The sequence below is a fragment of the Frieseomelitta varia genome, unplaced genomic scaffold (genome assembly GCF_011392965.1).
Source record: "Frieseomelitta varia isolate USP_RPSP 00005682 unplaced genomic scaffold, Fvar_1.2 scaffold_169, whole genome shotgun sequence".
Taxonomy (NCBI): domain Eukaryota; kingdom Metazoa; phylum Arthropoda; class Insecta; order Hymenoptera; family Apidae; genus Frieseomelitta; species Frieseomelitta varia.
In genome coordinates, this window is record NW_025109405.1 from 1 (window position 1) to 58,756 (window position 58,756).

General features: G+C 41.4%; 1 protein-coding gene across 2 annotated transcripts; it reads right to left on the minus strand.

Moving 5' to 3' along the window:
* On the minus strand, window positions 1-33,323 carry LOC122538642 (protein slit). 2 transcript variants are annotated; one of them, XM_043672892.1, is made up of 29 exons: window positions 33,250-33,323; window positions 31,385-31,528; window positions 22,336-22,407; window positions 22,020-22,091; window positions 21,721-21,934; window positions 21,388-21,551; window positions 20,810-20,881; window positions 20,575-20,646; window positions 20,391-20,462; window positions 19,166-19,309; window positions 18,026-18,183; window positions 15,223-15,373; window positions 14,427-14,573; window positions 12,582-12,653; window positions 12,408-12,479; window positions 11,621-11,784; window positions 10,614-10,815; window positions 10,380-10,451; window positions 10,158-10,229; window positions 8,767-8,838; window positions 8,503-8,666; window positions 6,760-6,979; window positions 4,751-5,060; window positions 4,448-4,661; window positions 3,305-3,766; window positions 2,117-2,317; window positions 982-1,131; window positions 672-811; window positions 1-474 (listed from the first exon to the last, which is right to left on the minus strand). In XM_043672892.1, exons 1-29 carry the CDS (start codon window positions 33,267-33,269, stop codon window positions 388-390), a joined length of 4,176 nt encoding a protein of 1,391 aa, XP_043528827.1. In that variant the 5' UTR covers window positions 33,270-33,323; the 3' UTR covers window positions 1-387. The 2 variants fall into 2 exon arrangements, with proteins under 2 accessions (XP_043528827.1, XP_043528825.1); XM_043672890.1 differs by having other exon boundaries at window positions 18,020-18,183.
* Window positions 33,324-58,756: the final 25,433 nt, after the last annotated feature.

Here is a 58,756-nt window from a genome sequence, read left to right on the forward strand (position 1 = left end):
TTTTTTTTTTTTTTTTTTTTTTCTTTCTTCCCACGTTCGAATATAATATCACACTGAGCCGGCTGTGTACTGTTTTGCGAGTGTGTGTCCATCGTTTTCTTTCTTCGTCTTCGTTCTTCCTCGCGAAGAAGAGAATGAAGGCCTGGCGGTCCGCGGGCCCCAATGCTTTCGTCACGCGTTCAACGAGGATGCGCCGAGGAGGAGAAGGAGGAGGAGAAGGAGGACTTTCATCCGCGAATCGGCGACCCACTCTCGCCGTATCGGCCGCGAACATAGAAAGTTCGAATTGGGACACTGTCTCGGTTCTCGGGGGCTTCCTCTCGGTCTCGATACGTCTCGACGCGTATTTATGGGACACCTGTGGCGCTCGACGTCCCTCGGTCCTGGCTAGTAGCATTTCCGGGTGCACGTGCATTTGCGCACCAGATCGACGTCCTTCGTGTACCGCATACCGTCGGCGCAGATCAGTCGAACCTGCGGATTGACGTCAGTCTTCGTTTAACTTAGAGTCAGAGAAGGGCGAAGATATAGACACGTCATGCACGTATGGTTGTTGGCCGGCAACTTCTCTGCATCGCTCAAAGTCGTTCGACTTTCGCGTGCGTCTGACAACCGAGGCAAAGGTTACCACCGCTGACGATAAGTGAAACGCGTAATGAATTCGTACGTACCTTGCGCCGTTTCGTCTTCCGTGGCAAACAACAAGAGTTGCCACAACTACCCCAACACTTGGCAAGTTTCACTGGTCGTCGACTCCGACATCCGTTCTCGCTGTAATACTCTCTGGTGTGCTCTTTGCGACACGTCGGTGCTGCAACAACAGACGCGTTTACATCCAATTCTATTTTTTCCTCGTCTCTTTTGTTTTATTTCCGAACGAACTCTCTCGATGCTCGTTCCGACGAAATTGGAAATTCTCGAGAGAAAAAAAAAAAAAAAAAAGAAAAAGAATTCTCGGGCAAACTCGCGCGGAGCGCCTACCTTTCTCGCAATACCGTCCTTGCCATCCAGTTTGACACCGGCAGGTATATCCGTTCCCGATCGGCGATGGCACGCACTGCGAACCCTTCCTGCACTCGTGTCCCGCGCAGGGATCGGAGATTATCGCGCCGGGTCCTGTCATAACGATGTCTGCAACACGGAATTGCAATATTAATACGTCGGATTCCGCGTAAAGGAATTCGTGGGGTGAGGAAACCTCGTTGCTCGGAATTTTGTTCCCGCTGCGTGCCCAATGCGATTGTCGCAGCGAAGAAAGGCTTCAGATTGTTTGTTTTAGTCGTCCAAGTTTTATGAGAATACATGAGCAAAGACGAAAGTTTTGAGAGTAAGATTTCGAGTAAAAGAGTAGTCATATGCCTTGTGGACTCATATAAATGTAAAATAAAGTATCAGTCAGTTTTTAAAACCTTAAACTTACGTCTTCTGTTGGACCACTCTTGTCGGGTTTTTTTTTTTTTTTTGAAACTCGACCAGATTTTTATCGTGAGCATCGTGAGTATCATGAGTTGTGGTAGAGTGCAGGTATAGTGACAACTTCGATTCTCTTTTTATCGTCTATTATAATCGCCGTATTTGGATCTACTCAGTTTTTCTTTTAACTACTTAAATATTAATAAACTATTTATTATAATATTTATTATTATTAATATAAATATTAATATAAATATAATATAATAAATATAAATATAAATATAATATAAATTTTAATATAAATATTATATATTTATTATATATTACTATTATAAATATTTAATATTTATTATAAACCACGTGATGGATTAAATTTGTGGTGTTTTTCCTACAGGAATGAACACTTGTAGTTTCTAAAGAATTTTATTCCACGTTACAATGTCTCTAAACTTGATGAAAAAGAGCTACTTTCTCCCTCCTCCCGACGAAGAAAAATCGAATGGAAGGAGAAAGTAGCGTAAATGACCAAATATAAAAAAACAAGTGATTTGGACTTTACAAGGATTATCATTGACTCAGTGTTAGCATCGAGCCAATATTGTCGGGATGTTCCGATCCAACATGGAATGGAAATTTCACGTAACATACTGTCAAGTCAAATATCAAACTGATGAGCAAGGTGTAAAAGGCGGTCGAACTGTACCGGAATGTTCGTGAGCCATGTTCTCTTGTGGTATCGGTTCCTCGTTGCTGCCGCTTCCCATAATTCCTTCCGCTTCCACAACGTCTCGCGCCTCGTCAGCCTCTTCCTCGTTCGAGGTGCATCCGGGAGTTACGCGATGCATCTTGGCGGCGTTGCTGAAGTCTACCAACTTGTGATTGATCCACATCTCGGTGATGCAGCCTGCAAGTTTCGGCAAGGGGAACTCGTTACACCGCTAGTCAATTTTAACATTCTGGTTGCGGGAATTGTCAGAAACTGGAAATCCCGGCGTGTCGAACAACAAGTTGAACAACAATGGGATTGTTGAGGACACAGGCGGCCGTCGGTGTCGATTGTGTACCTTTGTGTGTATTACTTGGTGTCGAAGGGCCGTCCACTGTTGTGAACAACTCTGGTTTGACTTGGTTTATCTTTATTGTGCAACAAGTCTACTCGATTCAGAAAGCCTGGCTTGTTTGAGTGACCAACCTACCGACTGAATTCGAAAGATACACTTGCAACACACCGAAGTGTGAATCATTGATTTTGATGACATTTGGCATAATATTTGATCTGTATTTCCTTTTGTGAAGAATAATGACTAAACTGAACCTGAATAAATGACCAACGTCTGAAAGTTAGTTTCTTGATTCGATTGGAAAATTTTATTAAACTCATCACACGATGTGATGGAGTTAGTTGGTTACTGGATAATTAAGACTCGCTCACTGTGATAACTACTATGTAATAAACACAAATGTTTGGAAATTTTTAATTTGACACGCTGAGTTTGGAATGGCATCCTCTTGGCTGTGAATGACTGTACTCATTATAAAGAAATGCAAGTTTTTTTGTTTTTACCCGTAACGCGAGAAAAATTGTTACTTAAATCAAATTTTCTGTGGAAAATGAAAGATATTTGTAAATCTTAGACATTTTGGAATATCTTGAGACTAGACCTGATACTATATATATATTTTCTTGCTATCAATATTAATCAAGTTAAACGATAAAACCATTGATTTCTCAAATAAAAATTTACTGTCATTTCCTCATAATTTAATTCAATTTTACAACAACTGCACGTACTCCGTGCTTTATAACGAATATAATCGCGTCTCGCACTCGTGTAGATGTACACTTTTAAAAACGGCAGAGTCAAGGGGTTAATGGGAAACATATTTTTACCTTGGAAGCTAGTGATGTTCCTCAGATGAAATTCCGTGAACGCAATGTTGGCAACTTCGGGAGCGACGCCGCCGACGTACATAGACGTGACGAGTTTCAGGTACTCCTTCGGACCCTCGTTAATGATGCTTCTAGCAGGACCGCGGTCGACCCTCATCGTGAAGTTCTTCTTGATCGCGAGCAGCTCAGCCACGTGGGGTTTGCCATCGGCGACCATCTCGTAACTGTACATCGTCGAGGTTGGGTAGTTGCCAACGTCGTACGAGACTCTGACACGGCCGTTGAACAACTCGACGGCGATATGGTCGCCGTTCTGGCCGTCGTAGAGGAGAACCCCGTTTTCCTGCGTGGTCGTGAAGACGATGGTCACGTTCGCTTCGGGCCTCGTGCGTAGCGGCTCCAGCTCGACCAGCGAGCTGTTGTCCACGAAGCTCAAACTCGTCAGGTACTCGCATCGTTTTCCTTTAACCAGGTTCATCAGGATCTTTGGTCAGCTACCTTTCTACAACTGTGCGCTGGCCACGTATTCGCGCGTTTTGTACAATCGGATTTTTCACCGAGCATTTTCGGATTGTTCTTTCTCTGCATTTTTGACGGAATTGAAGAAGAAATGCAGGCAACGTTTGTTAAATTAGCATTGTTCGTTTCTTGATTAAATTTCTAGAGGTTCAGTTTTAAAATAAATGTGCGAAAACCAGTAAGTCTATGTGAAATTTGCGTCTTGGGAAGTTAGCTTGAGAAAACGTAAATTTAGAGATCAAAGATGGCTAATTGGCGGCCCTTGCCCCTACTTTCCTAGCGCTATCTCCCCACTCCTCTGCATCGATATCCCCCCACTGCGTCGCGGCCGCGGTACTCACATTAGCTACATACATGTACATATAAATTATTTTCTTTACCTAGTAAACTACTCAAGCAGTTTGTATGGCTTGCTGTGAAACAGAATGGGAACTAATTTCCATGGTGGGGGAATGTTAAGATCGCGTCACGTCGAAAAACGTAGTCGGTAGATGAAACTACTCTGCCGGCTGAATGCACTGTGAATCAGTGGTTGAAAAATGACTCTTTTGAACTCCCTCTATTTGGAATTCATTGACGGAGTGGACGAAGATATATTTCTCGGTGAAACGAGAATCGACTTACCGGTGTAGCCGGGGTGGCACTGGCAAAGATAGTCCGCGGCGGAAGCGGGAGCAGGTTGGAAGCACGCACCGTGCTGACAGTCATGGTGTGCACACGGACTGGTCTGTGGATAGAGCATGGCTGTCGAGGGTGCTGCCTCGCAGTACCTGCCCGTATATTCCGCCGCGCACTTGCACTCGTAATTGTTTATGCCGTCGATGCAAGTAGCACCGTTCTGAAAAATAGAAGAAGAAAAAAAAAAATGAAATTAGAAAGGTAGATGGATCGATTCGAAGATAGAACCGATTGGACGAGAAGACATACCTGGCACATATGATCAACGCAGTCATCCAAGTTGGTGGAACAATTGAAGCCGGTGAAGCCGATTGGGCATTCGCAGCTATAGTGGGTCCCGTGGTCGACGCATCGACCCCCGTTCTCGCAGGGGTCGTGCCCTTTTGTGCAAAAGGGTATCTTCTCCTCGCAGTACTCGCCCATGAATCCTGGGGTGCAGTCGCATCTGTAGGCTTGGACGAGGTCGACGCAGGTTGCGTTATTCGCGCACTTGTTGTCCTCGCAGTCGTCGACGTTGTTCTCGCATCGAAGTCCCTTGTACCCGGGGGCGCAGTCGCAACTGTCACACACCGACTGATCGTCAATCGAGACATTGACCATGATCTTCGATCGCGGTATATCCGCCAATTGATTTAGTTACACGTAACCGATTCATCGACTATTCATCCTTGTTCTCTTCTCTCGAACGTTTAGAAAAATTTCCTTTTCAGTCGTAATTCTACTTTTCGTTTACTTTTTGTCCTGTGTTCATTTAGTATTTCGTAGGAAGGAAAAAAGAATTGTAATACTGATTACTTGTACCTGATTTTGTCGTGATATTTTTGTATAATGAACAAGGCCAAATCGAGATTGCTCTCGAGGAAAGAAACGCTGTATTATAAGCGCTTCGTCGATAGATCGTTACGTGTACCTGCTACTCTTCGGGGCTCACGTGCAGAGGTCCCGTTTTATTTATTCATACAACAGTGCACGCTTTTTTGCACGTGCAATTTACTGCTACTGAAACTACATTTCATACTCTACTTGTACGTTAAACAGCGTTTTTACAATGCAAATACACTTGCCTCGTGAATTTTCTGTTTCTCCACGTTTTTCTCTCTTTTTTTTTTTTTTTGCTGGAGGGAATATTAAGTCTTTCCTCGCATGTTTACGAATTCTTCAAAAAAAGAAAGGAAAAAAAAGACGTAAAAAGGAAGAGGGAAATATGAAATCCGACAGACGGACTCGCAAATCATCGACTCTTACTACTAGACAGTGAGATACATTACAGCCAAATTATAGGTTTTTCTTTTCTCATCGAACAAATGCCAATTTCAACTTTCGCCACGATCAATGCAATACTCTACACGATAGATACTCAAAGCTGTTGTCTCGCCAAATAAGTAAATACATCGGTACGTTTTCGTGCACGTCTACTCAATTTTTGACCAACACTACTGCCTCCCGCGTCCGCGGAAGGTAGCCATCAGACAGAGCTACAGCAAATGCACACACGATGTTCGAACATCGTGATTCCGTGTCTGCAGTAAAATTCCAATCGCAACGTCCCGCGTCTCTCTTTTGTCGTAATTTATATATATATATATATATATATATATATATATATATATATATATACATATATTATATTATATTATCTATATATTATTATTTATATAATAATATATTTATCTACATGTATCTGTATACATTATTATTTATATAATAATATCTATATGTATCTATATATATTATTATTTATATAATAATATATTTATTTACATATATCTGTATACATTATTATTTATATAATAATATATTTATATTATATCTACATGTATCTCTATATATTATTATTTATATAATAATATATTTATATTATATCTACATGTATCTATATATATTATTATTTATATAATAATATATTTATCTACATGTATCTGTATACATTATCATTTAAATAATAATATATTTATCTACATATATCTGTATACATTATTATTTATATAATAATATATTTGTATATAATTGATATAAATCAACGATTAAAGATCGCTTTAGAAATTCAAGATTCGTTGAAAGAACAGAGAAGAAAGAAAGAAAGAAAGAAAGAAAGAAAGAAAGAAAGAAAGAAAGAAGGGGGAAGACTTTGTGGCGCGATTGGAATTCGTGGACAGACACTGATTCTACGGGCACCACTGAACGAGCACATAGAGATCAGACCCGAACGAGCTTGCCAGAAAGTTCTCTACTGGTAGATTAGTCAAGACGCTTGATACCTGAATCTTCCTTCTTCCAATACTTTACAAGTTCCGGCGTTCCGGCAAGGATTTCCATAGCACGCGTCAATTTTATGTTCACACCGGTCCCCATGATATCCTGGCGCGCACTTGCAACGGAACTTCCGGTCCGGGAGCGCCTCGCAAAATCCTCCGTTCTGGCATGGCGAGGTGTAGCACAGGTCGCACTTGGCCAAGACTTCGGCTGGCTGTTGGCTGGCTGCGCGGAAGAAAGGTCTACGATTAATGAGCAATTTTAGTACCCCATTGTGACAACGGGCCAAAAAACCATGAACTAAACAGACTGCGTCACGGGCCAGTGAGAAATCAAAAACATCTGCACGTGCGGAACATCCATCGATCGTTGAGCGACACCGGCCAGCGATTTACAGAGACATTTCTGCCTGACAATGAGAAATCGAAATTCCTGAACGACGCGTTACAACGGGGATGGCCAACCGTGGGCATTTCATGATTTCTGGTGGTGCATAGAGCACATTGTTTTGATTGATAAATGAAAAGAATAACACAAGATATAATGATATTGAAGTCAGCGCGACTATTTGTTAGAATTTAGTTGGTCAATTTCCCTTAGTTTTTTAAAAATAAAACTGTTCCAATGTAATGTTGACTTGATGAAATTTGCTTTCTTATACGTTTATTACTTATAAACACGTTTTCGTTGTTGAAGTAATTTAAGCTCATTTCAGAAAAAATTGGCACGTGCAAAAGTTTGGCCACTCCTGTTATAATATACGTAATTGTATTTTTAACGCAAGCAAAAAGAAATTTCTGTCAACTTCAATACCGAACATTTATTTATTACAGAGAGAACAAATGACAAAAAGGAAACAGTTTCGGTTAGAAATTTACTTTCACATTTTTCAATCAGAATTTGATTGTGGTTTCATTCTTTGGTTTTTCGGAAGCTTCGTTCCAAAAAACTAAAATACACTCGTCTCTCCATTTATGCGATACTTTTTAAACCAATTCACGTAATTTGAATTTACATTGTAGCCAGAAAATACAGTGTAGATAGAAAATATACTATGCATCGATCGATCAACAAGTCTTAAAATTTCAGCGACACTTAAAAAAAACGTTGCAGCAAATTCATGAAACCTTGGCAAACGATAAGTTTGAAAACAAATTGTCCAAAACAACTGACCATTAACAATGAAAATGAAGCCGAGCTTGCAAATATTTCAAGCGACAAGGGTAATGAAGGGGTTGACTGTTTTGAATTACAGTGTACATCGAATAAAATTTACTTTTGCTTTCTGAAATAAAATCATCATTTATTATTTTTCTTCTTTAATCCACGTGAAGTAAATACGCTTCTCCTTACAATATTTTCTTTTCTATCGTACTGGATTTTCATTCGCGTAAAACGAGCCCGTTTACACGCGGAGGGAAATGAAATCGTTCAAACAAATTTCCTCTGATTTTCTCTGTTCGATTTTGTCGCTCGCGTCGTTCACTCGCTTCGATTCCCCAGCCCTATCTTTACCAGCAAGATAATTCAATAACTTTGAACACGATGAACAGATCGAACCTTTGAGACTTCGACTCACTCGAGAGATATATCTCTCAGATCGGTGTTATCGAGCTGTCGAGCCACACATTGGATAGGTATTCTCGCAAAGTCAGCGAGTGGTAGAATCCGTACTGGAATCAATTGACTGGTCAGCAACAGCTGGCCGCTCTCGCCACGATCGCGATAACTGTCGAGGAAATACATACTTTTGCATTGGAACGCGGTCGCAGGTGTCGTGAGCAGCAGCTTGTCCCTCATCGCCGGGGGCTCCATGCATCTCGCGATGCCTGCCTCCACGTAGTCCTTCTTCACCCATTCGGCCAACCATCGCATGCTGCAGTCGCAGTAGAGCGGGTTAGACCCCAGAGCGCTGTAAACACACACACACACACACACACATACATACCAGTGGTTGGTGAATTATCGACACCAGTGGAAACCAGTGCGTTTTAGCGAGAGAGGGTACTCACAGGTGGGTTATAGATTGAAGATCCTCGAACGCGCCCTCGGGGATCACCGATATGTCGTTACCGTGCAGGGACCTGGCGGGTGTAAATCCAGATTTTAAACGATCGTTACTGGAGAAGTCCCGGATTGGAGAATTTCAAGAAACAAGTCGAAGTTAGTCGATAAAATAAAAAAAATCGACAACGACCTGCTACTCGATGATTTTGCATTGAACGTTGTTGGAATTTCAAACCGTTCAAACGCCGAGGCGAAGGAAGTTTTTTAATTGTGCTGCCGCCGGCGTGAAAATTAATGTCCGCGTTCGTATATATGTATCACGGTGGAACGCGATATTATACTGTAACAATGGAACACTGTGACAATGACGTAGTACAAAGGATATTCGTGTAATCTTGATAGAGGATTAAGATTAGTTGCCTCGTGTTCATTATCAACGCGACACTCACGGTGAAAATTTTAATATAAATTTAACGAGGAGTTAGATTTCTGAAACTGTCCAGCGGACAAAAGCGATCCTATAAATAACGCACTTTTGCCCTCTGGAGCTGAAAATTAAAGAAATTCACACCGACGGAGCTATGTACGTATGCATGTACATGTATGTGTTCCTGTATGTCCCGTGCTACGGCTAGCTCTTTAAACAAACGATGCTGTTATTAATCAGCGAGATCGACGTTATCACGTAACAACGCCGTAGAGTTTCTATCAATATTCGAGCAATTATTTGCAAATATGAAGCGAGATACAGAATACCGCTCCGAATTCGCTCATCTCGAATGAATTTCGTAATATCGGCACCGGGTAAGCGTAAATCGCTCTGTTCATAACTTTGCGTACACGCGGATGATTTAACGAATTAATTATAATAATTACAGCCATAAAGAACAATCGTTCCTCAAATTGCCCGCATCAAGAAATTAATAACGCAATCAGCGGAATAAACGCGCCGGCGATAAATCAGCCGAGCCGATTTTGATCGATAAAATGGCACGCTCTCGCCCGCGTTAATTTACCACCGATATTGTCGCTTTTATTTATTCCATTATCGAAATTTAATGTATATACCCCGTTTCCAATTGTTCCCCTCCCCAATTTCCACGCGTACTCGCGCGAGACTCACAAAGAACCGAAAGCATACTGAAAGCTGCGGTATTCCGTCCAGAAAATGGTACTTTCGCGAGAAAAATGGTTGCTCTTTCGCCACTGTGTTCGCGATTTTCGCCACCCCCCCCCCCCCGCCTCCCCACCTTTTATCGCGTGATTTCGATGTAATTCCTTCCTCGTGATTTATGAAACGCGACTCGAAATGTTCGAACACGTATGAAAGGAAGGTATGAATCAACGCAATTGTGCTCGCCGGAACAGAACAGAAATTATGCAGTTCGAGACTCACATTATCCGCAGCGATTTCAAGCCGGCCAGGGCGTTCCGTTGGACACACTGCAGCTTATTGTAGCTGATAATTCTGAAAATTCATCCGGTCATCCGTTATTTTTTTTCTTTCTTTCCTTGGTTGACAACGCGTTTGATCGAGAATTTGTCTCTCGCTCGCTCGTGGTTTCATTTCGCGATCGAATCGAAATGGAAAATCGAAAGTAAAAGTGCCGACACTTACAGATGGGACAACTTGGTGAGATTCCTGAAGGTGTCGTTCGACAGCATCCCGATCTGATTGTTGCTCAGGTCTCTGAAAAGCAAAACGAGAGTAACGAGAGTTTCAAGTTTTTCTTGTTCTTTTTTTCTTTTTTTCTTTTCTTTTCTTTTCTTTTCTTTTCTTTTCTTTTCTTTTCTTTTCTTTCGTTCTGAATCTCGGTAACGCTACGAGAGGTCACACGCGTATTTTATTTACAGTCTAGTGAGAATCCTCAGGTGGTTCAGTCTCTCGGGCTGGATCGTCTTGATGTCGTTCACGTCCAAATACAACTCGGTGGTTTCCGGCGGAATCCCACGTGGAATCTCCGTAAGCTGAGACCTCGAACATCTCACCACTGACCCGGCGCAATTACATTGAGGTGGACAGTAATCGTCTCCTAGGCAACCCACGCTGTCGTCTGCGGGTTCGTAAAACAGACGGCGGATCGTTAATCTCGCGATCGATTCGAGCAATCGGAGATTAAGAATTAAATTAAAAATATCGTACGATGTACCGACAGTTTATAACCTTCGTTTCTCTTTTCTTCGATTGATTCATCGTGTGATTTATAGGTCTGTTAAATTTCTCTCTTCCCTTTGGCTACGGCAGACTTTACACGTAGACATTATAGTAGAAGTTGAAGAACGAGAACGACGCGCGCATTTCTCAGAATATCGAAATGATCGAAACATTGAATTGCATTTCATTCGACCAATATTATTTACTTATTCGTATTATTTACTTACTCTGTGTTGGTGCACGTATTACTCTTTAAGCTTCATTTCGAAATCTAATAATCTAGTAAAGTATGGTACAAAACATAATCCTACATTACACTTTTGTGTTCGTAATACGACTCCCTTCTTTCCTTATGTTTTCTACACATTACACATTCGCGCCTTTTTGTAATTAATTCATCACTTTTTCATTTTGACGATATTAAATAAAATAATTGTAAAAAAATCATGTTTAAATAACACGTGACTCACGGAAGATGTAATTGCTGGATTAAAATTCATTCGCGTCCGATCCGAGTGAGGTTTGCTGCAATTATCGTGGATGATTTTTACCAGCCGTCTATAGTTCGATTCAAGGAACGCGAAGTGAGCCAACAGTATCTCGATAGCAAATTTTAAAAGCACTTCTAGGCGCCAACTAGTAGCCAAAGGGTTAAAGATTTAAGTTTTTGCGAAAAAAAAGAAAAAAATACAAAAAGATCTTACTGTTGCACTTGAACTCGTGATGTGGTATATCTTTGACGACCGCGTCCTTCAATCGGGGAGGATCGTGACAGTGTCCGACGACGCCAGACATGTCGCGTTTCCTCAGCCATCCGGCGAACCACGCGAGATGACAATTACACGACAAAGGATTGCCTTGCATGTTGCTGAAAATGCCAAGCGATTTATTAGACCGGTGAATGTGAATTATGGAAAGGGAGGCACGTTTATCAGACGAGGCAGGAGGGGGCGAAGTGGACGGCGAAACTTTGTATCGAAAACGCGCGCAGACGTGCAATAATTAATGAATCTCGTATCTCGTATTAATACCGATGAACCGTAATTCATATAATCGCGATATTAATCTGATTGAAACGTTCACGTTTCCGATCGCAGTGTGGCGAGTGGGTCTCGTTTCAGGAAAAGTCGGCACGTTAACGAATCGTACTTACGCCCGTTGTTGTATTTAAGCAATTAACGACAAATTCATTTACACGAACGTACAGGATAGCACATGCTATCGGTCCAACATTTATTACGTCGTGATTAATAATGCACAATTGTCGATTAAAACCTCGTCGAACTGATATTCTTCGAATTGATATTTAACACGTAACACGTGTCGATGTTTTTCCTCCGAGGAGGGGAAACAAAAGTCGACAAACCCTTTCGCGTCGGTCGAAGATCGATCTCACGTGGAAAAAAAAAAAAAAAAAGAAAAGGAGGAAATAAAAGGAGAGTAGAGCGACGAGGCTAGTAAAAGCCTCGGGTCGTTTCGAGGTATACTTACATGGTGCGTATGTGCGTCAATCCGTCGAACGAGCCGTGCATAACGCAGGTTATGGCGTTCCCGTGCAGGTTCCTGTGTGAAAATAATGTTCGACGAGGGTTATACAGTATCGCTCGAGGGGGGGAGGGGGAGTGATACCGTTTTATGCGAGGAGACATAAAAGTTTCTACTCACAGGGTCTTAAGATTCGTCAGGCCGGTGAACATCTTGTTGTGAACTTCCCTCAGCCTGTTCTCCGACAAGAGTCTGCGAAACGAGGGCTCGTTATTGCACGCGGACAAGCACGCGCGGTCTACGAAATATTAAAAAGAAAGAGAGAAAGAGAAAGAGAGAGAGAGAGAGAGAGAGAGAGGGTTCTCTTTACGCGTCGATGGGAATCGATGCTCGTGCGCATCGTCGCACCCTTGAAACTATGGAAAATTCGCGCGGGAATTATTATTGTGTCGCGTAGGAACGACGTACTATCGTATTTTTCGTGAATTGCCTTCAAAAGGAAACGAATTTTAATATTATTCGTACATAGAATAATTGTGCTAGTAATGATAAACTGTTGGTAATTTAAATATGTACATCATACAATGATCCATTTTCGAAATCATTATCTTGACAGACGTGACTAAATCCACATTCTTTCAAAGATGATTATTACATTACGTGGCAATGGTGGAAAGGCAAGAACACTTTTCTTCTTGGAAATTGTAAAAATTTCTTTTCTGTGACTAAATCCATCATCATATTGAAGATTGAAGTCTTCCTTTTGAAGAACTTATTGTACGATTTTTTTTCAATTTTGAATATTAGACAAAAATTTCAGTAATCTTAACATTTTGTCATCTGATGTTCAAAGTTCAATAAAATAGTGAAAAAAGATTTCAATCTTCAAGACTGTAATGGATCTAATCATGAAAATACTTTTTTAATGTCTTTACAAACGTTTGAGTTTTACAATTTTTCAAGGAAAAGTATCCTCACACACTTAGAAGTGTCTAAAAAAACTTTGACTTTGAAATGAGACCAAGTTGTACGATCCCTTTTCACAAAGTTATATCAGTTCAAATCGTTGACAATTTTTCAACGACTGTTTCCAATTGGTTCAATTACGTCCTAATTGAATTTAAATTAATATCTATTCAATCTTTAATCCGCAAAACTTTTGTGATTTATAACTTTCAATTAGTCAATATTTTTCTGCTAGAACAGCGAAGGCTGTCTTCGACAGGAAGCAAAGTATCTGTACATTTCCATAAAGTGATATTGAATTTATATTCAAAGGAAAACGTTCATCGTTCGATTGGTTTTTCCTTAGGGAGCACGCGTCATTCGCTTATTGCACTTGTCTCTGTAGTAAAATACACAGGAGTAATAGCCACCCTCCACCCCTTCGGCTATCTAATTAATCGACCCATTGTCCCGTTAATTGCCTTTGAAAATTAAATCCCATTCTGCTTCGTTAAAGCTCGTTTCAAAGTCCCGATCGAGTTAGGCACAAATAACGCAAGCAATCTCGACAGTCTGAACGCTGCTCCGTTATTCTCATTTAGAAACGCAGAGACAAAAAAAAAAAAAGAAACAAAAAAAAAGAAAGAACAAAACAATTTTCTCACAGATCGAGCCACGGATTTCAAGCACAATTGTCGATTGTGAGTTAATCGTCGGCGATTTATACAAGACTAGCAGGTGTAAACTGGTCTATTCAACTTTAAAAATCGAAATAAAATCACAACTGTTTCGATTAAAATTGAAATGCAAATTTCTTTCTGTTTCGATCGAACACCCGTCTTAATTACATTAAAAATTAACGAATAATTTCTTCCCTCGACAGAGAACTTTCTTCTTCAAAAAAAAAAAAAAAAAAAAAAACGGAGTTTCGAAAACTCTGCTCTTTAATCACGTCGAAACTTATCGAGAACAATTTCTTCCTTAAACTGTTGGGAATCGTTCGAGGGGAGATAGAAATACGTAAGAAAAGGAACAAAGAGAAAAGAAAGAAAAAAAGAACAAGAAAACAGAGAAACTTACAGATCGGTGAGCTTGTGAGCGCCGGAAAACGCAGAGGCCTCGATGCGCGAGATCTTGTTCTTCCTGAAGTCTAAATGCTGCAGCTCCGGCAACTTCTCGAACAGGCCGTCCGCTTTGATCTTATCCAGCTCATTGTTGGCCAACAGTCTGGGCGCATGGACAAAGAAAGCCCGGGGAGACGAGAAAGTTAGAGTCTCTATCGTTAGCGTCCGATACGGGGCGAGCAATTAATCGCGCTACAGGGCGTCGATCCATTAAACGAGTTCGAATAATTTATTTCGAATAATAGCCCGACGATTCATTGTCCCGGTCTCTCGCTCCCGGCCTCTCTGCTCACTACGGAGAATGGCTTTTAATCAGATAATTATCTCGCCGGCCGTGTAAATTAATTTTCTCGCACGGAGACGAGGAAACGAGAAAGGGATCCGAATCGACGTTCCGGTCACGATCGACTGGATGGATCGATCTTTTCTCCTTGTACACCCCTCCCCCTCGACGTTTATTAATTAATTAACGGTTGTTCGTGCTACAACAGCGCGAATTAGAACGAATCTTTAAGTTGATCTTCAACGGTACGTTTTAATTCAATTCGACTCAATTTGCAATTCGGTCAGGAATATGGGGGAATATGTTTGTTCCCGATCGATGGGATTTTGATTGAGCGTTTGATTTGACGAACGCGCGTCTTGTTGTCGTTCAATTAAACGCTATTGTTCGATTAAATTTCAGACACACCGGCGGTTAATTGATTTAATTAAAATAAAATAAGCGCAGTGCTTAATAAGGATGTGCTCACAGGGTGGACGTGTAGATCGGTAGCTCCTTCGGTATCGTCGTTAGCTTCTTGTTCGAACAATCGACGGTCGCCCCGTTGCAAACGCACGGCTCTGGACACTCTCCGGGCAGGATACACTCGCCGGCTCTCTTCGTTAAGAGCTCCTCGTCGCCTAAGTACAAACAGCCGGATACAAAATCTACTTCAAACGATCTCTCTCGTCTGACCTGCCTTTTCCTCCTCAGGTTCACAGAGCGTCGTTCTTGAATGAGTCAGTGATTAAAGTCAAAAGCGAACGGGAACGTAACACGGTACTCTATCTACTGGAATATCATTGATAAACAGCTGGAGGTAATTTAATCGTTAAATGACACGACGAACTTCCATCGAGCCAGTGGCTTTCGGTTTTAACCTTTTGCGCCAGCAACTGGTTGACGGACCATAACGAGCGACCAAACCATATAGAATAATTCGTCTTCCTTTTTGATTTCATCAGTGTATCACTGGATAGAAATGACTAGAAAGTGATAAATTTATTAATTGGGTTATATTTCGATATACTCAAAACTGAGAAAATATTACAATTTTTCTCTTAAACAAAAAATTCTCGACTTGCGTGGGCACGTCATTCCAGCGCAAGAGGTCAACCACGTTGCGCTGGCAACTGATTGCGGACCATGACGAGTGACCGAACCGTATACAATTCGTCGCTTTCTTTTTCTTTTGAACTCGTCGGCATATCACTATAGATAGAAATTACTAGAGAAGTGATAAACTTATCATTTATTTTGCCTGGGTTATATTTCAATATACTTAAAACTGAGAAAATGTTGCAATTTTGGGCCAAATATTTCCATTCAAGCGCAAGAGATTAATCGATTAAAAACACTGCAACAGTTCTTGACTGTGTTGATAATTAATTATTCATTTCCAAGATTCGGCGATTATCGATTATCGATTGATGGAACAGAACAGTGGGATAAGACGAAGCATTGACGATTATTGGAACAGAAATTTCCCAATTTCGTCTTTGGGAGGAAAAAAAGAAAGTGACTACGAAGTCCCGTCACTGGCAACGTCGACGAATGAGAACGTGTCCTAATAAAACGTCACACGCTGTCAGCTTTTACTTACGAAATGACACGGCACTGGCACGTTAATGGCCCTCCGTTTCCGCGAGGTAGAAATTACGGTGCCGTTGCAGAGGCACTCAACTTCAATTTGTACGAAAATGCAACGCCGCGTTAAGGGAACCACGCGGGTATCGCGAGAAATCGCGACTCCCGTCAGTCGTCAAAGTCGCGAGAAAATTCATCTCGAGTCTCGATTGCCGGACCATCGAATTTGTGAACTCGAAATCGATTCGACCGCTCGATGCAGTTTCGGTGAAGTCGGATCGAGGAAGGAACGATGCTCGCGGAGAAAGTGGCCACGCGACACCGCGTGCAGCGCCGCGTTATTGAACGCGGGACGCAAATTACCGATATAATTACGCCGCGTGTATCGCGGCGGACAATTTGTAATGCGGCGTATAATGCGATGATAAATCACCGGCGAGCGCGCGCGCGCGTCTGCGCCTACTCATACATAAACATATTCACCTCGGAGCACCATGACATTCAACACTCAATTAACGTGTTTGTGTTTGTGTGTGTGTGTGTGTGTGTGTGTGTGTGTGTGTGTGTGAGAGAGTGCGGCATCGCGTCGATGCTTAATTTAATGATATCGCCGCTACTACTGTTCATTATCAAAATTTATCGCCGACCAAGTTAACATGGTAACCCGGTGCGAACAGATCTGCCGGTCGTCGATCTTCGACTTCGATTAATCGACGCACTTACGACTGTTGCGAACTTTTATTGCCGATTAAAAATTCCGAAACGAATCGTAGTCTCTCTTCAATTTTGTCAAATTTCAAAATAGCCAAGAAGTTGTTCTCTCCTAGGGTTTGCACTTGTACTTACGCGTCGTGGAACGCGGTTTAAGGACAATGCGTACATGCATACGTGTCAGTTTATTTTTCGGTGTCATTTGCTCCGCGCATAAAACAGCCCGCAGGTGGAGGAGAAACGCGATTACTTGATTCCGCTCGACTTGAGTGCAATTAGGTGAAATACGCGGGCTCGAGGAACAGGGAAAATGGTGTCGCTGTTGTTATTCTTGAACACGCGCGCCTCGAGTAGCAAGTATGTACGTTCTCTCGTTCTTTCTCTCTTTCTCTCTCGAGTATCTCTTCTTCGCCACGCTTCGTCTGTCGTCTTTCGATAAATTATTTAATAATATATATGTGTATATATATATATATATATTTATAAATTTATAATTAATTATAACAATATATATTCCTTTTTTAATAGTAATATGTCTGAAAAAGATATATCTTGATAAAATATTTATGGTATAATTTACTTATATTATTACTTGGATTTTAAAAAGAAAAAATTAATTTGCAATTAATAAGTAATTGTATAATCCAGCAGAGCGGGTTTTTATTCGACTGACGATCGAAATTCGCGAGAAAAGAAATTAGAAGTATTTGTGTCGAACTCTGACGATCGATAATTAATTCGAACAAGTCGTTGAGTATCGAAAGTATTTCAAAAGTGTATTAAAAGTGCAATCAATTGCGCGCAACTTGGCAACTTTAAATCACTGAGTCATTCCTCAACTTACAGTCATCTCACAGCGACAACGATCTCTGTTAGCCAGAAGATGGAAAATATTGCCTCCGACAGTGCCATTGTACCAACTTGCGTTCCGTGCGTTCCGGCGATGCGTTTTAGAAGAGAAGAAATCAGAGAAATCGGGTCGTGCTTACCCTTACATTTGAACTTGTCGTCCCGCATCGAATCGATCTTCCGCTTCTGCGCCCTCTTCGGCGACTCGCACTTGGCTCCCGACGTCTCGATGGGGTGCGCGTGAAGGTACGCGTTCAGCCATCGTAGATTGCAGTCGCAGATAAACGGGTTCCTTGCCAAATGCCTACGGAGAACCGGAAGAAGTTTCTTCGAAATCGCCTTCTGCTTCTCGATCGATCTCCTCTCGTCTCGTTTCCTTTCGTTTTTCCAACCCTTTCCAACGAACTTGGAATACATTTGCCACACGGCTAGTCATTTCGCGACCGACGAATGTCAGATTTCAACGTCAGAATTTAACAAGTTAAGATCGAACGTGCCTTGTGTGTGATTTTGGAAATTATTCGAAACGCGTAAACGCGACAATATTGCTTTACTATCTTTACACTTACATTTTCATTAAAATGTTGTTTCGTGTTTTTTTTTTTTTTTAATTTTCTCAATAGGCTTCTTCCGTTAGACGAATAAACAAGTAAATATCTATCGCGATATTTGATATTTTTCAAACGTTGCAATTATTCCGTATTGGAATCCCTTAATAACCTCTGGCGAGTGTTAGTGATTTTGGAAATTATTCAAAAATAATACGACAATATTAATCTATCAATGACTCGCCTAACAGTCTCAAGATCAATCTGTTAAATTAGAAAACTATTCAAACGCGACAATACTGCTTCTTTTACATTTAAATTTTCATCAAAATGTTTCGTATTATTTTCCTGACGAGCGTTTCCCGTTAAATAATCGTGTTGTTTGACATTCTTCGAACGTTGCGATTATTCCGCGACATTCACCGTTCATTCACAATTATCCCCTAATAGTCTCGAGTGAATGGTATCGTGATAATACGATTAACTCAAACAGAATCTAACAATTTGCCCATATTTTCGCGGTGCAGGCGAAAACCGGCCTGAAAGAGTGTCAATCAGCGAGCAACAACGGGGGCCGAATATTCTGTTGAGCCCCGTGGTGGTTCACACACAACGAAACGAACGTGCCACGGTGACACGGGTTTGCAATTCGATCCTGCGCAACGCGTTGGAAAGGGCTCGAAGCGTTAAAGCCGCGGTAATTTGTATAAATTAACGGTTCAATGGCGGGATACAAACAGCGTTTCAATGCTTCGTAGATTGGCGAAAGTTCCATTGGCCAGGGATCTGATGTTGTTATCGTACAGCGACAACAGAGTCAGGCTGGTCAGATCTCGGAACAGATCGGTTCGTATGCAGGATATCTCGTTCGCGTTCAGCAGCCTGAAAAGTTCGTTTTGCACCGGTCAATTTACACTCGGCCGCAGTGTATTTCATCAATTTTCCCTCTCCCCCTCGCCCCCGGTATAATTAAACAGTGTCGCCCAGTTGTAAATGTATTTCATAATCAATTGAAATTGCGTGACTTTTGCTGTTAGCCTTTAGTTGAAACTGAAATTAGAAATTTCTGAAATATCGGGTCCTGATTTTGATCCAAATTATCGTAAAATATATCTTTCTAACTATTTACTATTATATTTACGACCATGGAATTTAATATTCTTTCGTTTTGTCGCAAAAAGAATATATGGCGCAATTAAAAGAGAATACAGATGACGTTGGAAATTTCGAAACTCCTCAACGCACACAAACAATTGACACGTCATATTTTGAAATATTAACCATACAACTTCTGTATCAAACAATTTTTCATTTAGACGCGTGATGTAAAAGTTATTTCAGATGTGCAAATTACGCGAATCATTACCTGTTCATCTCAAATAAAAGGGAAAGTTCGTTAATGTTCTGAAATTACAAATTTCAGGAATATCGGGAATTTTAGAGGCTATCTTTTCCAATAGAATTCCATTTCGAAGATTCTACTCTATTCTAATGTATCTCAAATGTTCTTCAACAATTACAAATTTCAGGAATATTGGAAATATTAGAAGTTATTTCTCCGGTAAAGTTCCATCTCGAAGATTCTATTCTACAAGTCTCACAATCAGATAGAAGGAAAAATCCTGAAATTTGTATTATTGGGAATTTTAGATTGTTTCTCCCATCTCCAGGATTCTATTCTATATATATATATATGTATAGATTCTATTCTATATATATATAGATTCTATTCTACAAGTCTTACAATCAGGCAGAAGAAAAAATCCTGAAATTTGTGTTATTGGGAATTTTAGACTATTTCTCCAATAAAGTCCCACCTTCAGGATTCTATTCTATATATATATATATAGAAAGCTTGATTGTGAGACTTGTAAAATAGAATTTCCAATATATATATATATCTCAAATAGAAGGGAAAGTTCTTTAACGCTTCTAAGCGTGAAACACCGTGAAACAAACTTACAGTAATTGCAGATTGGTCAAGCCTTGGAACAATCCGCTCGGCAGCTCGGCGATCTTGTTCCCGTACAATACGCTGCAACCGAGAAAACGAAATTGCAGTCGAAAAAGACATTCGAGAATTTCGAATTTTCTTTTTTTCTTTTTTTTCTTTTTACTGTGAATATATTGCGCTTCCGTGTACGTACAGTGACTCCAACGACTTCAATCCGTGGAACGCGTCGGCCGCCACCTTTTTGATTTGATTGTTGCTGAGGTCGCTGCAATGTTGTTGCCGCGCGATGCAATAGAAGGAAAAAACAAAAAAGAGAAAGGAAATGAGAAAGATTAAAACATCGTCGTAGCGGCGAGAGGCGAAAATCGCCTTTAGCGCGCGTACGCCAAAGAAAAACATAAATTGGATTAATCGCGAACGTCACTCACATTCTGCGTAGTTTTCTGTACGGGGAGAAGGCCTTCGGCGGGATTTCCGTGATACGGTTCTGCTCCAAACGTCTGCGAATGATTGACAGCATAAAGAATAAGTTAAAAAACTTCCAAGCTCGATTTTTTTCCCGCGTAGAAATTGCCTCCGGCGGTGGGATCAGAGGGGGGGGGGGAGGAAAAATCAGATTAATTGGATTTTTATTAAAGACTGTGACAATTTTCCATCACGATGCAAACAAACACGCTCGCATCTGTCTGTGACTTGTTTTCGTATTACTACTTTATTCATTTACTCTTGTCGTTTTTATTTTCAACGTTTGCCGTTTATTCTCGTATTTCTTTTTTTTAATTTCACTCATTTGCTGCACGTCAAACTAGCCTATTGGAATTATTGATTTTCTCCTTGAAATCACATTTTATTCAGTTATTATCAGTTCTAACACGTTTTATTTTATTCAATTCGTTGTTCGATAATTCGAGTTTGAAATCGTTGCAATAAAGAATTCTACGAGCATGGTCGTGGGACATTTGGCAATTCTACGCGGAGAGCTCGTGACAAAGTAACGTGTACGAACAGTTCTGTGGTGTCCTCCGGGAGATGGGTGGGCACTTTCGTCAAAGAATTCTCTCTGCAGTCGACAATACCGTCAGCGCATCTGCAAGGATGCGGGCATTGCGGTTCCGCGCTACACTCTGATCCTGTGCGCTCAACCGGCCCGGAACACTTGAACTCGTGCTCCTGTTTGCACACGGAAAAACTACTTTTTAGCACGCGGCAGAGATCAAAGTAAAAGCGTTTCGAAAATCACACCGAGAAAAGAATTATTTTAACAACAATCCTGTCGGTTCTCTTCTCGAGCTTAAAGGCACAGCAAATCTAAAAGGAACATCCAAGTTGTCGAGCGAACCTGCAAATCGGCAATGTTTCGATCCTTCAAATGAATCGGAGAGCTGCAACGCGTGTGTTGCCCGAGCCTCGGGTAAGTTTTCAAGTGTCGAGATAGCCAGGCCAAGTGGCAATCGCAGGACAACGGGTTGTCCACCAGCTTCAACGTTCGCAAATGCGAGAAACCGTTCAGCATTTCCTTGCCCAGCATTGTCAATTTGTTGTTGTTCAACATTCTGCAACGAGAAAATTCACGAGCATGATAATGTCATAGTCACACGGGTTTAATTTATATCGATCGAGGAATTACGCTCCACTTACAGTATTTCTAAATCCTTCAGCTCTCGTATCGATGCCTCGTCGATGCAGGTTAACACGTTGTTGTCGAGTAACCTAACAACAAACGTTTGCTTGTTTCAATGCAGATCAGTAGTCTTTATCGTCGACTTTATCATGGTTAATTGCGAACAACGCAAGAGGAAAGTTTACTTCAATTCTTTTTTTTCTTTTTTTTTTTTAAGTCTTTCTTTCTACGCGAAGTGTCTAATGTCGTCTGACCAGTGCGCATTGATACTACTTCGATCGTTTCTAACTAGTTTGGAGTTTCAATTCTGACTGATGGTGAAGTTGCACTTACAAATATTTCAGAGATGAAATCCCTCTGAGTGTCTTTGGTCCGATCGTGGCGATCTGATTGTGGCTTAGGTCTCTGTGAACAAAGGGACGCGATTAAGCGTTAATCGAAATGTTACCAAAATTCTAGAAAGCTATCTGGTTTAGTATTATATTTAGCGTTCGTTAAAAGGAGTCTCGCTCCTTAAAATTTCATCTCGTTTCAATTCTAAATTATTTCTTCTCTTTTCAGGAAAATTAATCATTTTTTAGCTTCTTTTTTTTTTTTTTTTTGAAACTCTCTAAGCTTTCGATAAAAAAAAATTCAGTAACGAACGTCACTCACAGCGACGAAAATTAGGTTAACACGTTATGCAAGTTGCACTTTGTTTGTTTGCAAAAAAAAAGGGAAACGAAGCCAACGATCGATCGCGATAGTTGAAGTCGCTACACTTTCTAGGTACGTTGACCTTTCCTTATAAGTTCTCTGTCTTCGAGTTGAAGTCTCATTCTCAACTGAAGTCTGGCGGAACAGCCAGTCGTCGTATGTTCCAGTTTGCGCCGGTTGTTCTCAAGTTCGCTCTACACACGATCAATAATTTAGAAAGTAGCCGAGTGTCAACTGCCCTGCGGTTCTATGGATGACCCTCCCTGTGGAAATTCTTTAGCAAACAGAGTAGACGGCTCACGTGTGACCGCGTGCACGTGCGCCGGTCACATGGCTGCCTATAAGCTTGTTTAAGGTTTCACGGGGTCGTTACACGAGTAACGAGTGACCATTTCCACGGCCTCACGTGACACACGTCGCGCCGCTACGTCTCTGCGAAACGTCTCCACGAAGAAGATGCCACGGTGTCACTCTAGCGGAACGGAAAGCGCGACGGGCTTTGGATTAATAATTGACAATTGTAAACCAACCTGATCGACGATTGAAATAATTTCAAGTATTATATACCGTAACAACGGCCACACAAGTTATCAAGCGTCAAGCTGTTACGATATTACGCCAGTAAAAAACGAATACCGAGCTACACGGTAAATTTACAATGCAATAAAATCACAGACGCCGGTGGCATGGCGCAAAGCCATTAATGCATCGATACTGATAAATTTAAATCAACAAACCTGTTAATGAAATAACTACCGGCATCAGTACATAAAATAACTATTAACGTCCCTCAACGCGCGCGTTAACGTAATCAATATGCATATTAAATTTAATTCCAATTACCGACACTGTCATTAACTTTGTACTGTGCCGTGCGTCGATGTGCGGCAGTATTTTGATATCGATAACCCAGCCAACCACCGGGATGACATTCTTGGTATTCATCGCAAGATAACGGCGATGAATTAACCGGAAACTGTTTTCTCAACAGTGAACTGCGCTTCATCATATTTATCGTCATAATTTCACCGGTACGCGAGCACCGTGGCATGAATAATGCATGGGCAACGCAACGTTTTTCAAGCGCGACGCGCTCTTAACGGCAGAGTCAATCACGATAATGGATCCCTCCGCTAAACCGTAGTTTGGTTCATTTAAATAGATTGCGTTACGTCTCGCGAAGATCCGTCGGACAGTTCGGGACCTCGTCTTCCACGACGAAGGGACCAACTTCAACCAGACGCTCGCGATGATAGGTTAGAGGTCTCGGCGCTCGGTCCATCGTTGACCATCCATTGGCTACGAGAGACCCGCAGCCTGTAATTATGCTCGCTAGAGAGCGGCTACGGGCACGGAGCGAGCGCAGGAGTCTCGACAGGATGGACGCGAGAAACGAAAATAAGAAATAAAAGGCCTGGGGAGAAAACCTGTATAAAACAGCCTGCTGCTGTGCTTATTTCTAGAATTAATTTCGAGACTAGCACTGGGTAGTAAAGCGTAAGGATTGTGTCGAAGAAGAGTGCAAACAATGAACAGTACAAAGTTTATGATGAAAGAAAGGACGAACGAAAACCTTTGTCTCGTGCGTTTTATAAAAAGTAACCAAATCAGTAAAAATACAACGTTGTGGATATACGGGATTGTATTATATATTCCCATACGGGAGATAAGCGGATAAAGAAGCAGCTAACTCACTCGACCCTCGACAAAATTACACCAACAGCTTGCCTCCGGAATCTGTACTTTTCAGCTTGAAACAGAAACTCAAAAGTTCACCTTGTGTGAACCGTGGCTAGCTATTTTATTACGATAAAAAAAGAACAATTGCTCGCTCTCTATCAGGACACGACCAAGTTGTAATCTCAAGGATCATAACGGAATATAAAATACAAAAACTCATCTCCTCGACAAAGAAGATCTCCTCAACTTGTGGCTTGTGCAAAGTTCAATCGACAGTGGAACATATTATTGTCCAGTATTGTAAAAAATACACCGCGAATAGACTAAACATAAATCCTTCTCTGAAGGATAAAGAAACGGTCCTAAAATTAACACACTTTCTAAGACAGTCTAATTTCTACAATAAATGGTAATATTTGCTTCCAAGTTCGCTAATAACCCACACAAGTGGACTGATAAATAAAAAAAAATAAAAAAAAAAAAAAACAGAATTATATTCTGAAAAATTATAAATTGATCGTTTTGATGATTTCTAATACTAGCGACTAACTTATAGACTAGCATCGTAGCAAATCGGTCACTTGGAGAGGAGTCACCTTCCAATTTCGAAATCAAAATTTCAGACACAGTGAAACCTTCGAGCAAGACGGTGTACAATTATCCTTGAAGATTCCCGAGGAAAGATTTCCACCGTTGTTCTCTAATTTTTATCCTTTTTTGTACGTTCGAAACACGTCGGTGTACTGGCAAGTAACCGGCAGATTTCGACCGAGAGCCAATCCCGAAAGCAATTACCGAATTTCGGCCACGCAGACGTGCCGTGGAGCAAAAGGAGAAGGCCAAGCTTTTACTGCCGCCGGTTTCATTTGGAGCCAGTGTTGCAGCTTGATCATGATAAGTTCCTAATTTGAACAAGCAATTTGGTACGACCATGAGCGGAATGCTTCTATTCCGTCGACCGGTGCGATCTATAGAGAGTGAGAGAGAGGGGGAAGGGGGGCTACAAGAGATAATTAAATTTACTTCTTACTCTTTTCCTTTCCCTCCGGGTGAAAAGCAACGTGTGTCCATGTGTCGATGTAGCACTTTTGCCGGTGCGTCGTAAATTCTCTAGAATTTCAATAATTTTGAACGTGTTGCCTGCGAGACCAGTGCCGGTAGATTAAACTCCCACCGCGCGCCCAGCCAATCCAGAAAGCAATTACCGAATTTCGACGTAGCCGCTCCTTCTCGTGGCAACTAACAAAAGGTCTTCCTGGACCTATCTCGTCTCTCTCTCTCTCTCTCTCTCTCTCTCTCTCTATTTCTCTCTATAGATCTCTCTGTGCTTGTGCTCAATTTCGAATGTTGCTGTTACTGGGCTTTGTGTTACCGCGATAAGAGTCGGATGAAACGAGACGTGATTGGTGGCCGGTTTGGGGATCATAAGGGAATTGCTCGCCTTTTGTAGAACAGCGTCTAGTTTGTTATACTTTATTTTAGAATCTCGACTACGAGACTCTCCATTTTTATCTCACGCTCACAAGGATGTTTGCACAATATTTTCAATCGCTGTCTACTCATAGTTTATATCGAGAATTGAAAAAATATTGGTTAATAATTGATGCAATAGTTATAAGGGGGCGAGTTACTTAACTTAAGTTTGCGATTTTGCGACAGAATTAGAGAACTTAGATACCTTGTCCATGGTCAATGACACAAATCACTGTATATTCACGAACGGTGAGAAACTTGTGCAAAATTACATTCAATCGCCCTTGTCTATGCTCGATGCATTATTTCTATCTGTGTAACTGAATATTATATATATATATATCTATTCAATCTTTCACTAATATTCCCTTATCGAAATTTCCCCTGTATCTCTCCCATCTGTGATGTTTCAAAAATGTTTCGAAAATAATCGTACGTAGGCGCGACGATTCACTTTCTAAAATCGTTCATCGCAGAAACGTGACTCGGCATGACGAGTTAAACGATCGAAAATTTGTCGCGACGCGTTTCTCTGTCGTTTTTGAACAGAACGAAAAAACGCGCGTAGATCCTCTGCCCCCGAGAGAGAAATAAATTCCACGGAAAAGCAATATCGTACCCAGGCCGAATAAAAGCCGCCAGTTCCTTACGCAATGAAAACACCATATTTTGCCGATAAATTTCTACTCGAGCCAGGAATCGCTGGAGATGCTCGTCGAACCGTTTCGTTGTTTAAATCACCGCAACACCAGGCTTGTCAAAGGGAACCTGGTGGGTCACGTTTGTCCCGGTTATTATCAGCTTAAGTGTACAGCGAACAAATGTTATTACCTCGTAAATACAAGCTTGTACGTTCAACGGGAGGTTCGAGGGGTATCGCGTTTCAAGCTGAGAGCAATACGTTTGCACACGTCGCGGTGATACTAATCAGCCGAGTGTCCGCGCCCCTTTCCATTGTGTCAAACCATTTATTACCAGCGGAACTTCATCCTCTTACCACCTCGAACAGCTTTCTACGTTTGCGCGATGGGTTAATCACACGTTCTCGTTCTACGTTGTCCCGTCTACGTTGCCGAGGTCCCTCGGAAAACACGGCGGAATCTTCGTAGAACCGAATCCGGCGAATTTTCGTGTACGGCTAATTAATATTTTGTGCCATCTAATTGCTAGCTTGTACGGAGACCTCCCGTGGGGGATGATGCGCTGTGATTAATCAATTTCCTCGTTCGGTATGCTAGAAAAATTAGCGCGGTTGCTTTGTTCATCAGTAGACTGAGTCGATAATTACCGGGAATGAAGCTGTTATGTATTTATTTAGGTTGTAACGTTACGTGTTTCTTCTTTTTTTCGTATTTTGATTTAATGAACTCCTTTGAAGAATCGAGTCATGATTATCCTAGAAGCGACGAGTTTACTATAGCAAATTTTATAAATATATCCTGAATATATTTATAATTTTATAATTTTATAGTTTTAGATTATAATTTATAATTTTATAATTTCAGGTTATAATTTTACGATTTTATAATTTTAGGTTACAATTTTAAATTAGATTAGGCTAAGTTTCGTCTGTGGAGTAAACTGCGAGTATCAATAATAACAGCATCGTGAATGATGACATAAATGTCAGGAGAAGCGTACAGAGATATCGTTGAGACGTGATATCAAACATGACAGTGATTACTCCGTAAATTTTAACGCTTCCGCAAGCGTTGAGAGATCGAGTCCCGAGCGAGAAGAATTTATAATTAATTAGGTTTTAATGAGGAGGACATTTCACAAAGTAAGCCTCGCGTTACTAATTCCCGACGAGAGAGAAAAGCCAATCCATGTTTTTAAACTCAATAAGCTTAAGCTTAATGAGCTTAAACATAGCTCGGCTAATCTGCGCATCATTACCGCGTCACCATAATCTATCTATCCGCTCTGCTTAAATATTTTTCTCCAAAGCAAATATTTTCACTGTTACTGTGAAAGCGCTTCGTTTTATTTTCTCTGCCAACCGACCGAAAGACGTTAAAACTGCCTCGACCGAGAAAGCAATTCTTCGTCTTTTAGCTTCCGATCTTTCGACCGGTTCGTTCGTACGAAAACCGGAAGAAAATAGTTTTAACAAACGAGCTATTCTTTCGTTGATTGTAGCGTGATATGTACGTATTGCAAAGTTCAAGTTGATGCTTGTATTTTTTTTTCAAATTTGCAAATTTGAAATTTTCCACGTGCCTTCGTTTTCTCTGGCAAATGAAGTTTTTTCATTTTTAACGCTGTAGAGGCTGGCGATATTTCCCACGACTATGCGCGACTTTTCTGTGAAAGTAGCGTAGAAATTAAAGCAACTTTATTATATTATTACAACATTTGTATACTAAAAGAATTAAAATAAATAATAACAAGAATGATATTTTTAGACACATACGTATGCTTAATAATATTCTTTCACATAGTAAGATTCAAAAATGTTTCTGTAAACACTAGGGTATTTTATAAAATGTTCCCTCGGAAAAATTTTTAGTATGCATAAGAAAATGTACTTGGGATAGTCGTAAACAAATACCAAACACATTCCTTTCAAAATGTTGCGACAAACATCCCCATCTCAACAGCGCCAAACAGGTTTGTAAAAGCCAAAGTTTCTGCCGATATGTAGTACAAAGGATCATTATCTCACGTACAAACTAAAGCGAAAAATGTAAAAATTCTTTTTTACGAAAAGAACCTTCGTTAGAACGTGTTTAGAGTTTACGATATCTGCTTCCCTGGCGATACGTGATGTTAACGTGCTTTGAACGAAGAGTTGGAATTGGAATCGCTATTTTACAAATGATTTACGCACAATCGCGATACTGGCCCGTACAGTGTTAATATGTACAAATAGATAGTATTTTGAACAAGATGGGAACAGAAAACTGCTCGTTTCGCCAAGCAACATCCCCTTCCATCCATGTATCGAGCTTCTCTGGTTTCTTAGCCAGGCATCGACTTATCCACGTCGGATGAAGGATTATCAAGCGTCCGGATGCCCGTGAGAATCTCGCAACATAATACGTCCTTTTGTAAGCTGGCTGATCCCGGCCTTATCATCAGAGACTGTAGTGTTACTCTGTCCTGGGGCAGGAGAGGCCTCGAGAGACTCGTGGAACTTTCGAGTTCTCATCTGACCACTTCACAACGTGATAGATGGGCCCCGTCGTTCGCTATCTTTTTTTTTTCTTTTCTCTCCTAACCTCACTTCTACCTTTGTTTTTTCTCTTTTAGTTCTCCTCTGTTTCTCCATTTCACTCTTCCACCGTCGGTAGATATCACATATGTAAATAGAATTCTTTTTTTCCTTCTTTTTTTTTAACGGTGAACAAAATTTTCTGACCGCCCGACAGACTGACATCGCGTACCATCGACACGGAAGCTGCGTGTCCATTTGATCGTGATAAAGGTTAGACGTTAGCTCTCTCTCGTTCTTTTTTTCTTTTTCTTTTGCTCTTGGACCAGAGGTGTCCCGACTCTGGATCAGCTGATTAAGATTCAGGATCGGGGAAGCACGCCGAGGGAAAAGTGGATCTTCTCGTTAATCTCTGTGGATCGCATTCCTTCGGCCGGGCACTCGATCTTCCTCCTGGCCGGTGGCTGACTGCTTCTTGATCCGTGGTCGGTTATGATGCATGAATTTTTCGATGCTGACCTGTTGATTACAGATTAAGGCGAACGTTTGGCGCTTGCTCTCGTTTCGACGTTTCTTGGGACTTTGTTTAGTTTCGTACTGTAATATCTATTTGAAAACAGCAGGTGCTTACATTCCAGATTGTTCAAGTCGAACATATAAATTCATTTATCGAAGCACAGTACGGTTTGAAACGCGAGACTTTCCATAGCGCAACGTTGTTACACAGAGACCATCTTTCCAGAGATGCCCGCAGTTGTCAAGTAAAAGCAGAATCGACATCGAAAAATCTGTTCCACTTTTCGCGGACAATAGCCACCGGTCGTAACATCGTTCAGGTGGACAGCGTAAAAAAGAATTTGAAAAGTCGCTTTTCAAAAAAAAAAGAAAAAAGTAGGACGCGAATCCGACGGTCGATGGATGAAACTTCTGTTCGCTTTGCTCCCGTTCTTTTTTTTTTCTCTCCTCGTCGTTCTGTCTTCTTTTTTCTTTTTCTCTCTTTCTTTTTAAAGTAGAGAAAACGACTATAGGCTCGAAAACGGGCGGATTGTCTTCGAGAAAAAAAAAAAAGGAGCAGAACAATTGAGAAGAAAACAGAAATAATTAAAAGAGTACAGCATGTACATCGAAACGATACACGAGGGAGGAAAAGTCGTACGTGCTCAATACGGGTGAAAGAAGGAAAGCGGGTTTTGCGTATCGAACTATCGTACTTCCGCGTGTATGCACGTACGCGTATGTGGGCGGTATGTAGGCCAACGCTTGAAAAGTTTATGCGATCACTTTCGCGCTGCGCGCCACTCGGACGACCTCGCGCATCTATGCTCGCCACGCGTTTTAAAACAAATTCGCCAGGCCGAAACACGTCTGTCAATGACAGAACGAATAAAATAAAACGCGGCTCGCACACACTAGTGACAATTGTGTTGCTCTTCGTTCGCTCTTGTTCAAGAAACGTTCGATCGAATGGCGAGTAATACATAGAAACGTGTATTCTCCATCTCGGTTGGTTTCTCGAACAGAAATTATTTAGAATTTCGTTTCCGAGTGTTAATTACATTTCCATATGAGCCGTATACGCAGTGAATATTTCTACTCTTTAAATATTCCCTCGAGTTTTGTAACAAATTTTCCTTTTTCTTAACCAATTGCGCTGAGGGAGGCAACTGACTGCGGACCATAACGAGTGACCAAGCCGTATACAATAAATTCGTCGCTTTCTTTTTAAACTCGTCGATATGATATCACTGGATACAAATTACTGAGAAGTAATTTAACAAATTTATTATTTGCTTTGCCTGGGTTATATTTAAATATACTTAAACAGAACTGAGAAAATATTGCAATTTTAGGACAAAAAATTCTCGACGTGCGTGGCAAGAGGTGAACCCCTCTGACTGCGGACCATAACGAGTGACCAAGCCGTATACAATAAATTCGTCGCTTTCTTTTTAAACTCGTCGATATGATATCACTGGATAGAAATTACTGAGAAGTAATTTAACAAATTTATTATTTGCTTTGCCTGGGTTATACTTAAATATACTTATACAGAACTGAGAAAATATTGCAATTTTAGGACAAAAAATTCTCGACGTGCGTGGCAAGAGGTGAACCCCTCTGACTGCGGACCATAACGAGTGACCAAACCGTGTACAATAATTCGTCGCTGTCCTTTTCTTTTTAAACTCATCGGCATGATATCACTGGATAGAAATTATTGAGAAGCGACAAATTTATTATTTGCTTCGCCTGGGTTATACCTGAATATATTCTTAAAACTAAGAAAATATTGCAATTTTGGGACAAAAAACTCTTCAAGAGGTTAACGGAAAACTCCCTTTTCTAATTCACTGAGACACAATCTACGATACTTACAGGCGCTTCAAGTTCATCATGTTGCTAAAGAGTAGATCGGGCAGATGACGTATTTGATTATTGTTGAGACGCAGCTTCTCGACGCCGACTAAGTCCTGGAAGGCACCTCTTTCTATGGTGTGAATTTGATTGTTCGACAGCCAACTGCAAAAGACACGACGGACAAATTTACAACGAGGCTCGATGAAAAAAAGAGCAGAAAGACCAGCGAAAAGTATGAATTGCTGATGAATTAGATTGTTTCACACGTTGCACAGTGCACGAGCAAACAATTTTAACCCTTTGCACTCGACTTTTGAAGGGACATCTAGCCAACAGCTCGAAATTCCTTTTACAATTTGCTGATAATTATAACGAACGTCTATATTTGGTGTCGTACGATGAAGAACAAAAGAATTTCAAAAGAAAAAATTTCTCAGAGACAGTTCAAAGTCAATTGAAACTCATTGGAGTAGTTGAAAAAAATAGCAGAGGATAATACTATTTCAGAGGTTAAAACTACCTATCATTAACTCTTATATATTGTACTTGTTCTAGCAAACCCGTAATGCAACGAATTGACGATCGTTTTAAATTCAAACAACAATCAACAAAATTTCGTGTTAAATACCATTTCCAATTCTTGTAAATAAATTGCTGGTGGATGATGCAGAAAAACATTTGTCGAGGGCAAAGAGTTTAAACTGCTCGCGTGTTACAAAGAAAAAAGCGAACAAATCTCTCGACCCGGTTAACGTTAATCGCATTCGTTTCACGGCGGATCGCTCGCCGCGCAAGAAACCCGACTCGGCCTTTTTGGCGGCGAGTCACGGAGCTGAAAACAGTCGAGGAAAGAATACAATCTCTATGCGCGGCAGCGAGTTTCACACAGAATTCGACCAACTTTGCCACCGTGCCGTAACAATGGCGTCCCCGCGCCCGGCGACGTTTGCGACAAATTTACCGGAATTTCGCCTCAACTTTTCCCTCCCTTAAGAGTCGCTTCAGCTCTACGGCTCCATTCAATTCTATTCGCGAGCGTCCCGGCTAAAGCTATCCGTCCTCCCTTTTTGTTAGCGACGAGATCAAGCGCATTGTAAGTAGACTCGAAACGCAAAACTTGGAGAATTTTTAGGACACGTCGTGGCGAGAAAGGAGGAAATCGTCCGTTCCAAGTGGAGTCGAGGGTAGCGATGTCTTCTACGTCGTCGAATTGTGTCGCGTTCCAATCGTGTACGAATATTTTTATCCTTCGAGGTTCAAAAAAACATTTGCTTTGTCAATTTTTTTTTAATTCGACGAACACGAAGGGTTGTCGATTGTTTGATTGGATCTCACGAATCTTAAAAATACAGTCTTCGTGAATCTTGGCTATGGTGCCGCTTTTAAAAGTGTGTATTTACATTATACTCGTCAAACACAGAGCTGACGTGCAGCTACCGTAAAATTGGGTTAAATTACAAATATACACTGTACCAGCTTCTTTTTCAAAGATCAATGATTTTATTATTCAACTCGATCAATAATAATTAATATCGGTATCAAGAAAATATTTAGAAAAAAGAACTAATCTCAAGATACTCCAAAATTTTCAAATACCTTTTATTTTCCACGAAAAATTTAATTTAACTAACAAATTACAATTACTTTGCTTTCTGCAAAAAAAATAGAGTTGCCATACCTTCGTGACGCGAGTATACTCGTCACTCACAGGTTAAGAGGTTAAGACACGAAACTGTCGCGGTGTGAAAAGGAAAGAGAGAAATGCAAGAAATTTTCTTCATAAAATTGCTTTCAGCAAATGGAGCTTTTGATCCCGTCGCTATCTAACATTACAGTTTAACTAGAACGTAAGTCGCTTTGTTACTTGACAAACCAATACTCACAGAACGTGAAGCGTGGCCATGTCCTCAAAGTCTGTCTTGAATATCACCGAGATATTGTTCCCTTGGAGGTCCCTGAAACAAAGAGTAACGCAGCATCGTATTAATCTCCGGCAGTGGCACAGTGGAGCGAGTCAATAAAGCGCCGTCCGTCGTCGTTTGGTCGTCCGGGCAAAAATTTCATTTTCCCTCCTTTCGAAAAATCTCATAAGAATCTCCCCGTCGCAAGGATACGCGGGCGAGTTCCTTCGAACGAAGAGAGAAAAAGAGAGAGAGACAGAGAGAGAGAAGCGGTGCTTAACTGCTTCCATCTCAACTTTCAGCCCTCCGCGTCGCGTGCTTGGTAACCAACCCACCCCCTTTAGAAGCTCTCCCCCCCCCCTCGTTCGTTGTATTTATTTGTCGCGAATAAGTATTTCTGTTTTCCCCGTATTCGCTGGCGCAAATATTTGTCCTGTCGCGTGCGAAGGGAGCGCCGGCACAAAGAGCAGCAGCAGCAGCCTCGTAGAAATTTTATCGCCGGCCGGTTTTCCCCCTGGTTTTAAAACGTTGTCGTTTACGCGCCGCTCAAAGCAACCCGCCCACCGCGACGGGACGGGGACACCCCGCTGACTGTGGAAACGAGCCCATCCGACCGTAAATCCGGATTTCGTTCGATGCTTTTGTCGCGTTGTCCTTGCCGCGTCGATTTACCCTCGATAAACGCGCGACGCGTTGATAATGTCGGAGCGCGGCGGACGCGAAATTTTGCAAACGAAGACTGCCGCCGCAGTGTTGCACCGCGTTTATCTGCTTCTCGACATTTTCACAAATTCGAAAACGAGACGAATTCCACTTTCTTAAGAATCCCTTTCGAAAGATCGTCAAATTCTACGGACCGACTCGGTGATAGGAGAAAGAGAGTGGTTAAACGAAACGTCATTGTTCGAGCACCGCGGCGACTCTGAAAAGCGTGAATTTGCTCCTCTCGCGTTTCGCGAGAAGCGGAGAGGACCGAGAGGGTTAGCCGTCAAACACAGCCGTCTGCTCTCTCTCTCTCCTCTCTTTTCCACCCGTTGCCGGCAAGTTATTAAGGCCTTATTAAATTGGTTCCTTTTTCTCGCTGGAACTTTTCTACCTGACAAAAAACGGCAGAGACGCGGGAACGAGTAACGAGTCGGGCCTACTCTCAACGACTTCCTCTTTCTTTCTTTCTTTCTTTCTTTCGTTCCTTCTTCTTCTTTTTTTTTTTTCTTTTCATCCCCCACCCACCCCCATCCGGTGCCGCGGTGCTTCTTGAAACGACAACGACGCGGTGGAACGCAAATTATTTCCTCGTTTTCGTAGCCAGACAGGCCGCGCCGCGGTTCAACGACGAAACGAGAGACGCGAGGCACTGTTTTTTTCACCGAGGCTCTCTTTTAAGCCTTGCGTGAGATTTTAATTTCAACGGTGGCGGCCACCGCCTTTTTTTCGGATCCGACTGGTTGCCTTCTCTCTCTCTCTCTCTCTCTCTCTCTCTCTCTCTCTCTGTCTCTTGTTGTTTTTCCGTTTTTCACCGGCCTTTTCGCCAGATATTGTCGTCGCGCCGCTGCCGGAATAATTGCCGAGAGAGAGAGAGAGAGAGAGAGAGAGACCCGGGCGAGCCAAAACGGCGGAACGCGCCGCGAAAACCAGTCGTTTGATATATTTCCTAGTTCCGTTTCGGCTATCGAAAGGCATCTGAAAGGGGGAAGAAGGGGGAGAGATAATTCCAAGCTGCCAAACCCAAGCGGCCTATTCTTTCTGCCTAGTTTTTTCCCTACGCTTCGTAAAATACGATTGAAGCCTGATCAACAATTAGGTTAGGTTCAATTTCGTACAGAGATACTGTAGAACTTGATTTTCTCATATCAGTCAGAGTCACAGTGTTTACGTTGTGTATTAGGTAGAATTTAAAGATGCGTAACACTTTGATCAGTTTATCAATTATTTTATGCGCAATATTGAATCATTTGATTTGTCATTAAAATAAATAATTCCATGCTGCCAAACTTGGCCGACTCTTTTCGCTTTTTTTTTCTCCCCCCCCCCCCACGCTTCAAAAATACAACTGAAGCCTGATTGACAATTAGGTTCAATTTCGTACAGAGATACTATAGATTTAGGTTCAATTTCGTACAGAGGTACTATAGATTTTCTCGCATCAGTCACGTCAGAGTGTTTAGGTTATGTTCGCAAAAATACGAAGATGCGTAATGCTTCGATCAGCTTATCTATTTTTATCTATTCTTCCTTTTCCTTTCATTTGAGCTTTGGAATTTGAGGTTTGTCTACAGCTATGTATCTGTAGAACCAAATAAAATAACAGAGGAGAATTAAGAATATAAACTTTTGTAACATTGAGGTTTAGGTTAGGTTTAGGTTAGCATAGTTTAGGTTAGATCTTTGAGAAAAGTGCGGATGTAATAATAGGCCGGGACATCTGGTTTAGCAATTATTATATCGACTTCCAGGGCCAATATTACAATCAATATTAAACCATTTGATTTATTGTTAAAATAGTTTGATAATTGCTTAAAGGATCGCTGTAATATCAAATAGTATGATTTATTACTAAAATAGTTTGAATAATTCGTAGAAAGATCGCTTTATCGGTCGAATTCACGGTTGCAGTGTGGCACGAGAATTGTGGCGCGAAATACGAGAGAATGTATAATATATGCTACTTTACCCAATCAGAGATTTCAATGGTAATCGCGATATTTAGGGGGAGGGGTGAAAATGCAATTTCTCTCTCTCTCTCTTTATGGAAGGACGCGATAATTTAGTAGTTGTTTCGAGAGCAGAAAGCTTCAGGATTGTTTGCAACGGATGATAAATCTGGACAAATCGGCTTGTATTTTTGGATTTGCATCACTCCTGTGCTAGCAGCGATCGTTCGCCGTGTTTGCCCAAATGCAATGCGAACGAAATCGATAAATTTGCGAGCTATTGGGTATTTGGGTTAGAAGGGAAGGCAAGCTTTCCTCGATCGATGGGGATTTAGGTAAAAATAACGCTGGCAAAGGATAAAAATAAATTAATAAAATACTTGGGAGAAGGTGGAGTCTAGGAGAGGAACGCGAAACAAAAACTTCCGAATTTCAGCTTTCAAAATTATTCAGGGCGTTGAAGCTTGAATTTTCAAAATTATCATTCGAGTTGGAATCGTAGCACGTGCGTGAGAGAACACCATCCTACGTAAATCGAGTATCATGTTTAAAAAGTCGACTACGAGCCAGAGAAAGTGTCATCGTGACGGAAACATCAGAATAAACAGAAAACCCTCCCTCGAGAGAAAAATAGAAGAGAAAGAAATTAAAAGGAGAAATAGTGACAGCAACGACGATAAAAATAAGAGAGTGGAAGCGATGCGCATTTTAGGCTCTATCTCTTAAATTGGGAGATCGAATCACGAATAGTCTCTGGTGTAACGTTCGTAATCGTGGCATCTCGTTGACGATGGCTAGGAACGGTTTAACGGAAGAGCAGCAAAATGAAAAAAAGAAAATAAAAAAACGAAAACCGAGAAAGAGGGAAAGAGACGGAATGTAAAAAAAAAAAAAACGAGAGTGTCCAACAGGATGCAGGATACAGAGAGAGACAGACAGACAGACAGAGGCAGAGAGAGAGAGAGAGAGAGAGGGAGGGAATTTAAAATGCAAGCCTGGAGCATTTCGTCGATGGAGAGGAGCACGAGTGCAAAGCTAGGCGGCAGAATCCTCTTGATAATCGTTAAATGAAAAAAGCGTGTTGACGGTGGGTAAACAGCAGCGTGAAAAAAAAGGAATCTGTCGAAGCGGCATCGGTACGTGACATCGATCAACACTTGTTTTTCGCGTCCACCTACGCGTGTGACTTTTCGCTCGCCGAGGAGTGTCCACGCTAGTGGAAATCGGCGCCCGAAAAGGGCAACGCAAACTTTTCCGTATTTACGTTTTTCCAATTTCCAAGCTACCTCGGAAAAACTGTGCAATTTCCTCTCGACAAGGGGGAGGGAGGGAAAAAAAGGATTTTTGACAGAATTTCGTATTCTCTTTCGAGGGAGTCTGATGAAAACTTATCAACTTCGGGAAAGGTTATTGATTCGATAATAATTCGTTTCTCTGCGTGGATAATCTGGTTGACAGACGAATGACAAAGGGTTTAGTGAAGGGTTAGGTATAGTGAATTCGTGGAGTTACGCGAGATGCGGTAGAGGCAGAAAAACTTTTCAATGGTGGCTTCGTTACGCTGAATACGGAAAATATGTATCGACGAGAGCTTTAAATTGTCCAGGCGATGGGGATTAATGAAACAATAGCCAGGAATCGTTGGTACGTTGCGGCAGGGATTTTTCTTCTTTTTTTTAATGAATTTTAGAACTCCTCTATTGGAGAAAATATTGGAACGTAGGTTTTTAGACTTCTCTGCCCCGCATCTGGCAAACAAACAGACACATGACAAAAACTGTGAAAAATCGTCCCGAAAATTTTCTGAAATCATTTTTTAATAGAAATTTCCGAAAGAAAAATTTAATCTCTCTGACCCTCGGAATAATCTTGTTAAGAAGCGAGGCGAGATTTTGTGCAAGTTAATTCCAAGAGAATAGGTAACGATTTTGAAGTTTAACCCACTTATTGTGCCGCCTGCCTGCTTTTCCAAGTTAGATAGTTAATTGAATACCAAAGGCGACTTTGACTTTCGGCGGAGATAAAAGGGAATGGCCAATGACCAAAAAATGAGCAACTCCGTTGAAAGTTTCTTTAAATAAATCCCTTGATAAGTAAATTGCAAAATTCTCCTTAATATCAAAACTCTCTTCCAAAGTGTACGATAAATTCTCTCTCTTGTTTCTTCTTTTCTCGATGAAAAAAAGATGCAGTTCCCTGCAGATCGGTAACTTGCGGATTCCATCGCAACGTACGTGATTCATATCGCCGAAGAATATTCTTTCATCGATTCTCTCGTCGATATTTCAGTTTTCAGCTAGACGTATTACCGATTTAACAGCTGGCGATGCCTCTTCCTCCCCATTTCCCTCCCCGAAGCTTTTCAATCGACGTCGAGGAGGACAAAGTGGCGTAGGATGATAACATGGTGTCGTCGCGGGCGCGTCGTGCCCTTCGTATTGGCTTCGTTAGCCTATGCTGCCAACCACGCTCGTTTTATCTCGTTTCGTGTTAATCGAATAGACGATAAAGTGGATTATGCGGCCGAGGCTCATTCGATGACATAATCGATCGTTTCACAATCCAACGACGACTCTCCGAATTCTCTCTGTCCCGCGAAACACACGTAATTCGCAATCTCCTAAATTCACTTTGTCTCCTGACCAAGCACCGACGATGCTGCGTGTCTCTCTCGTAACAGCGTTGCACGACATTATCCGATGTTGCTTTATTCATCCGTTCGTTGAATCTCTAATAACCCCGTGTCCCGCATATTTGCCTCTAATATACCGTGGAAACTTTTTTAATTTTGTTACGTAGGAGTTGTAACGCGGGCGAGTCCAAGTTTTGCATACTTTAACAAGCCCATATTCGTCTCTCCTCGTCACGCGCAGTTTTCTTTGCCCCATCTGTTTCTCTCCTTCCTTTTCCCACCTAGATTCTCCAACGTCGAAAAGCACCCTTTCAGTTTTTCTTCCCACTGGTCTTTTAATAACGGTACGTCAATGTTTCGCGCGTCAGGCAAGCTTTTACGAGACGTTGCGAGAGAGCGAGAAATCACCATCTGTCCTTCTGCTTCTTTCCCTTGAATCTTTAATATCATTTTATCCGCCCGTGCAACTTCATTGACATCCCCGTGACGTTCCGAACGAAATTATATTACGCTGCATCGCGAAATGAAGAAATCCAGGGAATTATCTCGTATAAGGGAATAGAGGAATGTCGTTTCTCCGAGGTAGAACTGCCAATTCTGAATAATTTTGTTGGCGAATAAATTTTTCCTATTCACCTTTGTTCTTCGTTCGCTTCTCGCTCTTTGTACGGCCTCTCCTCATAAATTAAAGAAAACCGGTGTAAAACCAGCTCCAATATTTTCACAAGCTTTCTTCGTCGCTCGTTTCGCGGGCAATCAAACCATCTCGACATATCGATTATCGAAAACGTGCTTGCCATTCCCAGCTACCGTCTAAGGATTCTCAGCAACACCTTCTCGGAACTGGTGGAACCACTTTAACAGCTACTCCGCTTCCATGAACGAAAGGATACAACAATGGATACGACCGCTTCTTTTAACAGCCGGCACTCTATTTCTTCTCCCGGGCGCAGAAATGTCTCGATACTAGGAACTCGAGTTTATTCCTCGAGAATCGTTCACGGAATCAATTGCTGAAATGTTCGACGAACATTTGCATGGATTTGCTGTTCATTGTCGATGAGGCACGAGAGTACCAAAGTAAGACCTACTAAAATAAATCCGTAAATTTGCAAGCGCTCTGGCGGTCAACATTTGAAACAAACAATTTTTAAAACATAACGAAGAAAATCTAAATTAAATTTAATTTAAAATTAGTTTTTTCTTGTACTTTGATGTTTTGTTAAAAAAAAAGGAGAGGAACGCTGTGGTCAACATTTAAAAGAAATAATTTTTACAACGAAGAAAATCATCTTTGAACTTGAATTTAATTTAAAATTGATAAAATTAGTTTTCTCTCGTATTTGGATTATTTTATTTAAAAAAAAAAGCAAGGAACGCTCTGGCGGTCAACATTTGAAAGAAATAATTTTTGAAACACGATGGAAAAATCGTGTTTGAACTCAAATTTAATTTGAAATTGATAAAATTAGTTTTTTTCTTGTACTTTGATGTTTTATTTAACTTTATTTTATTTAAAAAAGAGAAGAAAATAGGTGGGAAAAAACTTTTGGCCCATCCTGTATATCAAAGTCTCGCCTCAGAGTTAAAAGGTTTAAAATTCAAAGCGACCAGATATGATATTATAAATACGAAACATTTCTTACGTACATATAATTTTATATGAACTTTTAATAAGGAAGCTTCGAAAGTTTTTATACAGCTGGAGGCAGGCAACCAGCCGTGCACTAATCGATTTCGTCGAGTCTCGTTCGAGCTTTTGAGACTTAAAGTTTACGATACGTTGCGTACCGCTTGACGTGAGTTGAAAGTTACGCTGTTTAGTCTTCGAGTTTCATTTTAATCGATACTTAATAAGATCAGCTAGGAAATTCTAATAAACGGAATTGCGAATTTTTAATGATATCCATCCGTCCTGTGAAATCACGTCGCGTTCAACCCCATGAATTCTAATTAAATTTCTCCTGGAATCTGCGAAGGTCAGTTTAATTTTTCATATACCAATTATCAGAATGGATTTTCTAATGGACAATAATGTAACCACGATAAAAATTTCCTCCTTAAAATTCATCTGGAATTTGCCAAAGTAAATCGTTCGATTATCCAGATAGAAAAATAATCGTATAGTCGGGTCCCAATGAAATTATTTATTTTTTAATATAGTCGATCCATAACTCTGCAACCGAATACACGAACGTTTGCCACCGGGTACTTGCACAGATACGACGTTCGTCTCGTTTCCATTCTGACAGATTTGTGCTTCTTGGAAACAGGGAACGCGGCTGCTTCTCCCCCGGGGTTCGCCGCGTTCAATTAAAAGCGACGGCGGCGTGCTGGCGATAATGGCGATCGGCCGCATTATCGCCGGTCAAGATTCCTTCAGTTATTAAATCGGACGGAGGGCCGAAGCCTCGGATGGCTTCCAGCGATTCCGTCTACGTCTGTGACGTAGAGGGACCTCCCGCCGCTTTATCGCGGTGTAATTAATTTCCGGGTGGGGCCGGTTCGATTGCTCGCCGGTCGAAGTTAACGAAGAAGTTTGAGGCGGGACGCTAATTGAAGCGAGGTTCGAGAAACTGTCAGTCGCGAGCGTTGCTTGTTCCGTTCAGCGATCGCGAGAGGCTGTCGGACAAGCAGCGTTCTTGCTCACGAGGAAATTTTTATATCACGAGCGCCGTTTTATATTGCATCTATTGACGTATGATTTTGAAGTAATTAAAGAAATTAACGGTAGAACTAGCGACGATTAAAGCGTAAAATTTCCATTCTCTTCAGAGAGATTGAAGACAAAAGGATATAGAAACTTTATAATATAATAACGGAGTATATACGAGCTTCTTGTTCATATATTTATTACAAAAAGTTATTTAAATTTTTAAAAAAATACACTGTTTCTACGTCTGTGAAATGTCTGACAAAAATTAATTTCAAATTGGTCATTTTGAGTTCCAGTGTTATAAATAAATACACTTTGTAGGTTACAAATGTATTACATGTAGAAATTTATGACAAATGCAATGTGAAAATGTGCGATGTTAAGAGAAACCAATATCTAAAAACCGAAGTCAATTTCAAGGCCAAAGAGGCTGAAATAAATATATATATATATATACATACATACATACATACAAAAACACACTTTGGACATACAGAATATACTTTATTTTTTTTTTCTATCTTTTTCTATTCGACAGTGCGATGTTTATACAATACGAAATTATCTATCGCAGTTTGGAAAAGACCGGCTGCAGGCATAACTGTGAATCTCTTAAAATCCCTTTTAGGTTAGATTTGAAAAATTGGGTGAAGTTAAGTTTGAAGAAATTAAAGTTTCTCTGAAAGGAAGAAGCATTCTGGACCCTTGTCAAAATGTTACCAGGAAATTCAAAGAAAGGATTCAATGTGTACACTCATGTTCAGTGGCGGAGGTTATCGTAGCCAAAGGGTTGATAAAACTACGACGAGTTTTTTTCTATTCGACAGTAGGATGTTTATACGATGAGAAATTATTGTACTAATCTATTCGGAAAAGACCGGCTACAGGCATAACTGTGAATCTCTTGAAAATTTTAGGTTAGATTTGAAAAATTTGGTGAAGATAAGTTAGGTTTGAAGAAACTAAAGTTCTTTGAAAGGAAGAAGCATTCTGGACCCTTGTCAAAATGTTACCAGGAAACTCAAAGAAAGGATTCAATGTGTACACTCTCGTTCAGTGGCGGCGGCTTGATAAAACCACTCTCGTCATTTGCAAAATGTACGGCAAAAGCTGCTGCCCACGACCATCCTATGAGACGTCGTATGAGATCTCCAGCCGGAAGAACAAAACAGGCAAAATCAAGTAAATCGCACCCGAGACACGTAACAATGTTCTCCTTCACCGTCACGTCTCAAATCGTCGATAGCACGAGTGAAAGAGGAAAGCTACGAAGAGGGAGGGAAAAGAAGGAAAAGAAGGAGAGGGTCGGACGAAATAACGGGAGCAAATTGGCTTCGCTACGGGTCGTTTATCGGCCGCGAGTCTACGATTCGGGGGAGGTTCTTGGTATACCTTGCCGGTTGATTCAATTCGCCGTGCTACAATGACGTCCGCCGGAAATCCAATCGTGTCCCGGAGGCACATTTTCATCGCCGGCGCGCACTTTTGACAGGCGACTCACGTGCTGCCGCCTAACGAAATTACTTTTCGCGTCGTCGGGACATCCGCTTAAATACGTTTCCATGGCCGGGTTTTCCACGGCCGGAACCGGGCCCGGTAAATCTGCCAGGACAGACTTTCGAGGAAGAAAGTCGGCAGTAGCTCTGCACAGACGCCAAGTGAAAAAGACGGCGAAAACGAAGAAAGAGAGAGAGAGAGAGAGGTTGAACGACTCGAACGGCGTCCAGGAATAAGGTGTCGGTACGCGTCTATATTTGCATCGTCGTGGTTTAGAAATGGACCGCTGGCAGATGTAATCAAAGTTCGCAGACAACCACTCCTGAGACTTGCCTAGCCTAGCAGGGGAGTGGTGAAGCGGTGGAGCAACGAAACGAGAGGGGCAAGTCCGACCGGATGTGCCTGTTTTTCGTGATGCGCCGATATGTGTCGATATTCGAACGCGTCCTCCAGGCAAATACGCGGAAACGCGTGTCTCGCTCGGTGAATATTGAATTCTGTCGATTCGGATTCTACCGGGCTGGATAGAACCGGCCCGCGTGACGTTGGTTTTGTTCGCGAGATTCGCGAACGCTGCCACAATGCCACTGGTAATGCGAGTTTCGATACACACGGGCGCGCGGTTTCGGAGAGCTGATTTCTTTTTAAAGTCTCAATCACGGTCACTCGCGCGTTTGACAAGTTAATTGTCATCGAACAAACGGCGCTCGATACGACGTTTAATACGACGCGTCAACTTCATTCTCCGTGCACGCTCTTCACGGGCAAGTTGCGAGAATTTCTTCCGGCATCCCGGCGAGAGAACGAAAGACACTTTTGCATTTTTCTGTACGGTGACGTTTAACTCTTCCGAGCGAAGAAACAGAGCGACGAAGAGGGGAGGTGGCCGTCGAAAGGAAGCGTCGCGAGGAACGATGAAAGTTCCATTCGATAGTCGAAAGAGACGCAGGAAGCTGCCTTCCATTTGCCACGTACGTACGTGCATAGCTGGCGAAACAGCGTCGAAATGCAAATGGAATCTCTTGATTGAGTTTAGCGACACGGCGTCGAGACACCCCATCGCGCGCTTCACGGAGGAAGAGGAGGGGGGGGGGGTGGTTGGTTCACGGATGTTGAGTGGCGCGAAGGGCGCTCGAGGAGAAGAAAAAGAGCTCGGCATTGGAGCTCGATTTGACGTATCGACGGCTTTCCGCTCCGCTTGCTACTCACGAATAATCGTGACAGAAGGAACGAAAAGAATGCGAGGCGCGTCGGTCCATTTTCATCCCCCCTCCCCCCCCCCCCCCCCCCGCCCTGTGCGTCTCGCGTTTCCTCGCAAATGGAGACAAATTTATACGCGGCAGGCAGCCGACAAAAAAAAAGCTCGGGGGGTACTTTTGATAAATTGAATCGATCGATTGCTTTATTTTTTTCTTTTTTTTCTTTTTAATCCGGCCCCGACGACATTTTTCACGCGTGAATTATTTCGCTTCCGCCTCCGTTCTCCTCCGCGATAGTCGAGCGTGTTTTCGTTCCTCGTTTTTTCGTGGAAGCGGAATATATATCGTATAGCGCCTCGTTTAATTAGACACACTGGTGGTGGTGGTTTCGCGGTGGGAAATTAAATTGTCCGCTAACTTTAAATTGAAAATTTTACTGATTAGAAATGCAAGACAGTTATCTTGCTATCCGATTTATTAAATTTAATTCTCCTCCTCGTTGCTAGAGAAATTACATGTCTCTGTCTCTCTATCTCTGAACGACGTCGCTATTTTAAGTCGTCGTTATATAAATATTATCTATCGCGACAATCCACGACGATCGATTGAGTAATTACACGGATCTTCGACTAGCCAGATGCACAGATTGCTCGGCCGACTGTTTAGTCGGCTCCAATCGTACGATCGTACACGCACTCAATCTCCGAGCAACTGGTCGTACCGGTCGGCAATTCAAATCTTCGATCGAGAGACCGAGTTCAGATCTCTCCCCCCCCCCCTCACCGGTGGCCAATAGCATAATTATCTCGATCGAGAAGAAATCGATCGCGTAATTATTCAAATCCGCGAGCGGAGGATTGGCCGCTGTGGTTCAGATCTGGCGGAGGCAGAAGATTACATAACTGCGTGCAACTGTGACAAGCCGATCACTTAACCGTTTCAATCTTCGAGCCGGGCTGAATTGCTTAGATCCCGAGCTACGGCTGATTGCGCAGCTGTTTAGATCTCCGATCAATCTGTCAAGCAAATATTTGGATCGCCGGCTAAACTATTCGCGATCGTCCAAGTAGCGATTAATCAACCGATGGCTCGCGATACAGGCCGATAGAACGGTTGTTAGATATGTCCGCGGCGTTCTGATAGCAGCCCCCCTCCGAAGAGAAATGAATCTCGACTCGAGTCGAATTCTTCTCGTTTTGCCCGAGAGAAAACGTATTGCGGAACATTTGAGAACTGACGAGAGTTATTAATCTACCGCAAGTACACGTCGTTTTTCATGTTCTGTGTCCACCCAAGGTGGATTAGGTTTACGCTTCTGGTTTACGTTTTACTGGTTACGTCCTAGGATTTCAAAGAATCGGAGAAAAATTTTAGCCTCTTTCCGGTTCCTGTCTCCCACGTTCATCACTCGCAATTCTCCGTTTTCGCATGTCTCGTCACAATTTCGAGATACTTGCAGGCTATTTTACAATGAAATATAAACAATTTCAGAACAAAATTCGGTAATAAAACAAAAACAAAAAAAAAAATCCCTGGTTCTTTAGATTAGTTAGTAAAAAATTTCTTTAGCTGAGAGCGAAGAGGCAGTCAGTACAAAAAAAAAAAATATTTATAGTTCGGTTTCGTTCATTTCATTGAAATTTAGTTAGTTCAGTGTAATTTCATACTATTATATTAGAATTTATATTATACAGTTATACTATACTTTGATACTGTATATTTTTTAAATTACATTTATAGAATATTTATACAATAAAAACGAGCGAATGAGTGACAATGAATTCGATAGAGAAAACACAGACAAGAGCGACAGCGATAGTGATGATGAAGATTGCATAAAATAAGGCGCGTGACAAAGTTAGACACGTCAACGAAAATGACGACGAAGAGACAGACTCAAATAATACATTAGAAAATCTGAATGGTGTCACAATTAGTAATAATGAAAGGTTAAAAATAAATTTCTTGGCAGGAAATACAGGTCAATAGATTCCTCCCAGATTGCACAAAACAAACAGATCTGTTTCGTTTATTTTCTACCAGTTTATTTTCTACCAATTAGCGACAGAATTTTTTATTGACTTTTCAAATAACAAATGATTTAATGCGACTCCGAGCAAGTGCTATTCTCAAAGAGAAAAAAAAAAAAAAAATTATAAGAATATGGTTTTTTAAATATACTGTTTAGACAAATGATTTTTTCGCAAACTGATATGTACCATTAAAAACTAATTTCACTAATTTACGTAAAAAAACTGTATCTTCAGTAATTTCCGAGATATTTAACAAAATATGTTCCGTACGTTCCACAAGAGTGATTTTCACCCATTTAATATCAACGATTGTCGATGAAAAAAGAAAATACAAATATTTTTTCGAAAACTACAGTTACATTAAATTTCATCAAAATCGATGTTGATTATGAAATGTAGTAAAATATTTTTTTATAAATACAAAATGATATATTTACAAATTTGTTACTTATATAGACAATATAGGCAATATTAAATTGTTCGACACAAAACGACCAAAATATCGTAAATTTAAATCGATCATCAATATAAATATATACAATTATACTTATAATCATCTATGTTCGACTAGATAAATATTCCGACCGAAAAGGGCTAGGCTATACCCTAAAGTATGGATCTCACTGACGTCATCATTTTGATCCATTCCGATCAAGTGTTCCCAGCAATCCTCTCAAAAATCCACGCCGTTAAACTCTCGATACGCTTCCACAAAATATCGTAGCACGCAGGAAGCAAGTTTGCGAGACAGAAAACGAGCCTATATCGAGTTTCGTTCAAAATCCACCGAGATCCTCCCTCTTAACGTTCGGATCGTAACGTTCGAATTTTATCGGGCGCGCGCGCGCCAGCGTAAGTGTTCGCAATGCCTTTCACCTGTCAGCCACGTTGGAAACGTGGACGCAGAGAAGACGCAGCCGGGATGCGAAGGATGCCGGCCGCGAGACGTAGAAACACGTTGCGAAACACTCGGTCTGAATTTATCGAGCTGGCTCGCCTCCAGACTCCGCCGATATGCTCCGGCTCTCACTTTTCTGCGGTGCCTCGGCGGCGAGCAGCACCACGCGCTTGTTCTTCGTCCCCGTCAGCCCAGTAAAATCAAATATTAACGATCTGCCAGCGGACGGAATCGCGCGACTGCTGTTTTACGATGTAACACGATGACGCGGGGGCCACCGTGCGTGATGTATTATCCGCGCGTCACGTCGTGAAAATAGCTGGCGACGATTGAGAGACAGCTGCGTGACACTCTGCCAGCGACCAAGCAGCACCAAGGCTTCGAGCACACCACGCTGCTGCTGGTGCGGTTTCAGAGAAGAAAACAAGCGAGTTTCTGGAACAAGTCACGGGTGAAAAGTGGGCGAACGCGCGAACTACTTTTGCGGACCATTTTTCCAATTCGTTTATAAAATTCGCTGCCACTCTGGAAGATTGTTCTGAACTTTCTCTCCTGACTGAAATTGCAGAAGTTTCGCGGGTCACGTTAACGATCATGTAATTTGCAAAAANCCCCCCACCCCACTCTTGTCAGCTGGAACACGCGACGTTTTCAGTTTGCTTAATTAAATGAAACGTTCGCCGCGATCGCGTCGTTTCTGCGGACGTTGGAACAACCGGCACACCATCGTTTGTCCGTGTCGTTCGTCTTTCTCAAGCAAAGAATTTACGCGAGCGAAACGAATTTCCCCGTATGTATGTACGTTACGTGGACATGCGTAGGACACGTTGGAATATTCGGGTATTAATTCGGTCGAGATTGTACAGCGTCGAGTTGATGTCAGTGGCAAGTAGTTGGCCCTTGGCTCGGAGAAATGTCGAGACCAATTTCAGAATTACCCACGTTTTGGATATTTTGGACTCTTTTTTCTTTTGCTGTCTCGTAGAATTCGGTAGATGGGGGAAGAGTGTTTCGCGTGTCACCGCGATTTGTTAACGGTGAGAGCGTTCAGAATATTTTCACTTTGCTCGACTTTGCTCTTTATTTATATTAGAGGTAACAAAGTTCAATGAAACAACGTAAATGAATGAAAATTTGTAAAATTGCAACATAAATTGTTACCAATTCACTGACATTTATTTCATGACAACATTTCGTTCATACGTATAACCAGATGAAATGGAAATAGAGGACCTATATTCTTGTCTAAATTTGTAAAACTGCAATGACAGTTTAATTTATAAATTGCTACCAGTTCACCACATCACCGTGATATAGGTTCGTGCGTCCTATAAATGAATTAGAATTGAAATTCTAAAACATACACTTTACTCTGAATATTTGTGAAACCGTAATGTGAGTTAGTTAGGTTAATCGTTAATAATTTATTAATACTCAGTTCACGACAATGTATCCCGTTTCAAATGAATTAAAATTAGAATCCCACTGAAAGTTTCATTCATAGATATGAATTACATTCGGTTGTCAAAAGTTCACTCTTCGCGATAATGAAAGTTCTGTAAAAAAAAAAAAAAAAAAATGAAAAAAAAAAAGAATGAAATAGCCGAGCATTATACAGTGTCGTTTTAACACACGCTACGAAGACTCGGTTCAATATCGGGTCGTCTATTCGAATTTACAGCGCGATACAGGTGCAGGTGGACCTCTCTGGTCGGAGAATCATGGGCTCAACAGGCCATCGGTGTCGGTCTACCGATGATCGATCCCATCGTTGCTCGTGTTTTACGGTTTCAAATCCACAATGCGCTGGCCCGTTAACGTCTGCCGGCGGAATTGACGCGGAGAATTGTTCCGCGAGTACACAGAGAACTGTGTGCGCCAGGGAACAGCATTGTTCCGGCGACAGGTGATTCGTTAGTCGACGCAACTGCTTCAGCAAAGACAAATGCGAGCCCGACGGTCTAACGAGCGACGCCAAGCGGTACCCTGGCCAAATATCGCGGGATACACCGAAACGAGACGTTGAACCAGACCTCTTGGGAGATTTTATTGTACGTTAAACACAGCCTGGCCTCGTTTTCTTCATTACCGAACATACCGAACATACACACGTCCAGATAGATCTTTTTTTTTCTGTTCTGTACGACGGTCATCCACGGACAAATATAGGATGGTTCATTTAACCTCTTGCGCTGGAATGAACGTGGGAATTTTCTTGTCCCAAAATTGCAACATTTTCTCAGTTTTAAGTACATTTAAATGTAAACCAGGCAAAACAAATGACAAGTCTCTGTTGCTTCTTAATCATTTCTATTCAGTGATGTCATACCGACGAGTTCGAAAAAAGAAAAAGAAAGCGACGAATTATTGTATACGCTGGCTCGGTCACTCGTTATGGTCCGCGCGAACCAATTGCCAGCGCAAGGGATTAAGCGAGGCAAAATATCTTTTAAATCGGGACGATGCAACAAAATATTTCTTCACGATCTATCACGAATGGTATCCAAAACGCCAATAATTGGTAAGGATATTTTTCTCCAAGGTCATTCTTTTCATGGACTTTTCAAAGTCATCGACGGTTTTTGTATTTCTTTAAATTATGTACTTTTTTTTTTTTATTGTATCGTGTAGCTAGTTTGCATGCAAAGAACCTCGAAAATCTATCGGACACCACAGATGGCGTCTTAGCCAATAATAAATATAAATAAAGATGTTCACTATTTTATAAATAAAGATGTTCACTATTACATCGTCAACGACAATCTCTTTTACTGGCTTGAAATACTGATCGGTATACCGGAAATTCATAATATAACAACGCAAGAAAACATCGATACCATAGTCATTCATGGCAAAAGTGACTAGCGAGAGTCTGAGAGAAGCAGTCCACACTGTATAGTCCGCACTGTTGGTAACGTTCGTGATTGATTGAAAAAAAAAATTTTCGAACGCTCCGCGGTCACTTTGAAAAATTAAATCACGCGCTCGTAGCACGAGTTAGAAACGTTGAGGGATAATTTCAAGCTGATCCAGATCTCTCACGCGCCCGGCAAGTGGTATAATTTAATCTTTCCGTTTTGTGCAAACGCACGAATACGATAGCTCTCGCTTCTCACCTCCCACGAGCAGCGATCGAGCGCCGTCAAAGTGAAAATTTCGCCTTACTCGCGAGATTGATCGCCATCCCTAGTTATTACCGGTCGCTTTCCCAGTGTAATCGACGTGTTTACGCCGTCCGGACAATCGCGGCTAATCGCACGTTTCATTGTCTCTCCTCCTGATTGGAGGTTTCATTGTTCCGCTGTTCGCGCGCGAAACTCGCAGGATTTCTTCGTGCTTGCCTTCGGGCCTTGTGGGTGGATAGGAGATATCTCGATTGCTCGACTCGGTGTTGCAGGAAAATCGTTATAGATGGCTCGGTGATTTGTTGAGTGCAAGCTATTCTCGATAGGCGAGAACACTGTGCTGAGACTCGCCGGGCACGCGGAAATAGCTTGTTGTGAAAAATTTCCTTTGATTTATATATGAGACTCGAGGAGACGGACTGTGTATCGTGTAGACGTTTCAGACAAATTTTCGCAGACTTTTGAGACTTTCGGGAAATAGATGATCTCGCGCGCGGAGGAGAATTACACGTTAGGGTGATGGCACTTTATCAAGTTCTGTTTAACTAAGGTAACAAACCAGTCCATTGAAAACTTGGCAAAGATCGGTGGAACAGAGGTTGGTTACAACTGCTTGCTTCGCTTGCCAGAATTAATTGCCCGACTGGTGTGAAGTTTCATTCAAGAAACATACATTATGCTTTCTGCTCAACGTTCACTATCGAGACTCTCTCTGTAATTCAACAACAGCATCGCGAATAACGGAACGAAATCTCGGAATCTGCAAGAGCCCGTGTAAATTACACAGAAGAGAAACGATACGTCTAAACAAGCTTACTTCGAAAGTGCAAAATATTCGATTTTAGCGACAGTCTTCGGTCTTAACAATCAGTCGTGAAAAGACACGTTGGCACGTTCTGTCAAACGAAGCGACCGACGATCATTTACACGCAGAAATGCCCCGTAATCTAGACGTTTTATGCTCGACGTATCATGAACTGAGCAACAGCTGCACGAGGGATGCTGGAAACGTAACAAAGTCAAAGCTAGATCTCAGATAGACGTTGTTACGCGGTCCCTCCATTTTTCCGCGTTCCTCGAGCGTGGCAGTCCGATCTCTTATCGGAGAAACCAAGCCGCTATGACTGACGTAAAGTTTATCACTTTTGTTTTACACCCGCGACTAGCTGTGCCGAGTAGTCGTAGGAAGAAGAAAAAAAAAAAAAAAGAAAAAAGAAAAACACGAGGCGGTCTGCCTCTTTCTCTTTCTCGGTTTGCCTCGAAACGGCTTTACGACGAAACACGAGCCGCTAAATGTCTCGCGGCCTCTCCCGCGAAACTAGAACCGAAGCGCGCGAATTTACAGAGCCGACTTTCCGCTCGGTAATTTCGCTTATTGCAACCCGTGGACTCGTCTAGATCGCGAGACATCGTTTTCCATCGTGCTTCTCATCTACCAACGACCGTTTTCTTAATTGACGCGTTGCTGGTATCTTTGTTTCGTTTTGTATGTTTCTCTGTTTGCCATTCGCTTTAGCTTAGTCTAGTTTCTTCTAGTTTCTTTCCTCTTCCTCTCTTTTTCTGTTGGAGAGTTGAATTTTATTTCGTTTCGCTAGTTTTCAATTTGTCTCCTATGGCATTTCGTCTCGTTTCGTTGCTCTTTGCCGAGCCCGTGACGTTTACGCGACGATGCATCGGATTTTAATTAAGAAATTCATAAAACACGCGGCTCCTGTTTGATGTGCTCGCGTATTTGTTTTGGGATCGTGTAATGTGTTTGTTTTGGCCAGGGGATCGCACACCCGGGTGGCAAAGAATACCTGGACTTTGATGTAGTGTTTCATTTGGATGTTTATGCGCGTGATACGCACACATGTAGCGTTCTAACTCGGATTTGAAATGGGAGAGAAGGAGTTTCATTAAATAAAGCAGCGTAGGTGAAATTTACACGTTGGTGAAACAGATTCAAAGATTTTATGTCCTTTAAATTGTTAATGTGAAAACAATATCTTTTAAATACATTTCCTTTTTTCCATATTCTTTGGATACTCTGGTAATCCTAAACGTTGAAAAATTCCAAAATTTGATAAAATAAGAGCAAGTAAAACTATTAATCCTAGCGTTGAAAATTTTGAAATTTGACGAAATGAAAACGAGTGACGATCGAAATTATTACCAAAGCAATTTTAGCGTTGAAAAGTTCAAAAATTTGATAAAACAAGAGCAAATGATAATCGAAACCAGGGTAATCCTAGTGTGTTGAAAATTCCAAAATTTGACGAAATAAGAACAAGTGATAATCCTAGTGTTGAAAATTTCAAAATTTGACAGAATAAGAGTGATAATCTTAGTGTTGAAAATTCCAAAATTTGACAAAATAAGAGTGGTAATCCCAGTGCTGAAAATTCCAAAATTTGACAAAATAAGAACAAGTGATAATCCCAGTTGAAAATTCCAAAATTTGACAAAATAAGAGTGATAATACTAGTGTTGAAAATTCCAAAATTTGATAAAATAAGAGTGGTAATCCCAGTGTTGAAAATTCCAAAATTTGTCAAAATAAGAGTGGTAATCCCAGTGCTGAAAATTCCAAAATTTGACAAAATAAGAACAAGAGATAATTCCAGTTGAAAATTCCAAAATTTGACAAAATAAGAGTGATAATACTAGTGTTGAAAATTCCAAAATTTGATAAAATAAGAATGGTAATCCCAGTGTTGAAAATTCCAAAATTTGTCAAAATAAGAGTGATAATCCTAGTGTTGAAAATTCCAAAATTTGACGAAATAAGAGTGATAATCCCAGTGTTGAAAATTCCAAAATTTGACAAAATAAAAGCAAGTGATGATCGAAACGTAAATAACGAGGGGACCAGGGGAGGGACCAGGCCTCTTCCGGTTCACTGGTTCTCCGGCACACTCATCGACCGAGCTCGCGGAAAACCTCCCGTTGCTCGCGTTGTTCAGCTCGTAAATCTCCGGCGAGCCGGCAGACGAGAAAAAATCGCGGCCAGATCGCCGCGCTTAACACGCTCGCCAGAGTTGAAACGTGGAATCGCCGACAATCGAACGCCGGTTGACCGTTCTTGATCCTTACGAAGTTATTGGGGTCGAGACTAAGGGGGGGACCTTTTCTTCCATAGTTCCTCTCTCGTCAGTTTTTGCGAATCATAGTTGCAGCTCGTAGTTCCGTGCAATAAACCAGGTGTGAATTAGCGATCTTTGGATCTTTTGTTTCGTATAAGGTGCGTCGGTGTAACGTGTAGAATAAAATATAGAATAAAGTATAGAATTTAATACAAAATTATTTAATACAAAAAGTATAGAATAAAGTTTGTTAATTCGAGACAATAAATTTTGTTAAATTCGTTGGTTTTCGAGAAAATCAAATTTGAAGATTTATCAGGTATAGCTAATAGAATTTAAATTATATGGAACTTCAATTATATAGAGATGATATAGAATAAATTATATATCAGATATAGCTAATAGAATTTAAATTATATAGAACTTCAATCAGGGAATTATCCGACGTGCAAAAATAAGACAAAAAGATGTGGAATAAAACTTTTCTATTCAAAGCTTCACCTTCAAGAAAAATAGACTTTGAACGCGTTTCGTTAAGAACTACGTTGGTACACGCATACTTGACAGATTTTCCAACCTCGATTCTCTTTCGTTTATTTTCACGCATAAAATAACTTAAACGTCACGTTCAGAATGAATTAATCTTCAAACAAAGCCTCGGGTCAAAAAATTTTGTTTTATATTTTATTCTTTTTTTTTATCATCTCGTGCTTGTTATTCCGACGCACTCTACGTATCATAACTAGATTGCGGAGTTTCATGCATTTACGGGAAGTTTAAAGACACAAAATCGCACGTAATACGAAAAAAGATACGCAAAACGTTCGAAAGCACAATGCTTTCTGTTTATCTTTTGGCAGAAGCAATTTTCTATCAAGATCTTCGATCTTTCTAATTATACTTCCAGACGGTATGATTTTGCATAAAAATCCGCAGTCCAGTCGTGACGGGTAGAAAACACGTCTGCGTAAATTGCGTTTTCCTTCAGCCACCGTAGTTCGTAGAAATATGAATTTGCACGAGTGTCTGTGCAGTTTACTCGTAAATCATCGCACGTACAATGGAAGTCGGAGAATCATCTCGGAAAGGGAACGATCGCGTCGGTGTAACGAGGCAGAAGAACGTCAATCACGGGAGTCAGAAATTGACTGAGAAGTTCGCGAGGCAGATTAAAGGGGGTTCGATATTGTTGAATCGGTTCCCGGTAGTCGCGGCATCGTAATCAGGATAATTAAACAGGAACATGATCGTAGGACGTAGCGCGATATTAAAATCCAGAGCGTCAACCGGTTTCCGCCATCCCTGTCCTCCTTTTCCACCGGCTCTTTTGTAATGGAGTCGACAAACAACCATCCGACTCTCCCTCTCGACGACATAATTGTGGCTGTTGCCCGTCGTGGCCCGGGGGAGTTTCGCGCGGACTCGCGCGAGGCCGCCGCGTTTTTCTGCCTGGCTGAACGGATTCGTGTAAATAATGCACGCGCTTTTAATGAACGCGCCTTGTATCGCGACAGATGCGCGATGCACGGGGTGGGCCGACTGAACTGAATCGAGGATCGCCTCAAACATCGCGCAAAGAAGCAAAATGCTTCAGAAACAAAATTGCAAATATTTCATTTCTTTTATCCAATTCGCGAAATTTCGATTGGCGCTGGATTCAAATATCTTTGCGGGATGCAAAATTGAAAATATTTTATTTCTCCATTTTTTTTTTTTTTTAGAGAGAGATTTCAGTGTTACGCGATACGCGAAATTTAACAATTTCGATTGGCGCGGGAGTGAAACAATTTTAGATGGTCCCTATTTTTTTTTTTTTTTTTGCCTTTTTAAATTGAACCGTGCGTTTTGAAGTAGCGTGACTTTGGTCCAAACAGATCAACCCGCGCAGCAACAAAAAAGGAGGATGTTTGGGTGATCCTGTTTCACTGGATCACCCTGTATGTAAGCGCAAAGGGAGAAAGAGAAAGAGAAAGAGAGGAATGAAAAAAAGGAAAATCCATGCCAGCTGCCTGTGTTTTTTTTTCGATGTTTTGCTAGAATATGTAACCGACCTGACCCAACTCGCATCACTCGGGTCAGAATCTCTCTCTGTTCGAAATAATCCGTATCCGGGGGCTCCCGCGTGGCCGATATTTTACCGATTTATCGCTCGTGCTATTCGGGCTACACGTGAGTCTGGAATCAACGTATTTTCAGAAAAGGGGGGCAGCGGGAAATTTTAGAAGAAAATCAGACGATAGTCTGAATTATTGAGAAACTTTGCAGATCTCAAGCGAGCTTAAAATTTTAAAGATGATTGAAATTATTGAGCAGGAAGATATCAATACTAGTTATCGATATTAATTATTAAGTCGAGTATCCGCGAGACTTTAGCGAGCTATTTCGAAACGCAAAGCTTCTTAATATCGCGAAAATTTCAAGAGGCGAAGATCGAGCGAAATGTTACATGCTGATAAAGGCAAGGTTCAACTCTTGCTCGGAACTTTTTCATTAATTGATGGAGCAAGTTAAACGAGCGAAAATCGAAGAAAGAGAGAGAAAGGCGAACTTACGATTGCTGTGTTAGAATTACGCAAGTAAATCGTAAGTAAATCGAAATATTCCGACGTGCGAGAAAGAAGCAAAGGGGCAAGGAGAGAGAGAGAGAGAGAAAGAGAGAGTGTGAGGAGGCGAGAAACCGTAATGGAGCTATTAAGTCGTGAACTTACAGCGGGCAAAGTTTCTACGGCCCGCGAGAGAGGTGTATCTATCGACAACGTTCTATCAGGTACAAGCGTATGGCGTGCACGGAACGTTCTATAATTCTTCTCGATGCCCGACGTAGCATACAACTTTCGCATACAAATATCTCAATGAAACGCCGACGCTCAGACGATAAAGCGGCGCTCACAACGAGACCGTGGAAATTTCCTCGACGAGTTTTCAACTGGGACAAAGAGACGTTCTCGAGAGAAATATTCTTGCAGTGACCAAGGGCGGTGACAGTCGAAAAATTACCGATGATTCGACCTCTTAAAGTGATTATCTATGTGCATTGCTTCGCTGGAACGATGCGATGACGATTATTATGATAATTATCGAACACAGAGTGTACGCAGCTGCTGTGAAATTGAATTAAATTACAAGTGAATGACTTTAGTTTTGTTTTAAAAAGAATCAATGGGTTTATTGTTTAACTTAATTAATAATAATCAATGTTAATTATTATTAAGAAAGTATCTAGAAATTATGTGAAAAGAACTAGTCTCGAAATATGTAAAATTTTTACAATTTTCGAAAAAGGAAAGAGGTCTGACACTTTAAAATGGGATCAAGTGGTATTTTTTCTCTGCAAAATTACATCAGTGCAAATTTTTCATCGCAGTTGGTTGGTAGTACAATTACGCTCTCCGTTGTGTTCACCGAGAGATACGAATTTCGCACGTGCTTATCGTCGACGTGTAGAGATTAAACATAAATAATATTTATTCAATAACAATGCTGGCGATTAAACAACAGATAATTAAACAAGGTAAAGAACACAGATTAACAATTAATATATGCGGTCACAGCTCGAAGAAACTCTAATAACTCAATCAGCTTTTTTCTAACAACTCAATCGACGCTTTCTTACAACTCAAATTGACTATGTCCCACTGATTCAACTCTCTTCTCTTTCAAAAAGAAAAACATCCGTCCAATCAACGTTGCACCACGTTCGTACTTTCTCTCTCTTTCATTACTTCATTTCGTCGCACTACCAGTCATCTGTTATAATTAAATTCAACTAAAGACATAATAACTACAGACGTTAACTCATAACCTAACAACGAGCAACGATAACAACCCACGATACTACAGTAATTATACAAAAGATAGATAGATCGTTAATGGATCCAAATAAAAATTTCGCGACACGTGAAAATAAATCTCGACACTGAGAGGAGATGTTTCTCAACTGCACGACGCGGTTCGTCGGGTGATACAGAAAGCGACACGTAGGAAAAGCGACGCGTGTGCTCGGTGGTAAGGAGCGTGGAGGCGGATTCAGCGTGTGGCGTGACATTAAAGTTGCCGTTAATTAAGCTGGTCGAGTTAACGGTAATTAGTCGACGCGCAGTGAGAGAGAGAAAGAGAGAGAGAGAGAGGCGTCGTGTCGCGGCGCCGTTTAGATTTAGACGCCTGATTTCCGTGCATGAAAGCGCGCACACTGCGCGCGGCTCTGCAACCCTTTCAGCCTGTCCGCCCGGCTGGTTCCGCCAGCTCCGCGCGACCTTCGTGCGTGTTCATCACGCGTGTTCATCGCGCGCGTCACACACCGCGAACGTCGCCCGCGTGATTTATCAACCGCGGGGCTGCCTGCCGCAAATCATAACAACCGTGACAACCGCGAAAACTTTGCCGGAGGGGGGTTACGCGCGTGTGGTTCCTCCGCTAAACAGTTCGAACCAACCCCCCCCCCCCCCCCCCCCACTTCCCCACCTTGTTCCGCGTGTGTGACTATCGCGTATACGTGTGGCTTTAATTGACTCGAAGTTCCGTCGAAATTGGGTTAACGCAAGATTAACGCTGCCGTCGTGCTCGTCAATCGTCAATTGAAGATGTTGGGTCTTGTAACACGCGGGCTTATAATTCAATTGCTCCATCTGGCGGAAAGATAGTTGAATGAAATGGAATAGGCATGTTTGGTTGGTGCAGGGGGCAAAAAAAAATGCATCCTCGCGTTGCTGGCAATCGCTTGGTTTCCCACGATTTGATATTCGACTGAAGTTTCATTGGAAACTTGAATTAGACGCGTTAACAATAACTGCGAGAGTATTGGAATTTATACTCTCGAAACGTATATTAAATTTATGCTTAAACAGAAACGGCGCGTAAATAAACTTGGAAGTCTCGCTGGAAGGGACTGTCGAAACTCTTGAATGCACGAGTTATTATGTACCATCGTACGCATTCAAGGAACAACCGAAGGTATTAAACAACTCTCTACAATTCGCGGGACATTACGTAGAACTGCTCTAACATCTCTAATGATAAATAACCGCGCCATCTCGGATTTCTCCGATACTTTGACCCGTGTTGAGAGAGTAAAGGTGTGCGAGAACCCGAAATGTCGGATCGAGTCAGGAACACGAAATTTCTTCGGGATTGGATTCTCGAATTTATCGGGATTCTCGAAAGAATCGGGATTCGGGAAAGGATTGGTAACAAGAATAAGTAATTCGTATGTAATAATAATAAAAGCCCACGCCTTCAACTATATCGAAAGGTCGCAGATCTAGAACCATCATTCGAGCAATTCCTTCTGTTATATCTTTTGGTTTAACAATCTTTCGCGTATCATTTTGTACATGCGACAAATTTTATATCGATTCAGTTTCTTTTCTAGTACATGTACTTATGTTTGGATGCATATGCTTCAAATGGCGTAATAAACCAGTAGTATTTACATACTTGGTTTTAAATTCATGGTGACAATGTATTCATTCCGCCTTTGTATCATCTTTTTCCTGAAAATGTTCCCAAACAGAGCTTCTCTTTACCTTCTTCCTTTACACGATATCTTCTGCACTATTTCCTGCTACCACAACTTTACTCTCACTGTCACTCGACATTTTTTTTTAAAGATTTCTAATCTTTATTAAATTCACACAGATTTTGAAATATACGTCCGAGCTTCCCGAATTTCTCAGCGATACTGCTCAACAGCGTACATAATGTCCAAGTACTAAGCACGCAGTCACACGTTCGTTT

Bases quoted from the DNA above. Each gene is read 5' to 3' on its own strand.
- LOC122538642 (XM_043672890.1), bottom strand. From the start codon at position 33,269: ATGGCCACGCTTCACGTTCT. The intron at 21,935-22,019 runs GTAAGTGGAGCG...TTCTCGTTGCAG, and splicing joins CTGAAGGATTTAGAAATACT to AATGTTGAACAACAACAAAT. The intron at 1,132-2,116 runs GTACAGTTCGAC...TCCGTGTTGCAG, and splicing joins CATGGCTCACGAACATTCCG to ACATCGTTATGACAGGACCC.